We start from the raw sequence: 72,089 nt of genomic DNA on the forward strand, positions 1-72,089 counted from the left end.
CACTTTTTAATTTTTTAAAAAATCCGTTTAGGTGGGTGAACTCTCACACGATTTCACCCACCTAAATGCACTTGGTGCTTCTCTCAACTGTTGTACCACAACAAAAATAGGCTCTTCTCCCATTCATGAAAAGTTTCATGTAGAGGAATGCTATATTCCAAGTCAACTTGAAGTGTTCTGAAAACCATAATGCTTGTCTGCAAACGTCTCACATGACCAGAGTCCGGGTTGAGAAGGCATTCACGTATTTCCGAGGCTGACCGGAAGCTGTCATCTGATCGTCTGTCTTCCCACATGATGCGGATTCCCAGGCGCCGCTACAAGGCTAAGGGGGTGGGCAGAGAGAGGGGAAGGGCAAGGTCAGAGCGCGAAGAACATGCTCTAGCCCACGCATGGGCTCCCAACCCCACCTGGCCCAGCAGAAAAAAATGCTGACCTCCAGAGAGCAAGTGGGAGACACGGGGAGCCTTTGTCAGATAAAATCTTCACTCTGACAACCAGGAATTCAGCATTCTTAAGTGATATTAATTATCAGAAATTGTTTGTCATGAAGAGAGAAAACCCACTCCAAGCAGTATGATAAGATCCAGCTGTATCTTCATGTTTGAGTGCTTTTTGTCTATGAGCAGATTTTACAGACTTAGAGACAGGAATGAGTCCAGTCCCCCACATACCTAAGGTGAGCTGTGGGCACTGACTCTTTGAGCGAAGTGGTGAGTGCTTGAGCTGCCCACGGCAGCAGCTCCCATAGGTGCCAGAATTGATCAACCCTTACTAAACATAGTACATATTTTTAATCAAGTTAATTACATTTAAATATATCAACTCAAATGGATATTGATCAATGAAATACCAATTAATTAAGTAATTTCTATTTATTAGAAGAGCTTACTTTTTAAAGATGCATTGAAAGATACAGGATGGAACTAATATCTCACAGGCAGCATCCGGATCCAGATTCTTCACACACATGATCTCATTTACACAGCACAGCCACCCTGGGTGGGGGTTCATTCTCTCTTTAATTGAGCAGGAAATGGAGACTCAGAAAGTGCAGATAACTTGCCCAAAGCCAATCAATGGGGAAGCTGTGGAATGGTTTTGAAACTGTGTCTGCCTTCTGCCTAGCCCCAGCTCCTACCTGCTCTCCACGTGTGCGTGTTCAGTCATGTGCGACTCTTTTTGACCCCATGGACTATAGCCCACAGGGGTCCTCTATTCATGTGACTTTTCCAGCAAGAATTCTGTAGGGGATTGCCATTTCCTCCTCCAGAGGATCTTTCCGATCTAGGGATCTAACCCCAGTCTCCTGCGTCTCCTGCATCCTAGGCAGATTCTTTACCGCTGAGCCACCAGGAAAGCCACATGCCCCACATGTCGCTTCAAGCCAGAATATGTAAGATTTGTGCGAGGCCTCTGCTCTTTAGAGCAGTAAGTCTGCCCTACTTAGCTCCCAAGAGTATGGAAGATGCTTACAAAATGAATGTAAATGAACAAGATTTAAAACATAGATAAGGGTGGGTCACCAAGAAATGTGGAAAAAATAAACAATACAAAGAGGTGAGATTTGGATTCAAAATACTCGCCATGAAGTATAATGCGCCAACAAGATGTAAATCTCTAACTCTGAGCTCTCTAGCAGTCAATGCAAAGAGGGAAACAGAAACACAAGCAGTTGTAAGATTTGCTGTCCATAAGCTCAAAAGTAAGTCAGTGGTTTAGAAAAAGCACAGCTATTCCTAGTATTTATATCCAAGTGGGATGTTTCTCATGGACAGAAGAAGAACAAGAAAAGAAAAGGCCTCTGCTCTTTAGAGCCTCAAGTGTCCCTCAGAACAGTGGTCCCTGACCTTTTAGGCACCAGGGATCAGTTACACGGAAGACAATTTTTCCATGGACCAAGGGCGGGAGGATAGTTTCGGGATAACTCAAGCACATTACATTTACTGTGCACTTTACTTCCATTATTATTACAACAGCTCCACCTCAGATCATCAAGCATGAGATCCCAGAGGTAGAGACCCCTGCTTTAGAGGCAAAACGAACCCCTGACACCAGTGAAGTGATGACAGGCAGATGAAAGATTTGTGGTGCCACAGCCAGAAGAAGAGGAGATAGGACGCCCAGGAACAGCCAGGGCCAAGCTCTCGGCAGAGGGCATGAATAGGCAGCATTGAGATCGACAGGTGGTAAAGAGGGTAACCCAGGTGGCAAAATAATATGAAAGAGTCAGGAAGCTGCAATTTGTACATTGCTTGTGGGAGGGACAGGGAGACAAGGAGGAAGGAATAAGAGGATTAAACATGAGTAGCACTCATGTTTCTAAGTATTTTGCATGTATCATCTCATTTAATTCTCACAAACACCTGTGGATTAGGTATGGCTCATTACATCCGTTTTACAGAGCAGGCAATTTTACAGGACGAGAGAACGTGGGCAACATCCTTAAAGTCATCCAGCTAAGAAGTGATGAGGTAGGAGTGTGAATCCAGGTTCTAATGAGTATGTATAAGTTGCCGCTTCGTTCAGAGTTCTTATGAATGGGAAATGTGTGGTCCGGTCAGCAGGGCCTCAGAATGCAGGAAGAAACACTGAGATGAGGTGTTAAAGTCATCAGACTATTTAACAGAGAGGTAGGATAATTCTGAACAAATATAGTGTTTGTGTGGTGATGGGACTTCTTTGCCTAGGGTCTGGAACAAGGTTTCAGCGACATAAGATTTACAGTGCCGTGTTTCTAACTTGTAAACTTTCACAGGACACAAACTAGATTTCCCAGTTTCTGCCCAATCTGTTGTGCCAGCTCACTGCCAACGTAAAAGCACCATCCAAGTTTACACATGTTTACTCTCAAGGCTCAGAGGCTGAATACATAACTTGAAATACTACATAAGCAAGATTGATTATAATATTTTCCTGGAACTGTGAATCACAAAACGACAGGACAAAGATGACATCTGTTCTGGGCTGACTTCTGCCACTGAGTCACATTTAATGTTTTCTAAATAAAATCACCAGGGTAGTTTAAGCATTCTATGATACAGTTCTGAATAAATGGTGTTTCTGTAGTTTGACTCATTGGAAAAGACCCTGATGCTGGGAAAGACTGAAGGCAAAAGAAGGGGGCAACAGAGGATGAGATGGTTAGATAGCATCTCTGACTCAATGGACATGAATTTGTGCAAACTCCAGGAGACAGTGAAGAACAGAGGAGCCTGGTGTGCTGCCGTCAATGGGGCTGCAAAGAGTTGGACATGACTTAGTGACTAAACAACAGTGAACTCTAGTTTGAAGGAAGTGGATTAAATATACATATCTCTCTGGTGTAAATCTGTCCATTCAAATCCCATATTTTAGTTTAGTTGATTGCTCACATGTTGTTGCTAACATTTTTCAGTGCAGCACTGGAACACCAAAATGACACAAGAAACCCAATTAACAAAATAAAATTTAATGGAATCATTGTAATTATTGAGCTTGTGTTTGTAGGAACACATATAGAACATATATGATAATGTGACATATAACAATGTGACATCGTAACATATGACAATGTGAGACAAAATAACAATATGACATATAATAACTACCATTTGAGAGTGAATAATTAAAGATGATGGCTGTCTACCATGAGTACTATGCAGGGCTTAGAATCAATGATGAACACAGAACAAAGTACACTGATAATAAAATCAGATGACTAAAGAAGATGCAGAATATTTTAATATACTAATCTTATATGTAAACATAAAATAAAGATACACACAAAACTAAAAAATGTATGTTTTGAAAGAATACAGACAAACAAATAAGAGGGAAAGGAGAAAAAAAAGTGAAAATGGAGGTAAAAGTGAGGAGCAAGGAAGAGAGGACGGTTTATGTTTTTCTCTAGCTAAGAATTTTTCTACTTAGCTATGCTTCAATTAATACAAAATAAGTTTCTATATTAAATGAAATTAAGTATCTTAAAGTACCATATTAAAAGAATCTTATGCTTGCTTTTGGACTTTCCAGGTTGGCTGCGTGGTAAAGAATCTGCCTGCCAATGCAGGAGACCCAGGTTCAGTCCTTGGGTTGGGAAGATCCCCTGGAGATGGAAATGGCAACCCACTCCAGTATTCTTGCCTGGGAAATCCAGTGGACAGAGAAGCCTGGCAGGCTGCAGTCCATGGGGTGGCAAAGAGTTGGATATGACTTAGCGACTAAATAACAACATGCTTGCTTTTACAATGTCTCTTAGTAAAAGTCAAGTTCTGACACTTGACAATATGATACTTAATTCAGAATTCCCAATGTCTGTTCAGGAGAATCACCTGATTCTCCTGAACAATTATCACCCCCTAGTATATTTTCAACTTGAGCGTCGTGTTTTGTTGGATCTCTCAGATGGCTCATCATTTTATTCATGTTTGGCTTTTCCTCCAGGACCAGATATTTAAAACAAGATCAATACAAAGAATGTACCCTATATTTTAAATTAATTTCTTGAAAAAAATTCAATCAGCCTCTCCCAAGTAGAAATGAAATTTATGAAGAAATATATCAAGTTAACTGAAATATCCAAATTTCAGAAAGCAGCGCATTTCAGGGGCACCCAAGTCCTGAGGCTCATAGCCGAGAGCAGACAAGATGACTTGGAACACCTAAATCTCCCAGTGTAGACAGACAGCAGGGCGCAGTACCCACTTTGTGCAAGAAAAACAGACCGGAACAAAAAGGAGAGCATTAAGAGGACAGCTCCTTTTCTGCATCTTGAAAGTATAAAGCTAGTATTTTTTACAACCAAGAATGGAAAAACTGGTCAGAGCAGTCACATACCTACTTCACGAAAGCAAAGTAAGAGCAGAAGGTCAAGTACTGGGTAAGAAAAGAAATGTTGACGTCCACCAGCCGAAAGGGCAGCTGCCTCTTCTTGTAATTTCTTTCTCCCTCCTTACCTTGAAGCCTTAGGGTCCTAGGCCAACTTTTCAAGCAGACAGAATAGTTTAACAAAGGAAGATTTAAATGTCTTCATGCTAGAAGGATTTTTTTTTTTAAATACTGTCAAGTAGATCCTTGTGTATCCTCCTTATTCCCTCTCTATAAAGGTTAGTTTCACTTACACTAAAGAATTGGTAAGAATTTCTGCACATGAATCCTTGTTAAATGACTAACCCATGGGGCTGTTGCAGACATGTCACTCTACCCTAATTCATTTCAAAGTTAATAATCCTGCCACACATCCTCCTCCTCTTGCCCGCAAGTCATCTCACTTATCCACGATGTATCTTTGACCGCCCCTGGGCAGAGATGAACTGTAAACAGGCTGTCAGAGCTCTAACTGGGATATCCTGCTGAAGCACTTTAAATAAATACTCTGATCCTCGGCAGAAAACAGAAGAAATCAAATGAGACAAAACCATGTCCACAGGTGATTTTCTGTCGGAATTAGATTATCTTCATATTTTTCACTAAGAATATGAATGGTTTTTTTCATCACGTTGAACAAGAACCACTATTGTTGTGACATTCATAGAGCAACTTCACACAATAACTGCTGATATCAACAGCCTTGGCAGGGTATGTGTTGTACAATTTACAGAGCTCATAAGAAACCTATGTAAGTCATAAGAGAATGATTTTGTAAAACCAAAGCAACTTATGAGATGGTTTTACATTTTTCTGTTTCATTTTTAAAAATAATAGCAGATATAAATGGTGTCCAAAAGACTTAAGAATTATGTGATTATTCCATTTAATCTATCCATAGAAAAGACTTTTAAAGTGAAAGTGAAGTGAAAGTCGTTTGGTCGTGTCTGACTCTTTGCGACTCCATGGACTATACAGTCCATGGAATTCTCCAGGCCAGAATATTGGAGTGGGTAGCCTTTCCCTTCTCCAGGGGATCTTCCCAACCCAGGGATCGAACCCAGGTCTCCTGCCTTGCAGGAGGATTCTTTACCAACTAAGCTATCATGGAAGCCCAGAACTAAAAGTCTAAAAATCAGAACTCAGTCTCAAAGAGGCATCTTTTAAAATGTATTCATTATAAGAGATAATGTAGAAATCTTTAGTTTTATCTTGAAAGTCAAGAATAAACCTGAGACGAAGGGTCACTGAGGTAAGGTTAGTTGTTATCAAACTTTTCCTGTGCATAAATGCTGCACAAAACAATCAAATGTGCCCAACTTCAGGATTGATAACTCTCCATAGAAAAGAGCCCTAAAAGTTAAGGGATCAAAGGTGCAGACGGTGCTGGGGGTGCCCCACCCACCAGCGCTTCCACATGCCACCCAGACCTAAGTTAACAATTACTATGAAGAATGGTCTTTCTCCAAATTTGGAGTTTGTCCCCAGTGTCTCTAGGGATATTTTCATCTTACTTGTTGATAGATTCCCCAACAGTTTTAATCACATAACCTCAGTTGTCACAGTTTTTTGGAAGAAAACCTCTTTCCTTAGTAACGTATTGGTTTTAACTATTAAGATTAAAGCAAGTGCCAATTAAAGCAATTATACCTTTGTTGGCCCAAGGAAAATCCAATATCACAGTGTTTACCAAACCCAACCAAACAAACAAAAAAAAAATCCAGGTCTTGTACTCTCTGGGGTAGAGCACTCTGAATTTGAGCTCAACTTTCTTTCCTCACTCATTCAGCCTTTCCAGTTCATCCCAAAACTATATATGGCCAAGTTATTTTATAAGATATATTGAAAGAAGGCTGCTGAAATATTACTAACAGCTATATGAAATTCTGCCAGGGCAAGTGGAAAAAAAGTGACCCAAGGGAGAACTAAGTGAACACAGAGGTATCCAGGGAAGCAGGTCAACAACAGCATACCAACACTAAGAAATGCCCGGAAAGATCTATGTCACATGGAGACGGACTGTTTCTAAGTCTGTTGACATGCCAACACAGGCAGCAGAAAAATGAGAAGACCAGTAAGTCAGTTGTTTGATCTCCATAATACCGAAGAGATCTGACTACCTTTTTTTCAGGAATCAGTTGAATCAGCAATCTCTTTTGGTGACCCACTGACACAGTTCTGCCAGAGTGGAAGAAGGAAGGAGAAAGAACATGTGAGAAGAAATGACGCACCTCAGTGCAAGCGGACTTGGCTGCTGGTGAAGCCTCCCTGCATACGTTTCTAATGACAGGGACCATCTAAAAGAGGCTCCACCAGTGCACGCTGGCGGGAGTGCTGTCATTCTGAAAGTAATATTATATCCACTTGATCTTCACAGCAACCCTGTATGATAAATGGAGGACAAACTACAGTCCCCAGTATACTGATGAGCATTTTCGTTTGAAGAAGTTCATGAATTAAAAACATGCAATTAGAAATTGGTGAAGTCTGGATTAGAACCCAGGTGCCCGTTGTGTGCATGCTAACGTATCACACTTCTTAGCCATGCCGATCAAGCAAAAAGGGTTTGCCTCATTGTTTGAAAAATTCATAAACAATTCATATTAAAGTTAGGAGCAATCCAAAGCACATGGAACTGGAAAAGTGAGTTTCAGCTGCTTGCAATAATACTGTAAGATTCTTTGATGCTGTGCAAACGTGTTTAAGTATTAATAGCTTGAGAAATTTACTTAAATTAAACTCACTTTTAAAAAAGTAAGGCGAAGACAAGCCAAGTCAGGAAATTAAAATTTAAGGCTGTCACTCTGTGGTTACAAAAAAGAGGAAAGAGAGTGAGTAAAAAGCATATGAACACATCTTTTACATTTGGGTTTTAAACGGGAATAAAAGAAAATTATAATTTAAGAGAAAAATACACAAGTTCAGAGGCTTTTAACTTAAGTGTAGTTTCAGATCTACCAATGAAAATGTCTATCTTAGGGTATGTTTATTGGCAAAATGTTATTTATTTCAAAATGTAAAGCAAATCAAAAGCACAGGCAGTTCTTTTCTCCTTACATGCACGGCGCGTGTGTGTGTCTGTCTGTCTGTCTGTCTGCCAGTCTTGGCCCCTTTCAGAGTAACTTTCAAATAGCAGGATCCAGAAGGGTTCTACAGTGAACCTGCCTTTTCCATCCCAAACTGCAAGTTTTCTAAGCTGAGTATCTATTTCCTCATTTGTGATCATTTTATAACCTTCTAGACTATTCTCTACCACCATACAACATGGAGAAACTGGCACAATAATCTGAAAAGCTCACATATTCTGAGCTACCTGAAAGACACAAATATCAAAAAAGTCTCAGAACATTTTTATTATGAGTCCTGTCCCTGTTTGTTTTTAAAGTTAAGGCAACTAAAAAAAAAAAAAGAAGAAATCCAACTATATAATTATGCAGCTGCTGCAAATTCCTTTTTAAAAAAGATCAAGCATAAATAATTTCAAAAACAAATATAACATTGTTTGTGCATAAAATAATGGCTTATACTTGCCTCTAAACATTATAGCTTATGGACTAGAGGATACATGGAAAGCTCAAGCTATTAAAATTCTTTGCTTCTCAATGACAATCCATATAACAAATGGGCATGCCTAGCAGCCTGAGTTTGGTCTCTACATACCCTTTCCCACTAAAAGATCATGGCACTTGGGGAAATGGCTGGTTCCAAGCACAGAGGAAGGAAATGTAGCTATTACATGGATTCATGTCTAAGCAGGGCTTCCCAGGTGGTGCTAGTGGTAAAGAACCCTCCTGCCAATGCAAGAGACATAAGAGACACAGGTTCAATCCCTGGGTCAGGAAGATCCCCTGGAAGAGGGCCTTGCAACCCACTCCAGTATTCTTGCCTGGAGAATCCCACAGACAGAGAAGCCTGGCAGGCTACCGTCCATGAGGTCACAAAGAATCGAACATGGCTGAAGTGACTTATGTATAAGCATATGCACTTACATGTGCATTAGAATCTGAACTATAAAATCCCAAAACAATAACTGCTCTGTTTAAAGTGTTGTGGGTGTGATTAAGTCAGGAACCATTAACACTAAAATGACAGAACGCAGAATTGCCGTGTTGGTGTAGTTGTCAATAAACTTCTCTTGTACCGAAGCAAATGCATTTAGTCAGTTAGATGGACAATCATCTGCAGTATTCACCTGACAAATATTTCATATTTTAGAAGTATCAGAATTTTAAAATATTTTAGGAGTCAAATTTAGTTGTTTTAATTAAATGTACTCTAACGAAATGTCTAGGTTGCTTGGATAAAATCCCATTTAAATTGATACATTTATTAAAAGTACAAATTATAAAATTTCTAGATGATATAAAGTACTCAAGTTGAATGGCCAGGTCAGTTAGCAAATGCACAATATGTTCAACAGTACCATGGCATGAAAAATCTGTTCAATTAGGTCAAATTGAATTATCAATGGAAATATATGATAAATCATAATGGTTTTAACAAAAAGATTACTAAATTGCTTAGAAATCTATATAAATATTGTTGAGCCAGGTTTATATGAAATATAGGCAATATATGCTTAAATATTTAGAATGAATGACCTGATGCATTTTCTAATATTTATCACAAAACTTTGAAACATTTTAGAAATCATATATTTCTATGGTACTAGAAGCTAGGTTTCCATGACACAAAATGAAGGAGATACTTGGTAGGTGCCATTCACTCTTAAAATGAATTAGTTATCTATTATAGCAAGTTATTAAAATATATTTGAGTGGTGTACATCAGTAAAATCATATAGTGTACATGAAAGCATTGACCCCAAAATCAGCTTGTGGTGTCAATTATTTAGGTGGGTGGAGCTGACAACTGCTACCTTCACATTTGATGTGTGTAGGTGGCTTAATCTCAGGATACAATGATAGACTCTGAAGAGTACCAAACATGACTCATTGATATGCTAGAAAATACAGATTAATTAAAAACAGAGCAACTACTTAATACTGAGCTTCAAGGATGAGGAATATTGGATTGGCCAAGAAGTTTGCTTATAAGATGTTATGGAAAAACCTGAATAAACCTTTTGGCCAACCCAATAGTCTCATTAAATAAAATATAATGATAATAAAGTTCCATATTGATTATTTTTTTAATTCAATAGCATTAAAACATTTAAGGTAAGAATTAGCCAACCTATTTTTATAAACACTGATATTGTTGCCAAGTTTTATATAATACATATTTGATATCTGTACTGTGTTTGGCTTAATATATTTTATCTTTGCATAAAAGTTTAGGTTTAGGTTTTGCTGAACACTATCTGGTTAGGTCAAAAGCTTTAGGATTTAGCTTTAGGGAAAGAACCAAGGGTTTTCAACCTCATAATGATAACTGTCCCCAAATATATTTACATGTTGCAATTTAGCACTTAGAATGCACTTTTTCTTACTACTATAAATATGTCAGATCCTAGCCTAGGTTACAAAATTACATAAAAATTAATTAATTAAAAGCTTAATAATAAAGCTTAATAAATACACTAATAGCACTAGCCAAATCCTATCCTCTGGAAACCCAGGGCCAAAAAATTCAGGGAGGAAGAAGGCAAGAAAAACAAACAAAAAAAGCGTTTTCATTCTGGATCTAGGAGTAGCTCTAGGTAAAATTTTGTAATGGGTGACCTTTGCTTTCTTCTAATTTCCTTTCTGGGTTCCCCCTTATGCAGAGTTTGTTCTTTTCCTCATCTCCCAATTCTGTGCCATATTCTGAGTCTTCTTCACACTTCTACCCAGGCCTGATCAACTCAGGAAAGACTCTGGATCCCCTCAAGGACTGTCTTTCCCTAGCCCACACTCTAATCAATGGTCATCTTTTATCAAAGCAGTAGGATCAGTCCAAGCAGAGCAATCTGATGGAATTAAGACACAAAGTGTGCCTACAGCCCTTCTAGCTGTATTTGCATTTCTTAAAAATAATGCTAAGTATCACAAATGCTTTAAAGGGGGTAGTTTTAAGATTCTTCTAATTTGGAGAGTGCAGGCCCACCACAGTGACAAGAAAGCCCATCCTGGAACAGGACACTCTTTCAGATCACACCGTCTCATACTGTGCCTTCCCTCACAGGACAAATATGACTTTTCCCTTCCGAATCCAGGTTCTCTATATGCTCCAGGGTTTATGGTTTTTCCCTCAGTGTGGCAAGGGGGAGATGAAGCGGGGTGCTTTGCAGGTGGCTGGGTACTGTGTTATTTAATGCTGGGAACCGCTGTAAATAATTTAAGGGAGCAAATTTGCATTCTTATTTACATTTGGTTCAGGATTAATTTGGAATTTGTTGTATTTCATCGACACACACCTACTTCAGAAAAAGGGAAATCTCTTTTGATATTAAAACCCGAGAGCAGATGTTCAACCAGAGATTAGCCACATAACACTGACAGTTGACTTTCTCATTCTGATAGTCAAATATGTTGTAATTCTTTTCTAGCTATCTAATTTCAAACTTCATTGAAAATCTAAACAAGGTCTGAGCTTTGATGGCTTAGTGAGGGAATAGAAAAAGTAAAACTTTTGAAACTAAAAGTAAACTATACCAATTATTTAATAAAACCTTTAAAAGCAGAAGAAAGAGATACTGTCACATGTGATTAACAATCTTAGTCTCAGTAAGAAATGCTTCACTTCATCATTCTTTGGAAGCTTGCTCTAATAAAAAAATTTTCAGTGAGTCTCATGAGCGGCAACAAGGAATCTTAGGAGTCTTTTAGACATTGGGAATTATTTAAAAGCATCACTACACTACATCTAAAACTTTTTTTTTTTTTTAAGTTTTATAGTGAATGACTTTTTAGATACCAATGCTGGAATAGTAATTACCTGCAAGGGACTTGCCAGGGACCTGTTTTTAGGTACTGTAAATGCTTTGAGAACATTATCTTCATCTTCTGATACTGGCGTCATTAAAACGGAACTTGTAAGAATATTCTAAAGGGAAAAAGAATAATTTGAAATTGAAATGAGGTAGGATAATAAGGGGACTGACAGAATTCTAACACTTGAAAGAGTAGATTACTATGAGTTGACACACTTTAGCAGGAAAAAAATGCAGGTATCTGCCAGAAATTCTCTGCCCAATGAGCTAAATGGAGAACTCAATTCTGCACTAACCCTAATCCCACTGGGGCAAACATCACTAAAACAAAAAGCTTTGAGGTCCCACACAGTTCCAGGAATGAGGCAGGGCACTCAAAAACATCTACTAAATGAGTTGATAAAGACACATCTTTAAAATGAAAGATTTGCTAAGCTCTGATGAGAGAACTGCTCATTTCATATAATGGTAAGAAATCTTTCCGAGTTACAGATTAAATGGTAGTATAGTTTAAAGGTGAAAAGAATGGAACTTAGACCCAAAGTTCTAACCGAGAACCACCACTTATAAGCTATACACTCTTAAGCAGTGACTAAGCTTCCTCATGCCTCAGTTTCCCTACTAGTATAATGGAAATGACAATGTTACCAGCCTTGTAGGGCACTTGTGAGGGTTAGATATCTGAGTTAATGCATCTAAAGCTCTGAGAATATTAATCACCACTCTGTACACACTGAATAAATATTAGCAATTGCTATTACCTCTGATTCTTCATAAGAGAAAGGGTCATCATTCACAAATTACAAACTTTTAAAATAATGGTTAACTCAGATCTGAAAGAGACACGTGCACCCCAATGTTCATCGCAGCACTGTTTATAATAGCCAGGACATGGAAGCAACCTAGATGCCCATCAGCAGACGAATGGATAAGAAAGCTGTGGTACATATACACCATGGAATATTACTCAGCCGTTAAAAAGAATTCATTTGAATCAGTTCTAATGAGATGGATGAAACTGGAGCCCATTATACAGAGTGAAGTAAGCCAGAAAGATAAAGATCATTACAGCATACTAACACATATATATGGAATTTAGAAAGATGGTAACGATAACCCTATATGCAAAACAGAAAAAGAGACACAGAAGTACAGAACAGACTTTTGAACTATGTGGGAGAAGGTGAGGGTGGGATGTTTTGAAAGAACAGCATGTATATTATCTATAATGAAACAGATCACCAGCCCAGGTGGGATGCATGAGACAAGTGCTCGGGCCTGGTGCACTGGGAGGACCCAGAGGAGTCGGGTGGAGAGGGAGGCGGGAGGGGGGATCAGGATGGGGAATACGTGTAACTCTATGGCTGATTCATGTCAATGTATGACAAAACCCACTGAAATGTTGTGAAGTAATTAGCCTCCAACTAATAAAAAAAATTAAAAAAAAAAAAAGAAAATATGATCTGGCAAAAAAAAAACAAACATGGTTAACTTAGAGGAAAACAAAACAACTACCAAGCTATGAAAAGACACAGAAAACATTTAAGAGCATATTACTAAGTGAAAGAAGCTAGTCAGGAAGCTTCATACTGTATGATTTCAACTATATAATATTATGGAAGATGCAAAATTGTATAGACTAAAAAGATCAGTGGGTGCCAGAAGTTGAGGGAGAGGGCAGGATAACTAGACAGAACACGGAGGACCTTCGGGGCTGTGAAACTACGCCCTATTATAGTATAACGGTGGATAAATGTCAGTATAAATTTGTGCAAATACATAGAGTGTATAACACCAAGAGTGAACTCTAGGGTAAACTGTGGGTTTAGGGTGATGATGTGTCAATGTGGGCTCATCGGTTGTAACAAATGTAACCCCCTGGTGGGTGATGTTGCCAAGGGAGAGGCTGTGCATATGGGAGGGTGAGGATACCTGGAAAATCTCTGTTATCTTTTGCTCAACTTTGCTACTAACTTAAGACTGCTCTGAAAAATAGTCTGTTTTAAAAAATGGTCATAACCAAAGCAATGCAACATTGTGTATGATAAAGGGCATTTACTACATACACTATGACTAGCACTATGCCCGATACAAAGAGTCTGACAGGACTGAGCATGCACGCACACACTCAGATGCTACAGAAAACCAAACAGGAGACAACTTACCAAGGAGGAAATACAGGTATCCCCTGCTATTCAAAAGTTCACTTCACACCACTTCACTCTGATGAAAGCCCTACATTAGTATTTATTTTCATGAATGGCTAACCAATAGAGATCCAAAGAGAATTTTTGCTTTTGTTTTGCAGCCAACTATTACAGAAGCAGCACATACCCTGAGCAGTGAGGATGGCACCACCCGTTCCCTCCCAGGCAGTACACTCAGCATCTCAGCATCAGGTGCCACAGTTTAGAACTAGTATGAGCATCTTCATCTCAAGTTACATATTTTTATTAATTTTTGACTGAAGCATAGTTGCTTTAAAATATTATATTAGTTTCTGGTGTACAACATGTACAACATGCTATTTTTATACATTATACATCATACACAGTTATTATAAAATACTATCTTTCTTGTGTTACACATTGAAAGCGAAAAATGAAAGTGCTAGTCACTGAGTCATGTCCGACTCTTAGTGACCCTGTAGACTGTAGCCTGCCAGGCTCCTCTGTCCATGGGATTCTCTAGGTGCTATACATTATATCCCTGTAATATTTATTTTATACCTGGGAGCCTGTACCTCTTAAACCTCTTCACCTGTTTCATCCTTCTCCCCACCCCTTTTCCTTCAGCAACCACTAGCTTGTACTCTGCATCTGTGAGTCTGTTTTTATTTGTTTCTTTGTTTTGTTTTCTAAAATTCGATTTATTTTTTGCACCTGTTAGTAAGATAAGTCCTAACGTAAATTACTTCTTTGCTTTATGGTGGCTCAGTGGCAAAGAATCCACATGCCATGCAGGAGACCTGGGTTCAGTCCCTGGGTTGGGAAGATCCCCTGGAGAAGGAAATGGCAACCCACTTCAGTATTCTTGGCTGGGAAATCCCATGGACGGTGGACCCTGGTGGACTAAAGTCCATGTGGTCACCAGAGTTGGACATGACTTTGTGACTAAACCACCACCAAAGGTTTCACAGGAATGCTCTACTTTCAGATCGCAGGAGAAACTTGTACTACTTTTAGAAGAAAGACAAGTAAATTAAAAGATAATGTAAAAATTAGCATTGTTTTCATGGAAATATGTATTCACATGCCATAGATTTTTTTAAGTAGCCAGGACTCTCAACTCATGAGTGAATAAACAACAAACAAGTCTGCAGTAGAACAGAATCTATTTCCAACACGTGAACAAAATCTCACTGTATGTTCAACACTGATGATCATAAGAAAATAACGTGAGAGAATACTGAGAAGTATGATGCACGAAAGAGTGCCGAAACCACAATGGCCCCACATGCCACACACAGGGTTCTGGGAGCCAGCATCTTACAACACGGGGTGTACTTACTGGCACATCTGCCACAGACGACGCCTGCGTGAACAGCTGAGTGTTCAGACTCTCCCCTTCCCAGTGGTTTGAGCAGAAGAAGTTCCCTGCTTTATCGGTTGGAGATTCCACCTAAAAGCAAACAGGAAGTGCTTTGTTCTTTCTAGAGCTAGAACGTCCCAAGAAACAGTTACACTCAAGAGTCAGTATCAGTAAGATGAAAAAAGTCTGAGGATCTAATGGGGAACATAGTGACTATAGCTGATAACACACTATTGTATAGTTGAAATCTGCTAAGAGAGTAGAACTTAAATGTCATCACTGGAAAAAAGGTAAATATGTGAGGTGATAGATATGTTAATTAACTCAATGGGGGAGAATCCTTTCACATGTATATCAAAACACCACATTGTATACTTCAAATGTCTTATAATTTTGTCAATTATATCTCAGTAAAGCTGAAGAAAAAGTCAATCTCTGGCCAATCTCTCAACCTCTTATCTTCATATGAAAATAAATTCAAAAGGCTCGGTATCTAACCTGCTGGAAATGCTTCCTGACACCAAGCTAAAACTTTGATCTTGGCAAGTTAGATTCCCTTTCTTTTACGCTATGAATTAAAGAAACCATTATTTTATTAGTTTCAACTCTCCATGATAGCCAACAATTAAACATCTATGTATCAGTCAGTCATCTATCCATCTCTATATCAGTGATTTTAAAAAGTACAATACAAAGCAGCTTCCTTCTCTTTCCTCTGTCCTTTCTAGCATCTTTTCTGTTCAAACAGGAAGGAAATGGAAGTGGCTTGGCTTCCCAATTACAAAGTGGCATGCTATGCTGCCAAGCCTGGCGGTACCTCTTAACAGCATCTTATATGAAAATATTGCATGAAACATGATGTTCCACAGTGCCCACGCCAGACACGTCAGGCTGCCCACAAGGAACAAGAGAGCAGGGTTGTTCTTTTCAAAGGATCCCATGTTTACCTCTTGTTTGATCTTCTTCAGTAAAGGTTGCCCATTTTCTTGAAACTCAGCAACAATCCCAGATTCATCAGATTCCTGTTTGATCACATCCTGTAGGTCTTCTACTAGATGAGACGGTGTCTGAGGCTGAAGGAAAGATTGGGTACATTTGCATCAAAGGAAATTTTCTATCTGTATTAATAAACCAACTAACCCAAGAAATCTACTAGAACTTACTAGCATCTTCAGGGGACCATATTTAATTTCTTGAGCTGTGAGTGCATGTTTGAATGGTGTAGGAGTTCTTGGAGAGCTTTCTAGAATTGACCTTTTGATAGCTGGAGTTCTAAAGCTTTAAAAAGAAAACAAGAATTGGTTCAATATGAAAGATCATATGTCTCTTAGGTTTCTCTACCTATTAAATGTAATATTCTTCTACTAAATACAATAAACTCTTATTGATATAGAATAGGGTCTGCTGATGGATCACATATGTATTATTAAGGAAAAGATAATATGTCTATCATGTATTTCCAAATATTTCAAAATATCATACCCCAAAACTAAGAGCATTAAAATATTTCTCATCTTTCTTTAATCATTCTGAAAATACATGTAGTGACTCTAAACCTTTAAAATGAGCATATGCATTATGAAGATCTGATGTCATTTACAAATCAACTTTATCTATTCATTATCTTTAACTATTCACAACAGAAAACATGCTAACCTTTGAAAACTAAAAGGTTTTTATAACTGTTTTTAAAATGCATTTTTGGTATCAGAAATAATAAAATTGCATTTTTAAAGGTTTATTATAATTTATATTGATATTCTCTGGCATTTCTTTGAATTGGTTAAGCCTTTACTGAATATAATCAATGGCTTAATCATTCCTTGACTTTTAATCATATACTTTTCCTGGGGATGGCAAAACAGGTCCAATCTATAGATAAATTTCAGAAAGAAAAAATAAGATTTAAAAATATAAACTAAGTAAAGAAACATACTCATTCCAAAGTTTATAATTAGAGAGGAAAGGATGTTGAAAATCTTGTTTTCAATGAAAAAGACTTACTGAACAAACAGAAAAACTGAATGGAAAAGTTATATTAAACCTTCCTCTAGATATATAGGAAACTGTGAAGAGAACTACAAAACATAGTTTATTCTCTCCCACTTCCACCTCTAGGTAGCTCTAACATGCCCAGGACAGACATATTCAATGTGGAAATACACATGATTATGAACATAAAAGTGGATCAGTAAATTATGCACATATAAGTAGATCAGACACTTGGGGACTATTTTCTATTAATTAACTATAAGTAAATAAAACAAATAATTTTTTTCTTGAAACAACGACTTACATAGTATTTTCCTTTTGAATTTTCACAGTCTGGTCTCTATGAAATGGAGTTGTAACAGTCAATTTGTGACCATTTAGTGGGGTGGAAGTTAAAGAAGGCATTTCCAAGTCTAAGTTTTCATGGTTATTGGAAGTGTTTAAGAACTAAATACGAGAAGAAAGAAAAAAATACTTAAGTTAAACAGTGATTCTTTACTCAGCCCAATTTAAAAATCAATGTTAACAAGTAGGTATGTTTTACTGACCCACTATATGAAATAATGATGTTAACAAGCACATAGCGTTTTATATCAATTTAGCACCCAAGATTTGGAATACGATTTGCAAAAAAACTTCCAAAATCCTAAGAAAACATTCTCAATAAATGACACTTGTCATTGAGGAGAATGAGATGCAATTTTTATTAATGCTAAAAGTGTTGAAGTGACTTCTTTTGGAAAGTAATCGTTTTTCTTTCATACTTTTTTTTCTCTTTAGTCATTTAGGAAACATCATTGTATAAAATTGACATTATGTAGAAAATTCTTAAGTGATAACCTGTATCTCTCAAAACATGTTCTGGGAAAGTAATAGGTGTTCCTCAAATGGTTTTAAGGTAAAACAAATTTGGAAAACATATTGTAATCTCTTGGAAATTCACAATGCACATTAGTGTATTAAAAACTTTGAGAGATCCTGCAGTAAAGAAACTGCCTTAATTTTGTTCAGTTCAGTGTTTCCCAAACTTATATACCTGTATATTTAGGTATTTTTCTGGAATATCATTAAAGTCTTACAGAACTAATATACTCCAGAACAGAATCTGGAAAATATAAGTGAAAAATAAGATCAGTTTTTTAGTGGGCATATCGTTTGCTCACACTTAGAGTTATTCTTAAAACAGACTCAACAGACATAACTGGAAAAATGTTTTAAAGTGCCAAATTAACTTCAAATGTTTATATAGTTAAGGAACACAATCTTTGATAAGAATTATAATTTCTATGCCTTAAAAATGTATATGAAACAAGAACATTCATTGGCAAAAAAAATGTGCTAATAAAATATTATGGCATGACTCAGAAGAGCCAATGCTGGGAAAGTGAAATTAAAACGTACGTTATTTTTCTTAAGCATTTGTTCCTCATTTTCTTCTAAAATTTTTTCACTTAAAGATGGATTGGAACCTTTAAATTTTCTAGTTGCACTTCAAATGTTACCTAAACATTTGGTCCCCTCCTCCCCTGGGTCAGTGAATCATGTAATAATAAGTGAACATAGAGACAGAAAATCTGTTAAAGTTTTTAAAGGGAGGGAAAGGATGGGAGACAAGGAAGAAACAGAAATGTTAAACTCCAGTGTGGAAGGAAATAAACGCACATCCCATGCAACTAACCATCCTTCAAATCACCAGAAAGTCAGAGAAAGAACTATGACAAAATCATCAGTCTACAGACAGCCTAAACTCTCGGAGGCAGTATGACTTAGCAGCAGCTAGAGGCAACGATGAACGAAATCAGTGAAGACAACAGTAATTAGTCATTTGTTCCAAAGGATTAGTTTCTAGATTATTAAGGCTCAGGTGTCTGTTGAAAATTAGTAACAGCTGTGCAGAAATTGCGCTCTACCTGCGAGGGGGAGAATGGTAGGCTTTTGACAGGGGAACGCTTGGGAGTTGAACTGCTGACGTCAGCAAGTACCAAGGAACTAGAGTGTCCAGAGGCTAAGGGGCTGGCCTGGCCCCGCTTTTTTTGAAGGATGACCCGTGGAATTGTGCTGGGCCTCGCAGGAGGGAAGGGCTTGGGCAGGTCAAGTGAACCCTCACTCAACTTGCGTCTGCTCGCCCTTGCGCTAGGCTCTCCTGCAGGTCTATTCACACTGCCTTCTCTCTGCTGAAGCTGGAGGGCTTTGCCTGCATCGTGTTGGCTAGGTGAAAAATCTGCTTCTTCAAAGAATTCAAAACTGCTGAGCTCACCCCACGATGAAGCATCCTGAAACAATGTGGGAGGCACAGAACTTTGAGACTGTGTGCGTGGTGTGTGCCATCACCTGAAACACAGCACTGAGAAAGATGCTGAATGCAAAGAAAACACCTGGCCCCCTTGCTAGACTTCCTGTGAAACAGCCTGGAGATTGAAACAGTTGTTCTGGCACAGAGCATGGTGTGTCCCACATGCTGCCTCGAGGCTGGCCCTCCCAGGCGCTGCAGGGAGCTCCTAGTACTCTATCATTTGCATGCAGTTCAAAGCAAAAAGAAACCCTCTTGGGTGGCACATCTTGGCAATGTTCATCCTCTGTCTGATGGGCATGCAGTAAATGCGTTTTAATCAACTGGGAAACAAAGAAAACGAATCGTCAGTTTTTCTGATGCTGAATTCAAGTTTGTTTCACCGGAGATGGTTTGTGTCAGTGAGCTAGTTGGGACCAGTATTCAGTAATCAATGTTTGTGGAGAAAGCCATGTACCACCAGAGAACTTATTACCACTTCAAATACATTGGAAGATTGCTTTAAATTCTAAATATTTCTTTAGTGAAGTGAAGTGAAGTGAAGTGGCTCAGTCGTGTCCAGCTCTTTGCGACCCCGTGGACCGTAGCCCACCAGGCTCCTCTGTCCATGGGATTCTCCAGGCAAGAATATTGGAGTGGGTTGCCATTTCCTTCTCCAAAATATTTCTTTTTATTTTATTTTATTTTATTAGTTGGAGGCCAATTACTTCACATCCAAAATATTTCTTAACGTAATTCTTAATGAGCTATCCAAAAGCAAAGCACAGTTCTAGGAAAACACAAAGGAATAAACAAAGTTTAAAAAAAAAGAGTTTAAAATAATCCAAATATTCCTATAGCCCAAGCTCTACTTAAAGGTAGACTTTACTATTTTTATAAAAATGCATTTTGAAGGAAATGTGTGAAAAGCTACCTTTTATGCGGGTAGCCTAAGAAATCAGATATTGAAGAAACACACAAAAACTAAAGTCACACTTATACGTTTACATTACTATATGCTAATAACACAATATTCGCTACAGAAAATGGCCACGATTTGAGAAGTGGGTTTCCTAATTCCTCTTCCCAAAACATTAACTTGCTTATAAATTCTACTTACAGAATCTATAAATTGAAGTGTTTCTGCAAATTCTAAGAGGTTCTTAACATTGTCCAGGATGGTGCCTTGGTGGACGATCATGCACCTGGCAGGAGAGGCGCTTTCTTCAGGTAGGGAGCCGGGATCCGCGGGCAGAGATGGAGTGGAGTGGTGCTCTTCCAAACAGGAAACAGGTGCACTGTCTCCATGAGGTCTGGTGTGGTCGGCAATGGTGGTGCTGTGCCAGCCGGGGTAGCTGCATGTGTGGTTCTGTGTCTAGCGAGGGGGGTGGGGGAATAAAGAAAGAGCGGGGAGAAGAAAGGGAGAAGGAACTTAGCAATGAAGTTGCATAAGGTATCAGATGCTGTTAGAGGAAAGATAAAAGCCATTGCATCATCCAGAACTTGCGCCTATGAAACAGTTGTCAAGATGTTTCCTTTTATCAATGCAAGACCCCACTTTTTAGTAGTGGTATATAGCCTGTCATCTATGGATGACCTTCATTGTCATCATTTTGTTAAAATTGCAAACTGAGGGACTCTGTTACAAGGAACAACTCTCATATGGACTGTCTTAAAGATCTACTTGAACATAATTTCCAAAAGGACCATGAATGTTTGTTGTGAATTAAGTGGGCTATTTTTCTCACCCTAACCTACACAAGGGCTGGAAGGAAGATTCAAAAGTTAGAGTTTCTTTTATCTGCGTATATTCTTGTGGCTTCTATTCCTTTTTAATGCTGCAGATTGCACTGATGCAGTAAAGAGCTGCCAAATCAACGTGGTTACAAAAGCAGAAGAGCAAATTAACAGAAGTCTCCTTTCAGCATGACCACGCAACAGGAGAAATTGCAAAACATCAACTAAAGTTAAAAAGTGGTCGAACTATCAAAGGCACATAATCATTTTATTATTTAACCAAAAAGAAATCTACTCCTGAGGATACCTACTGGGTATCGTATCTTTTATTCTCTTTGTTGGTTAACTACATATGTTACAAAGTACAAGCTGCTTTCCCAGTTTGCCGTCCAGTCACTAGAAAAGATGTCAAAGTTCAATAATGGTCCACATGGCTTTTGTGCATGCAAACAAAAGAGGGTCACTTACTTATGGAGAGATTTGATATATATATATACATATATTTTACATGGATATACTGGGCATACACCAAATCATGTCTGAAATGATAAATATGAAAATCTAGCTTAAGAAAAATAATAGAAAAAAACTCAATGAATAGGCACCAGACACACAGCTTTGTAAAAAAAAATTGCAAATGTTCATTTTTTTCTCTGCTACTCACTAAATTGATTACAGTCCTTCTGAAGAAAAAATAAATTGAGTAAGAGACTCACAAATGGATATTGAGTTTCTACGGCAACACAAAAGGACGACTTCCAAGTTAGTCAACACTTTATCACAATATTGGGATACCGACTGCATTTTATTACAAGCAACCTCTAGTGTTTAAACATTGTTAGTGGATATATGGAGTCTTGATTAGTGTGATAGTTAGAGATAAAGGAAAAGATATAGAAGAACCCTGGGGTCAACCCATTATCCACCGCTGGGATCAAGCACGCAGAGACAGCTTACTGGAAGAGCCTGCTGTCCTTTGAGTTCATTCTCAGTTGACATTAGAAGCAACTCTAACTCCTTTATTCGCTTTTCTTTCTCAGGGTCTTCATCATTATAGTGTCTCTGAAATGAAAAGTTAAGCAAGAAAAAAACACAAAGGCCTGGTTGGTAGCTGTAAATACACTGGTCATGGCCTGCGGTTCACAAGGGACCACACAGAACCCAAAGAACCCTGGCATGGAACCAACGCCAACCGAATCCGGCCACTCTAGAAATCTCTGTGAGTTATCCCAGACGTAAGGGAGGGATGCGAAACGTGAGGCTCACGGAGATGCTGACAGAGGGGTTGTTTCAACTTCTAACATCAGAGAACCAGAGGTTCCGGCGCTAATTCAATCAGGAAGTGTAGGCTGCTGGCCAGAACTCCGCCCGTCTTTTCACTGTCCCCCATTTTTTTTAACTTCAGTGGATCAGGTGGAAATAAGTGTTTGGAACCAGAGCTGTGCCTTGAGCAACTAATGAGCTTCTTTATGAAATGATCTTACAGCGCACTTACCTGAATAGCCGCAGCAGCTGGCTGAGGGACATTGACTATATTTACATGTAATGCTACAGGATATGGGACGTGACTGGAGACCTACATCAAAAATGAAAACAAAGGCCGAGTCATTCATGGTTACATGCTTCAGGGGACTGGGTGGCTTCCTCCAGTTTCACTCTAAGACTAAGGGGAAAAAAAGCACTTTTCTGATAAAATTCACAAAGCAAAATAAACAAAATCCAACTCTAATTTGAAATTTTAGCGCAACATTTAATAATATTAAAGCAACACAGTGAAACAAATTTAAAATGTTCATCAATTCTGACAGGAAGTATTCCTTAGAGAAAACCAGGAAGAAAAATATAATCTAAAATACATTCATGAGTGTATGAAAGAAGTTTTGATGCCAAAAATGGCTGCCACTAGCTGTTTATAAATAAAAATATTTTTCTGTGAATTATTATGAGTTTTAGCAAAGAGTACAGCAGCTTTTAGGATAGTTCATTCATCTGAGACTTTTTAGGAAAGTCTGCAGTCAAATTTACAGACTAGGCAGAGAAAGTAAAAACTACTTGGGAATATGTTTTGCATAGAATTTGCTTATGAGCTCTGAATTCTTGGATAAATTTCACCATTTATTATTGTTAATTTTAAGATTCAAATCTTGCAATCTTGATTTTTTTCTCTTTATTCTTTACCTCCCCATTATGAAAATGTCTTTCCATAAATATAAATATCAAGAAATGAAGAAAGAATCTCACTGATTCAAAGGAGGATAAAAAACATCAGATGTCAGTCATGAAACTGCTCTTGATTCTCAGTAAGAAGGTAAACACTTACTGAATGAATAAATTAAGACCTTTCAGCTAGATCACTACCAGAGCTGAACTTACAATCATCTGTTAAATTTCAATGTCAAACTATTTCCCTTTTAAATGTAATATTACACTCTTTATTTTGGCAGAGAAAAGTACTAGATACAACTGCACCTCCAAGCCCTCATTCTTCTTCAGCAATACCTTGTTAAGTAAATTTACATACAAACGCTAACTTCAAATCAGACTTGAAGCAGCAAGTTAAAACCAAACAACCTGGATTCTAGTCTGGACAATCTCTATGAGCTGTGTAACCCTGGACAAACCACTTAACATCCTCATTTCTGGATTCATATTAGGGATAAAAATACCTACCCTTCTCAGCTGATCATGAGCATGTTTATGAAAACTAAATACTCACTAGAAATTATCATTATTACCTGGAACTAGTAACAAAATAACCATCTCTCTCATTAAACTGAATTCTCAGGAACAGCTTACATTTTGTGCTTCAGAAATGTGGTAATAGGAATAGTCACTGTTAACTGAGGGTTGGCCAGCTGGAGGGAGTTGAGCTGAAGGTGGAGCATGCGTAAAGCCCATCAAATGGCTGTTCTTCTGAAAGTTTGTGGTCACTGGTGGCTGGCTGGCTTTAGAAGACTCCTGCAGATAACCTTCCTGCTCAACCTTACGACGCATTGTAGAATTCCAGTGGTTCTTGATAGCATTATCAGTTCTGCACAGAAATATATCACATATTCATTTTACAAACAATTTCAACTCAGATTACAGTTAATTGACAGAAAACTGTTTCTAACAGAGACCTTTTTCTCGGTCCAGTACCAGTGTTTTTGGGTTCCTCTCTTCTCTACCTCTTTAAAGCATGCTGCCCTAATTAACTAATTAAAAACACAGAGCTTTCTCTAAATTACATTAATATGGAAATTCTATAGTTTTATACAAATTTTGAAATCTTTTAGCCATTTGTTTCCTTGTTAAGTGTATTTTCAATACAATACCTTTCATGCTTATTTGATTGTGGTACAGAATCTAATACAACTTAACTTAACAACTTAACAAGTTAACTTAACTTAACAACTTAACTCTAATACAACTTAACGTCCTGGTTGTTCTAGAAAATTACTCCTCTGAGTTGCGGACCCACATACCCATCACAATAGGCACTCAGTAAAGTTTGGTGAGCAATAATGATGTTGCTGCTGCCTCAATGTCTATTCTTTATCTAGAACAGTACTAGCTAGAGATTTTGAGTAAAAAAATCCTCCCACTTTTCAGAAAACACCTAAAATTGTTCCAAAAGCAGGCAGAGGTGATATTTGTAAAATGGCATCCAGAAAGGAAAGAGGCTAACTCCCAATATATTTTTAAACTGCAAAGCATTTTTACTAAAGTTTTTCAATTCTCAGGAAAACAGTTTCTCAATTCAAAAAAAAAAAAAAAAAAAACCGTTTTAAGCCTCTTTTTTACTATTTCAGTGGGGGTGGGGGAATGCATGCTAAAGAAAGAGGAAGTTCAATCGCCCCTTAAAACTTCAAAAGAATCAACAACATATCCTCTCAAACCATATGGGATAAAAGGCCCCCCTTTATCAACCTCTTGAATTCTCTGAGCTTATACTGGACCAGGAGAGAGGAAATGCTTCAGAACATCACAGGAGAATACTGAATAGGCCGTCTGAGGCAAGGCCTTCTTTGAACGACCCTTTCTCCACTTTGGGTCACGAAGCTGAAGAATAAAAGTATTTAAAATATTTCATATCTTATGATATTTTATGAAGATTTATAATAAATAGTATCTCCCCAACTAAACATCTGTTACAAACTGTTTAAATGGGGAAAGTGGGACAAAAATGAGCTTCCAAAGATATCCCTCAAAATGAGGTCATTTTCATGCCTTGTTCATGAAAAAGAAAGCATAACAACATGATTTAAAAACCTGGAAGCAGTATGATAATTCGAGAGATACAGCCTTTCTTTATTCAAAAGAAAAAAAATTAAGCCAAATGGTATAATGAAATGAACATGGTATCAGGAAAATGGTACCTGAACTCCTTCTGGTCACAGCCAGCTGTATGAACTCAGACCAAACTGTTAACCCTTGGTTTCCTTCTATGTATTTAGAGTTTTGAAGTTTCCAAAGTGCCCTGATATATTTCATTTGGTACTAACATTGGCCCCGAGAAGTAGGTTATAACCCGTTTTGCAAATGGGTAAATTGAGGCTGAGGAAACTTGGCTCAAGCTCATGGTTGGGCGGATTCTGGAAGTCCTGAACCAGATAACCTCTAAAGTCTCTTCCAGTCTTAAAAGCTATGGATCTGGTCTATCTAGTGAAACACACACCATCGATAAAACGTAATTCACTCACCATACATTTTAAAACAGAATGTTCCACACCCGTTCCCTCATTCTTCCCAATCAATGTATTTTTTGATATGTTATTACCGTCCAGGCAGTAGCTTTGCGATTTCTGCCCATCTGTTCCCCAGTCTCTTGTGTGCCTGGTAAATAATTCTGTCTTCCTCTTCTGTCCAGGAGGTTTTCTTAACTTCTGGATTCAAGTGGTTATGCCACCTCTCCCTACATTGTTTTCCAATTCTCCCCTTTAAGTGCTTGGCAATAACAGACCAACGTTTCGGACCGTATTTCTGTACAAGCTCTATCACCTTCAGATAAACACACAAAAATAACCTATGTTTTAATGTTATGTAATGAGTCAGTGTAATCATTCTTCATGTTATCTTTAGAAAATTTCTAAAAATCTTCTTTCATTCATGGGAAATATGGGAACGGAGACCTCAACTTCCTGTTTGCACACTTTACCTGTTTCTTCAAGCTGGGAAACATTCAGCAATGTTGGGGGCTACTCGTAATTGTGATTCACACACCAACGAGTAAAGAACTTACTCTCTGATCTTCCTCTTTGGTCCAAGGACCCTTGATGAGCTCAGGGTTTAGTACTTTCTGCCATCGGTGCTGGCACTGCACATCTGTTCGATTCTAGGCAAATAAGATGAAGCATGCACTGTCACATGAGACATGATGTGATAAGCACATGAATACTGTTGTCATATAAATCCCACGTGGGCAATATACCATGAAAACATTCAAGAACATTTTAGGGCATGTTTGGAAAGCCCATTACTTATAGCTCAAGAACACACAAAAGAATACATCAAAGTTGTATCTGAAATTGGAAGTTCTCCCTCCTGAGGGAAACAGTCCTGCTATGTGATCTAAAGGATCATCATACAGCATACTTGGCTGTCCATTTAACTTAACCTTAACCTCATTGTGTTGCTTTGGAAGTACCCACGTGGATTAAGACTTCTTGGAGATTTTATATTGATGTTGGACCTTTATGTTGACGTTGGACCACTCTAAATGGCATAAGTTTGATTCTCATTCAGGCTAAGAGATGTGCTTCAATTTAGAACCAAAGTGTTAATATTGCAGAAAAAACAAAGATGAAAAAAAAATGAGCCCTATTTTATAAGAGCTTATAATCATGTAAGTAGTAAAAGACAAACATATAGTTAACTAAGAAGGTGAATTTGATTCCTAGGCAAGAAAAGACCACAGCAAAATGATACTGGGGTGGAAAAAAGGAGTGTCTCCTGAGAAGGAGAAATTACGTTTCCTTAGAAATAGGTCTGGAAAAGTTCTTGGCATAGACTTTGAAGGATGGATGGAACATTTTGAGAGGCGGCATCACCAGGGACACAAGTTCTCAGGAGGGAAAGCAGAAATGAATTCAACCAAACCGGCTTACAGAGAGGAAGTAGGAAGCAGAACTGTGGCTATTAAGTTGAGGCATATGGAAGAGCCTCCATGTGCCAGGTCTAGGCAGTTTACTTAATGTGTGAGACTTGAAGTCACTGTTGCTAGTTTTGAAAAGTAAGGTAAAGCTGCATTTTCTGAAGCTCCATCTACCAATGGTGTCTGGGATATGTGAGAAAGTGAAAAGCTACAAGCTGGAAAACCAGTTATGAAGGCAATGCAGTTGTCCAGAGAAGGGGGAAAGGGGCTGAACAAGTAAAACAGTGAGCAGAATGAACAAAGGCATCCCAGATCCCTCAATCCAGGCTTTGTGTAGGGGATGGCAGGCTGGGTAAGGGTAAAACAGCTCTAAAATTTTAAACCAGGATACCAAAATTATGGCTATTGAACAGATATGAAATTGAAGAAAAGCAGACTTGGGGGAAATATCATGAGTTTAGATATCTACCATACAATAAATTATTGAATTGCTAATTTATATTATCCTAAAAATGAAAAGATAAAGTAAAAAGGAAGCATTTAAGATATGCTATAAAAAATCCATTAATAATATCTTTAGAAATTTAATTATATGCATTACAATAGAAATATGGATAAGGCATTTCTTGGTTACTTCTTACACATAAACACATGTGTAATGCTTTAATATCATCTCCTAGGATATCTTATTTAAATCTTTGGGAAAAGATTTCCTTTTACAGAAAGAAAAAATTACTAACTTACCGGGAGATAATTAGCGATAACTTTCCAGTCATCTGTTCCATTCTGTTCCACCAGCTTCTTTAGTTTTTCATCCTAAGATATTTAAAGGTAATCCTAGGATATTAGTCATTTACTGTAAACTCAGATCAGAGTTTGAATCTTGACTCAACTACTGTTGAGTTATATAAGCTTGGGTACATCATTTAGCTTTTCAGGGCCTTAATATTGTCATCTGTACAATGGGAATGATAGTGTCTGTCAACAGGATTATTTGAGAATTATATGAGTTACTTAGGCAAAACATTTAGCATAATGTCTAATACATTTAATGTTTAATACCTGATAACTTTGAAAAGTTCTACTTCATGGGAAAAATATGAACTCCACTGTTTGATTTAATAGACATTGAACTATGGCATTAGATAGGATCTCAATAAGAAATAGTTCAAGTTCTAGTCTAATGTTTACTAAGTTCAATATCTTCATTTAAAAAAGTGGAGGATCACTTTTCTTAATTAAACTTGAAGGTATGATGTAAGAAAATCATTTAGTTCTTGTATCAATATATTCACAATTGAAATGAGACCAAACTTATCAGAACACAGAAGACACTAGACATCAGGGTGAAATCTTTCTGTTCCCAAGTGTTTTTCTAAACATATTCAAGCAAAAGAGAATACCCATGTTGCTGCCCAGGTAACTTTCACACATGATGTGACTCTCCTGATGTAACACAGGCATTGGAGTCAGGAAACCAGGGGTACCATCAGAACTCCTGAATCTCTAAGAATAACCCATGTGCACAAGTTCCACAGGTAAAAATGTACATTTCCTATGGACTTCATTGGAAATCCTGCCTGCCTGTCGATGAGAGATCTGGTTTAAGTGAAGGAGGGCAGAATGGAACTGAAGAAGAGTCAATATCATTTATTCTAACATGAAATCCTCTACAATCAGTTGCAAAATTTGAGAACTTTAAAGAAAAAGTAACTTTTCTCTTACATTAATAATTTTGCCCCCCTAGGCATTTTCCCATTCCTACAAAGATCAAGCTTTTGATGAGCTCGCAGAAAAAGAGAGGTGAGAAGCAGACACATCTCCATCCATTTCTGAATGCCCTCAGAACAGACTGAGCGACTTAACACTTTCAGAACAGACACCCAGGTATATTTCTCTGTGTAGCATTATATGCCAACAATGTTAAATGAACCTGTTGCAACAAGTTCTATGGGTGTTGCTTTATTCTTTGGTTTTGTTTTTGGAAATAGCAATTCATTCATTAGTTCAGGGAACATTTATTAATATTCCACTTTGTGGAAATCACTTCTGAGTTCAGGAACACAAAAATGAATAGACATTTAGCCCTGCCCTGAGCAGACTCACAGTCTACAGGGAGAAGCATATATGTTACAGCAACAATAAATACAAACATGTACCCAGTGGCTGGAGGATGCATCCAATGTGTCTAGGGAAACCAGGGATGGCTTCACAGAAGAAGCCATGTCTCATAAGTGATGAAGAAGTAGTTGTGGAGTAAAATGACAAGAACAGAATAGGAAAAACAGATAAAGTGAGAAGATAAGAACATTCAAACAACTGCAAAAAGTTTGAAAAAGGGTGGTACGGTGTCCATGTAGGGGAGTGGTGAGGGGTAAGCACACTTCACATGCAGGCTAGGGTAAGAAATCAGACAGCCTGCTAATACGTTTGAACACCTGTCATTTAGCTGAAATTTTGTTTTTCACAAGTGGATGCACTCCATGTTTTTTCCTCATGTTTTGATTACATAATTAGTTACCTCTTCCCTGGTCCACCTAGTTTTCCCCAAGTGACGCTTTCCAGACTTGGGAAGCAATCCATCATAATCATGGTCACACATCTCAATGTCTTCATCATCCTCGTCACTACTGTAGATGCTGCAGAAATAAAAAATGGGAAGATGTGTACTGAAACAAGAGGATCCAATCTACACCAAGCAAGACTTACATCAAAACTCGCACCAAAACTCCTCAACAATCATTTCAAAGGTTACAAAGATAAAACTTTGAAAAGTTGCACAAGAGTGTTTTTGGCACTTTGTTGCTCTGGGATTGTAAAAGAGTTTTGCTGTTATTGGTATCCACAGATACGGCAAAGGACCTGGCACTTTCTATTGCGCTGCATGTTTAAACCTGCTGTTAATGTTAGACCAGTGACAAATTACACAATTGGCAACCTTCCAACCAATGAAGGTTTAGGTTTAAAACTTAATGTTACAGACAATGAAAAGAACGAGAGCCCACATCCTTTATATAAGTACACTCAAAATCCTTGGCATACGTCACATCGTTTAAATGATATTTCCCAAATACAATAAACAACTCAATTGTGTTATCTTAATGGGACTGGTATTTTATTAGGAGGAAAAAATTCAAGAAGTAATATGCACCCAACAATACAATTATAGTCATCTCTTAAAGATTAGAAGATTAAGAGAATCTAAGAGGAAAAGATTTAAAAACCTGAGAAAGGATAAGTGATCAAGTGATCTAACTGCATTGTAAATAACATTAATATCAAACAGTTAAAAACTCCAGGCCAGGTTGATCCAACTTGTGGCCATGTTTACAATCCTCAGTTTCCAGAGTAACCAAGTGAATAATTTAGGCCACATGATAGTCAGAATCTTACTTACTCATGTTTTTTCTACCTCAGACTGAATGGTATTTGAAAGATCTTAAAATGTACCTAATTCAAAACTGAGGGATTTCCCCAGATGAGTTTAAAAGGAACTCATTACTGTTTTCAAAAGAACTTTTTCTTTTACCTACTTGACCAAAACTATAAATTTTGATGTCCTTTGAAGTAACTCTATACTTAATATTTATTAATCATACAATGATGAATGTATCCCTATAATAGATATGAGTCATTTTAAGCCAGTTTGCTTTTAGTTATTATTTTACTTATAAAACTTAATTTAGAAGGAAAAATTATACTATCTTTAAAGAGTTACTAGAAATTTATCATTGCAATATTGATAATTCCATCAAATTAAGAATAAAAAGAATTATATAAAGCAATATCATAACACAAAACATTATTCTAAAAAATAAAATGTATATTCGTATCTGGTCTTTCAGAAGTAATTTACAAGTATATATTACCCATCCCTTACAAACAAGCAAAATTACTTCCCCCAAATTCTGAATTTGAGGTTCTTATAATTTAAAACTATTATTCTGGGAAACAATGCTAAGGTTCAGGATTCATGGTGTCAAGCAGGATGTGATCCAAATTTAAAATGCCATCACACACAAAAAAAGACCACTGAACTATGTTTATAATCTATAACCATCTTTCATTTAGGGGCTATCCTTTTAAAGAAGAACCTGATCCCGTTTCACACTATCAACAAAGGGCTCTAAACAACTTCTGATTAATAATTACAGTAGCTTTCCTTTAATAAAAAACACAAGCATCTTAAGTTGAAAAAAAATGTTATTATAATCCCAGGACTTTTGAAAGATTCATAGAGAACTCCTTGGAAAGCCCCCCAGATGAAGTAGCACCCTTGTGAAATATCCGCGATACCAAGAAAGCCTGAGTCATCTGCAAGTGGAGTAACAGATTCAGCTGAATTTAACTTCGGGGGGTCTCGCTGGATCTGGAGATCACGGTTTCAGAACTGAGGACTACAGTTCCAAACCAGTAATCCGACACCACTGTCTTGGCAACAGCTGAACACTCAGGAATAAGCAACAAATTCGGCCGCCCATAGGGGGCAGCCTACATCAGGTGAGAGAGCACAGACGCTAAATAGGACTAGGCTTCTGGAGGGAAAGGTGCCAGTCCTAGTTCTGCCCCAACCTAGCTGCGTGACTTGGACAAATCACTTCCCCTCTCTCACGACCTCAGTTCCTCGCCTATACAGACAGGCTTGGATGCTACTTCTAAGGTACTTTCCAGTGCTAATAAAGGATCATTCCAGATCTTCCGTTGAGTCTAAAAATTAAGCAGAAACGTGCAAAATCAGAGATGTGTACAAGCAAAGTCTTGGGGAAAGAAAACTTGGTGTGTGACTTCCGCAGGTCCTGAAGAGGCCCCTGAAGGGGGGAGCAGGGCCACTAGCCGAGGGCTGGTCACACTATCAGCTCCAGGGTCCATTAGCACGCGAGGCACGGGCCTTGCCTCGGAGCTTTGCATGCGATTTCCTCGCTCTGAATGGTCCCGGTCGTCTAAGTAGGATGATTAATTTCTACTAAGGACCTGAAATAACTTTTCCTTTATCTGCTCTGACAAGATCTCAGACCCAACAGTCAGAAGACTTTCAAAGGCTGATTTCAAGCCTGATGCACCCGGCTCCCCACCTGCTAGACCTGGTGTGGTTACAAGAGTACGACTATGAATGTTAGATTCTGTCAAGGAAACAAACCGTGCAAAGAAACGAAAAAGAAAAGAGGTGTTGGGGGCTGGGAAAAAGGGAGGGGAGCGGGAGGAAGTGCCTTGTGGCCGCTACTGTGATTCTAGAAAAAGGGTTCAGACTCATTTCGCTGACCTGGTTAATAATCCCTGCCGAGTCGATGCTCGCCTCGCAAGAAACGGCTTCGAGCCCACAGCCCGGTTTCTCTTCCCCCTGAGGCAGGTTCAAGGCTCCCGCCCGTCCCGGCCACCTCCCCTCGCCGCTACCTGGGAGCCGCCGGGAACCTGCGCGGCCCCGCCCCGCGGGGAAGGTCAAGATCTCGGCGCGCGGAGCTTGCCCCGCGCCTCCTCCCAGCACCGCTTCCCAGCTCCCTCCTTCTCCTCCTCCGCTCCCTCCTAGTTTCTGCTCCCGAAAAAAAAAAAAAAGGTGACCCCGGCTGCTCTACAGTTAAGTCCCAAAGGCGAAGGTGAAACCACTCAAGAGGCAACACCCTCGCCCCGCGCGCCCGGACCTGGGAGAGGCAGAGGGAACCAGCGGCACCCCAAGTCGTCTCCCTTTTTTTCTCCAGCGCCCGGCCTCGCCTGGGCGCCGCTCCCCGGCCCGGCCAGGCCCGGCCGAGGGTGCTGCTGCAGGGCCCACACCCACGCTCTTTGCAACTTCCTAGCTCTGCGAGAGGATAGGCGACCTCCGATGCAAAAACGAATAAGTAAAAGAAAATCAAACAACCCGAGGAAAACAAACCCACGCTTTGCCTCCAGGGACTTTTTTCCCCAGAACATCTCGACCAGGGTCTGTCCCCGCGACCCCTTCTCTGCCCGGGGCGACCGAAGGCTGCGCGAGCGGGGCGCCGGGAGGCGCGGCGACCTTGGCTGCGTCCACGTGCGCGCGCCGCGCCGGGGCCTCCTGCACACGGGAAGCGCCCGCGGGGATTGCGTCCCTGTTGCGCGGCAGCGGCCTTGGGTGCTGCCCGCCTCCGTCCCTGTCGGTTGAGCTGCAACCCTGGCGGCGGCCGAACGAGCCCCCGCACCCGGCCACTCGCAGGGAGCGCGCCGCCGCGTCCAGTCCGGAAAGTCCACAGACTGGTCGAAGCAGGAGCTCCAGCAAGTGACAGTTCGGACCAGTCTCTCCTCCCTCCTCTCCCTGTTTCCCTCCGATCCGCCAAAATGTAACAGCACTTCACTCCCGACACCCGGAGAGCCTTCCCAAGTGCACTTGACATGTGCGGCGCGGGCGCGGGGGGTGAATGTACAATGTTTGCGTTAGAAATAAAAGCCTCCCAGAGAATATGGATTCGAACCTTCAAAACCAGGACTTAAAACAATCTGCAAAGGTAGAGACCCTTTCCTCCCCTACAAGCGTCTTTCTAGCCGCCTGTCAGCTGACACTCTTCTTCGCCTCCATAAAGAATGAATGAAATTTAAATGAACTACCTGCAGCTACTAAACAATCCGGCATTTCCCCTATATCAGCCATACGCTCTGCACGTCCATGTCCAAACATATCGCAATGCATCTAGCAATTACGCTGCGACTCGCTCGCCGACACCCGCTGCATCAAGCCAGGAACGTAGTGGGCTCCCCGGGGCTGGTGGGCACCGCTCTGCCCCTGGCTGGAGCGTGCTGCTATTTTCCACCCTAGAGAGAAGGTACCCCGTGCAACTTGCAAAATGAGCCGCAGGGCGTGCTTCCCAACGTCCTAAAGGATTTCCAGCACCGACTCTTCCATTCATCCGTCCCTTGAGTGGCTTCTGCTGCCGAGGCAGGGGCTCCGGGTCCTCGCAGTATCTGACAGCCCCGCAGAAGATCCGGGAACGAATTCCCACCTGCTCCCGAAGCTCCTGGAGCCCAGCGCGCCCCCGCCCACGGCCGCCCATCGGGGATCCCCGTTACCTGTGCCGGGGTCTCCGGGCCATGGCGCGGCGGGCGCGGGGCTCCGCTGGGAGCCGCGGGAACCGCACGGGGCTGCGCTTCCCGCTGCCCGCCTGCGTCCCTCCCCGGCTGCGCAGTGGCGCTCCGCACCGCCGGGGCGAAGTTTCTCAGGAGAAAGAGGAGGAGGAGGAGGAGGAGGTCGCGGAGGAGGAGGAGAAGGAGGAGGAGGAAACAGGTTGATATTAAAGTGTAAACTCTGTAAACAGAGATGCCATCAAACAAAGAGCTTTGGACACTCCCCCTCCCGCCAAATCTGGCGCCCCTGCAGTGCGCACGCGCCCTGTCTGCCGCCTCCGCGGTCGCCTTGGCTGCCGCCCTCCCGGCTGCCTGGCCCGCGGGGCCGCGGCTCCCCTCCGGCTCTCGCGCCGCGGCGCGGCTCCTGGCGCGCTGCGAGGCCCGGGCGGCGCGCGGGCGGAGAGCCCGGGGCCAGGGAGGGGCGAGCGGGGGCCGCGGCGGGCCTTTTCCCGAGCAGACCCCGCTCCCTGGTACCGGCTGCGCGGGCTCGCGCCGCGTCCCACTGATGCCGCCTCCCCTTCTCGGGGGCCGCACTATCGTCGCCCCACTCGGCTTGCTCCAGGGCCCCAGAGCTGAGCTCGCCACTGTCGCGGGGGCGGCAAGGAACCGGGTCGGGGGGACGGGAACTCCCGCATTCGAGATTGGATTTAGACCGGGTGTAAACTCAGCTCCCTGGAGACGGCGGAGCGTTGGGTTGAGGGGTCGGTAGTAGGGGATGGGAGCATACGTTTGCATTGGATGTTTGGCTAGCTGTTTTGAGTTTGTTGTTGTTGTTGTTCTGCTCTGTTTTTAAATAGCATCTCTAATTTAACTTGATAACAAGAGACACTTAAGTACGAGTGGGGCTGGAGCTATCACCGCTCACACATGGGGCACCCCAGCGGAGTTCTCACTCTCCACCCGGATCCTGGAGCCGACTCGCCACCTTCGCTTTGTGACATGCCTTCAGTCTCACCCGGGCACACGCCCGGCCCCACCCACGCTGCCCAGCCCAGGCGGTGCCCACCACGCACCTCCGTCCCTGCAGAAACCCGCGCGCGCCCTGGACTACACACCTGCAAAATCCACAGGGTTCCAAAGCGCCCAGCAGCCCCCAGCAGAACTCAGGAAGCCCCACGTGTGCCTGCATGGTTTTAAAAGTTCAACAGTTTGTGATACGGAGATGGGCACCCACGTTTAGGGTAGTTTAGGGCTCTTGTTTTACCAGATAAAAATCACGAGAAGACTAGTGTTCACTTAACTAGAGGCTCCCAAACAATTAAAGGGAGAAGATAAATGCTGAATTTATAAGGATCGATGATTGGGGGATTTTAGGGGAGTTTTAGTTTTACTTCCGTTTATACACTTGTACCATTGGGGACTTTTTTTTTTTTTTCTCATTCTCTGTACACACTAATTTATTTTTCCTTTAATCTTATAGGAGTTTGAGACTTCTGCTGACTGGGTTTTGTGGGTGTCCCATGTGCTCTGGCAGTTCAAACTTAGCTCAGAAAGCATTTTTTTTTCACTAAAAAAGCATTTTCTTACTGATATGAGTCATAATTTTATTAAATGGTGAGCATGCTTGGTTTCAAGACTTTATCTGGTGTTTTACACATTGTTTCTTAACATTGTAATATAGTTTAAAACCTTATCAAAAAGTATTAGTTTCTAGTTAGATTTTAGCATTCCTTTCTCCATGGGGAAAAAAACAACCACTGAAACAACATTATTGTGAGATACTTCAGGTCACAATCTTGAAAGACAAGTTAATATATTTTTGAAGACAATGTTCATTTCTAGATTCTATAATAAAATTTCTTTCTCCATATCAAAAATAAACAATTAAAAAAAATCTGGAACTAGCATCTAGAAACCACCCTTAAAGCGATTGCATCTGCCTTTGGGATTACTTTATGAATTTAACTGGCATGATTCCCAAATGCTCTTTGGCACAGTAAGAGTATCTGAACCCTCTGGAAGTCAGCTCATAGTCTCTTTTCCAAGATTCTTAGGAGATGGAAGTGCTCTATGATTCTTTAACTCCTCTTAAGTAGGAAAACACCAAATTTAATTTTATTTCCTTTATTCCCTTTGTGCATCATTTTCCTAAATGTTGTTTTGAGAGTTTATAACATTTTCATTTCCCAGACATTTTGAAGTTTACATTTTTTCCCTCATATGTGTGACAAAAATATGTATGGGGACAAGTATAGTCTGACAAAAAGTACACACACAATGATTTTACTAGGCTAATTTGGGATATATTGCCACCTGATAAGTATATAAAAGGATGGACTCAAATGGAGTTATAAGTTCTTGTATGGATGAAAATATATTTTCAAAGACATTGCAGAATTTTTACTATAATTATATTTGTACATTTCCTTCCTTCACTTATAATTATTACAAATGCATTTTTAGATGAGAGCATGATATATTTCATTAGTATCAAAGTCTTTTTTGTTTTTCTTAAGTTGTACTGCATCAGTGGTTTTAGTGTGGCAGGCCTGGGTTAGAGCTAAAAATTCAGATGCAGACTTTTTTTGCAATGTACTAAACAAGGGTTGAGCTTCCTTGGCAGCTTAAGAATTTGCCTGCCCATGTAGCAGGAGCGGGTTCAATCCCTGAGTAGGGAAGATCCCCTGGAGGAGGGCATGGCCACCCCCTCCAGTATTCTTGCCTGGAGAATCCTATGGACAGAGGAACGTGGGCTACAGTCCATGGGGTTGCAGAGTCAGACAGAACTTGGTAACTAAACAATAAGAAGGCAGGGGTCAACAAACTTTTCTGTAAAGGGCCAGATAATAAATGTTTCAGACTTTGTTGGTTGTGTTGCTTATTCTTCCAATTTCCTTTTTTTCTTTTTAACAACTTTTTTAAAAATGTAAAAACCATCTTTAGCTTGAAGGCCATATCCAGTCTACAGACCATAGTTGGCCAATATACTAATCCAGCGATCCTCAGCCTTTAGAATCTGAATCACTGTGTGTACCCATGAAAAACGATTGTCCCAGGCCAAGCCACTAGAGACCAGATGATTCAGTAAGCTTGAGACAGGGCCCAGGAAGCTTCGTTTTAAACAAGCATCCAAAGGGTTTTTTTGTTTGTTTTTTGTTTTCATGGAAGCTGTCTCTGGATCAGTCATTGACTTTTCAATATTAGAGTGAAGGCAGGCTGTTTCAAAACACTCTCCCCCCGGCACCGCCCCCGACCCCCCCCCCCCCCCCCCCCCGCCCCAGTTCCCAGCCCATTGCTTCTCACGGCCTTCCTCTATCTCATCCTCTTTCACCTCTCCTGGGCTAAGAAATCAGAATACTCTCGAAAGCCTAAGATGACTTAGGTCCATGGGAATGTTGGTGCCAGTGACTGCTGGGCTGTGGCATCCTATTCTTTCTTCCTTTGCTATTAAACTTCAGCCTCATATTTGCAACTTGAAAGAAAAGGAATCTCTTGATTGCTTACTGATCATCATTATGATTCTCTACCTCCAGAAAGCCAATCCTTAAATCATTTTATTTTACTCTAAACATTGGAGAAGGGCTGACAGAAGATATATATTCTAGCATTTTTGCTCTGACTGCTAAGAAACTCTGGGCCCATGGTAGACTTTTAGTACTTATGAACAGCGTCCCAAAGATGAATGAGGATTATCAAGGGTGGTGACAGACCAGGCCCCAGGGGTCCAGGGTCTCTAACCACCCACCTTCTCCCACCCCCTCAACCCAATTTGGTTCAGAGCATTAAGAGGGAAATAATTACAGTAAACACCAAATGGTAAAGTACAGACAATTCTTGATCATTTCAGCTAATGAGTGACAGCTGTAACATGTATAATTGAAATCCATAGGTTTGAGATAAATCTCATGTTGGTTCACAACAAACCTTCTAGTAAGAACAATGGGGCAAGTGCTTAAAATACGCTTCATAGAGCCTCCATATAGGATGGCCACCAGAAAATATTTATTGTTAAATGATTCCTGGGTTTGGCATTTCCTGTTTGTTGTCAGCCTCCAGATTCTCATAAACTTATATATGTATTCCCATGACAACCAACCTGCATATTTTCATTGTCATTTGAACTGAGGACGGAATAAAAGGTGTGAGGGGTTTTTGTGTGTGATTAAAGAAGGATATTCCAGAGGAATGTATAGGAATCGTGAGCAAAAGCACACGATTGTGAACCACAAGATGTATTCCAAGTACAGGGAATAAGGAGCTGGCCAGATTTCCCGGAGCAAGGAAAGCTCTGAAGGCCAGATCAGAATGTATGTGTTTTGAATGGAAGATCTACATTATCGGAGCGGTTCATTTGGAAGATTAACCTAACAGTATCACAGATAGATTGGAGGGAGAAGGAGTACAGGGAGAGGCCAGTTATTTGGGCTGGATTAGGACAGTAACCCTATTTGGAATGGAAAGGAGTGGGTGGATTTGAAGAACATTGAGAGGCAGAACCTTCGAGACTTAGCAACTGATTGGATGGCTATTGGAGGCACCATTAATAGAAATAGGGAAGTCAAGAGGGGAAGAGAAGTGTGCACTAAGGAGATTCAAAGAGGAAAGTGAGTTTAGATTTCTGTATGTTAAGTTTGTGGCTTCTCATGGAAGAGATCCGGGTAGGACTGTTGAGCAGGTGTGTGGTGTCTGTGCCTGAAGGAGAGAGGTTGAGCTGGGACAGTGGTGTGCTGCAAGGAAACTGGGAACCTTCTGTTAGACACAGACATTATCAAGCCCCGAATTATATAAACCTACAATCAAATAGACTTTAAAAGGTAATGCATATTCAAAACTCATCATTTCCTAATTGTTTTACCTCATTTCACTGCTACATATGCTCTTGAGGTTATTTATCTTTATTATATCTGCATCACAGAAATACTATGTAATGTATGTGAATGTACATCTCTTTCCAATTTTGTGTTCAGCTAAGTCATGTAAGCAGCTTGAAATTGGCTCTGGTTGGAGTATTTGCCCCACAAAAAGTGGCAAATACAAATAAGGGATTTCCCCTACCTTGGAAAACTGGTTGTTAAATGTTTACCAGAGCAACACTGTATGAATGCCATATTTAAGAGTTATCTGCATGAAACAGTAATTGTGCTATAGCCTGGCTTTACTAATAGGTGGTTGTAGAGAGAAGAAGGAAAAGTCTTTAGAGAATATTTAAGAGGTTGGAAGATGAGGTTGATTTATATATATATAAATCAATGTTTTTGTCTTTTCTTCTTTTATGATAGAATTCTGTTTTTTTGTCAACTGATTTTGAAAGGTTTTCCTTTACTTTGAGAAAAAAATATTTATTAGGAAGTGACTTTGAAACATTTTGGATCAATGAATTATTCTATTCATTCTATTCCATTCTATTCTAAACACATCCTGGTTAAGGACTCTATGTTGTTTTTGTACCCTGCTCTATGCTGAAAAGACAAAGGCCTCACCTCTTTCTGCTTTAGAAAAATCTGCTCTATGGAATCACTACCTTTTCCCCAAGTGACAGTCCTACCTTTTCAAAGATTTTAGGGAAAAGTCCTCCAAACCAGTTTATAGAAGTAATCTTTCTCCCATCTCTTCTCACATCTATTCTTGGCCAGTTCTTGCTTCTTTGCCATACTTCCCCCACATGTGTAACAAATGTAAAATAGTAAGCTTTTATTAACAGAAATTGTAATCAAAACAACAACAATAACACTTAGGGGCTTCTTGGAGTAATGAAATGACAAGGTGGGCAAGGCGGGTTCATCAAACGTACAGCAGACAGCAACTTCTCTGAGCCCCAAATTCTAAGCCTTCAAAAGGCAGAGATTGCAAGAGAGAGCTTGAAAGATGCTTCCAGTCTTTAATATTGTTTTTCCCCAAAATGCTTAGGTCTCCCATTTTACCTCTACATGCCTGACAATTTCTACTGTTTGTTTTCATTGCACTCTGCGAGGCCGTGAGCTTGCAGAAAGGACAGGGCCTTTTGCTAGATGATTATTGCTCATTTTCAGCCTCTGTTCCAGTCCTGTTGCCCCCACCTTCTCCTAGAGCATCATGCCTTCACCATGATCTACCATACTGGCCCCTGACTAGTTTTCCCTTCTATGATGTCTCTCCCCCATCCATTCTCACCTCACCGCTGGATCAGCCTCACTCTAACTAGTCATAAGTTATGATCCCATCACTGGCTCCCTAATGTTGAGAAGATAAGATCTGAACTCCTTCACTTGGCATTCTCTGCCTTGAGCTTGCTCTGGCCTCTGTGTCTACACTGCCTACCCCCAGGGTGATGGTATTTAATATTGAGGATGGCTCGTGTACCAACCAATCAGACCGGGCCTGGCTAAGGCCAACCTCTGTAGCTCCAGCGGGGCGCAGTGTCATACTTTACAACACACCGCCTTTCCAACCTTATCTCCTGGTGTTATGCTCACTCCGCTTCCTCCTCATAAACCCATTGGCAATCTCAGGGCCTTTGCTTACACCATGCCTCCTGCCTGTATTGCTTTCCTTCCTCCTTTTTGCTTACATAAGGGCTGCCTCTATCCCTCAAGCCCCACTGAAGCCCAGCCTTTCTTCTGAGGTCCTCTTAGACTTCCCTAATCCACAGGCATCCTGCCCAGCTGTGACTTGTGTTCATGCATTTTACTGAGCATAAGGCCTGCATTGTCTTCCCTCTGCTATTTATTTACTTATCTCTTTTCTCTGTCTTTATTTTTTATAATGTGACTTATCTCATCTTGAGTTTTGATTATAAACTAGAGGAGAGGCGTGTCTGCCTTTCTATATACTCAATTAATGAAGCAGGATCTTGAGTATAAGGATGCACATAAATGTTGACAATTGATGAGGAATTAGCTGGAGCTGTTAAGTCTGTGTGTGTTGCTTTAAAAATATGTATATATATATATATATATATATATTTTTTTTTTATGCCTTGTATTTGGGCTTTAGAGTTTACAAAAGGCTTTGCCATATATTATCACATTGAATAGCAGTTCTTATCTTTCTGCCTGTGTTTTTCCCCTCCTAAATATTATTTTCCCCATTTTCAGGTGGGAGGTAACTGAGGTTGAGAGATGTGAAGTGATTTGTTCAAGGGCACACAGATAATAAATTGAAGAGCTGGGATTAATTAAACCCAGATTCTTTATTCCAAATTCTGAGTTCTTTCTACCACTGTATGGTAGCCTCCAACTTTTAATTCCCACCGCTCCTCTTTACATTCCTGTAATTATTCTCAAATTGGATGGATTTTATCGCATGGATTAAATTCTGTGCTCAAATAAAGGCTGATAACCTTACAAACTGTATTGATACGATCATTCTTTGTTTTTTTTTGATACCATCATTCTAATCTTAGTAGTAGCGCTTTATTTCTAGTGTTTGTATGGTTTGTTGTCCTTTGGATAACTTGATTCTGGAGCTCTTTCAAAGCTGTTTTTGTTCACATATTGTGTCTCTAAATTTTATTTCTTCCATTTCTACTCTACCGTTCTATATTTATCTTAATTTATTTACTTTAATATCAGTTCCGTTCAGTTCAGTCGCTCAGTTGTGTCCAACTCTTTGCGAGCCCATGGACTGCAGCATACCAGGCCTCCCTGTCCATCACCAACTCCGGGAGTTTACTCAAACTCATGTCCATTGAGTCAGTGATGCCATCCAGCCATCTCATCTTCTGTCATCCCCTTCTCCTCCCACCTTCAATCTTTCCCAGCATTAAGGTCTTTTCAAATGAGTCAGTTCTTCCCACCAGGTGGCCAAAGTACTGGAGTTTCAGCTTCAGCATCAGTCCTTCCAATGAACATTCAGGACTGATTTCCTTTAGGATTGACTGGTTGGATCTTCTTATAGTCCAAGGGACTCTCAAGAGTTTCTCCAACACCACAGTACAAAAGCACCAGTTCTTCGGTGCTCAGCTTTCTTTATAGTTCAACTCTCACACCCATACGTGACTACTGGAAAAACCATAGCTTTGACTAGACAGACCTTTTTTGGCAAGTAATGTCTCTGCTTTTTAATATGCTGTTTAGGTTGGTCATAACTTTTATTCCAAGAAGCAAGCATCTTTTAATTTCATGGCTGCAGTAACCATCTGCAGTGATTTTGGAGCCCACCAAAATAGTCTGTCACTGTTTCCACTGTTTCCCCATCTATTTGCCATGAAGTGATGGGACTGGATGCCATGATCTTAGTTTTCTGAATGTTGAGCTTTAAGCCAACTTTTTCACTCTCCTCTTTCACTTTCATCAAGAGGCTCTTCAGTTCTTCTTCACTTTCTGCCATAAGGGTGTGGTCATCTGCATGTCTGAGGTTATTGATATTTCTCCCTGCAATCTTGATTCCAGCTTGTGCTTCATCCAGCTCAGTGTTTCTCATGATGTACTACTTTAATATATCTTTATGCAATATTGAATTCTACTCTTTTATCTCAAGGAGATGTTCATTTTGAAGTTATTCATAAACTCAGTGAGTGAGTGAATGCTTAATTCCAGCAAATTTGAAGAGCTTTCATAGTCTTTGTGAAAACCATTTGGCAAGAACTGGCGTCTTTTCTAATCACTAGTATGTCTTTCCTCTCCTTTCCTTTCCTCCTCTCTTACTTCTTCCCTCCCTCATTTCCTCCCTTCCTTCTTTCTATCTTAATCCATAGTCTAAGAAAATGAAGTTATTTCCTTCACCAGAACAAGGACAAGGTAATAGCTTTAAGGTAGTTGTTATTTTCTTTGATCTTTCAAATCAAGTGGGCTACATAATTTAAAATGTGAACCCTGTTGGGATAAAGTATACCATCACTCTACTCTTTCCATTTAAATTTATTGTTAGAGATATTAATGTAAAAATTTGTGGAAGTATAAAACCAGTATTATAAAAGTCGTGACATCTATAGAGATGATTTATTCTAATTTACTTTTCTGTGTTAGTAATGGTTCTAAAGAAATAGGTAAAAATAGTCAATTGGCTTTTGAAAACTATCAATTCCCAGAATTATCTTAATTTGGTTTAAATACTCAGGTCAAGCAAATATTTTACTTTTTATAAAGAAAATAACCTCTAAAGAAATGATATCAAATCTTTTATAATCTTTTGTACTACAATTATGAGGAAGTTCCAAAGTGCTAGCTTTGCTCAGAGCTTTGGAAGGCTCATCTGATTCTATTCTAGTTTAGAGCCTGATGGAGAACACTTTTGCAACTGAAAGGCAATATTTTGTTTGAAAAATGCTAAGTACACAAAAGTTAGCCTATAAAAATTCTAATTTATGTTTTAGTTTAGATTACATGTAGTTTCTTTTCTGAAAGCCCTATTGATGCTTTTTCTTTCTTTTAAATAAGTAAAAGAATTGGCATCCTCATAGGGTAATTAAAGAGCAATATTTGTGCAAACACTTTTAGAAAGAAGATACTTCATATCTTCAGACTATTGTTTTTTAAAATTCACAATTTGCTTTATATCAGTATATGAAGTAGGTGTTACTAATGTTTAAAAAGTTTTTAAAAAAAATCTCACTGCTATGTACTCAAAGATACTTTTCAGTATGTAAATATCAGAATTTTCATGATGATAATGTTGATTCATATCCTAAAAGCATTTCACAGTAAATAGGTTCCTCTGAAAATGTAATGTGGGAACAATTTATTAATGCAAAACCTGATGCATTTCTGGCATAGTGATATACAATTTTGTGCCATGTTATGGATTTATTGGTTTCTTTTGAAGACTGTCAACAGGATTCGCATGGAATGACTCATTCCAAAGAACATGCCAACCGAAGTTTTGAAATCAGAATAGGCTAAATTGTTGGTGTTCTCTCTCAGTGAAAGGCATCACCTCCATTTCAGTTAGACAAACCAGGCACTTGGAAGTCATCCTAGGCTCTCTCTGCCCTGGCATTCAATCAAACACAAATTCCTGATAAATGCACGTCTTTAACATTTGTTCAATAGTTTCCCATCTTTTTATCCCTTTTACCACCGCTTCAGTTGAGACCCTCGTCAGCTTCCTGTGCTGAGTTAGAGTTAGGATGGCTTCAGTCTCACTTATTCACATTTGCTTAAAGTCCTACTTATAGCAGTGTCTCTGGACCAGAATATCAGTGCCATCTGGAAACTTTCCCCCTACACATGCCTCTCCTACCTCATCCACCAATGTGCTCTTCACCCTAAAAAGCAAACTACCTACAGGGTAGAGAGAGAAATCCTTAGCATTCTATGTAAGACTCTTTATAGCCTCATACCTTCCTGTGTTCTCCTAACAGGCCACTGCTCATATGCCACCCCATGTGCCAGGAGGATCTGTGCCAGGTACCTTGCTCATTCTGATCCTCTGCTTAGGACTCTCCTCTCATCCCTCTCTGGTGACTAATTTCTGCTTGTCATTCCAGCCTCAGATTAGAAGCCTTCTATTCAAGAAAACCTTCCATGGCACACAGTGAATCAGTATCTTTACCTACTGAGCCGCCTGCAAAGCCATCAGAGTGCTCACTTTATGTTTAACCTTTGTTTCCTCTGTCCGGTCCTCTGAAACAGTGGGTCTCATATTTTAGTGACTTAAAGATTGCCATTCAACATGTATATTCCTAAGTAACTGTATCCAGAGGTTCAATAGATTCTAATTTGATAGGCCTCACTGGAATCCAGGAATCTGCATTTTTAATAGGCAGAATCTGATGATGCTGATTCAATGGTTTATGATAAGCACTTCAGAGACCATCATTTTGGTTTCTAAGAATCTGCATGTAACAAGTCACTTTCACTTTGTAGATATTTCATGAATACTTGAGCACTGAATGAAACTGAACATAGCCTGTAATTCAAGAGTTATGTCAATTTCAGGATTTTAGGCCTGTCTCTCCATTCCCACCTCTCTTTCTCTCTCTCTCTCTCACACACACAGAAGGCAAACAAATAAAAAACCACTTTCTTGTCTTGTGTCTGGCTATCTCAGAGAGTAGCATCTTTCAGAGAAAACAGCATCCCTGAAAGATCTTAGTAATGAATGATCTGAGACTCAGTCCAGTCAAAATTAAAATTTATCAGTAAAATGAAGAGCAATATTTTCTGTATATCGTCTGTAATTTTTCCCAGATACACAGATAATTGAATTTTCTATAGATTAGTGCTGACAAAATTTAATGCCAGCCACATGTGTCTACTCAAAATTTTTCATGGCCATATTTTTAAAAAGCAGAAAGAAACTGATACCCTAACTGCAACAATATCTTTACTTAACTAATATAGCTAAATATTATCATTTCAAAGCAAAGTCAATATTAAAAATTATTATGATGATATTTTACATTTATTTTGGTATAACATCTCAATTCACATATTGAATTTTTATCAGAAGTATTTGATCTGTTATGAGAATTCACAAAATGAACAATTGAAAAGGTAAATGTACATAACCAAATTGTTTCAAACATACTTAAAAGTTTTCCATAACTGAAGCAAGTGTCAGGTTTTAAATGTAAAGTTTAATTTTAAAATAACTAAAATTTAAAATTCATTTCTTCAGTCACACAAACCACAGTTCAATTAATCAGTGGTCATATGTAGCTAGTAGCTACTGTATTAGACAGTGTAACTATAAAACATGAAAATTTTCAAGATCAGATACTTATTAATAAACTGTCTTCAAGCCTTTCATGCTCACGCTCATCATTGTTTAAAGGATCAGATTTGAGAATTCTGAATGCTGAGAATAAGGCAATAGATGGGGAAACAGTGGAAACAGTGTCAGACTTTATTTTTTGGGGCTCTAAAATCACTGCAGATGGTGACTGCAACCATGAAATTAAAAGATGCTTACTCCTTGGAAGGAAAGTTATGACCAACCTAGACAGCATATTAAAAAGCAGAGACACTACTTTGCCAACAAAGGTCCATCTTTTTCAAGGCTATGGTTTTTCCAGTAGTTATGTATGGATGTGAGAGTTGGACTATAAAGAAAGTTGAGCACCAAAGAATTGATGCTTTTGAACTGTGGTGTTGGAGAAGACTCTTGGGAGTCCCTTGGACTGCAAGGAGTTCCAACCAGTCCATCCTAAAGGAGATCAGTCCTGGGTGTTCATTGGAAGGACTGATGTTGAAGCTGAAATTCCAATACTTTGGCCACCTCATGCTAAGAGCTAACTCATTTGAAAAGACCCTGATGCTGGAAAAGATTGAAGGTGGGAGGAGAAGGGGATGACAGAAGGTGAGATGGCTGGATGGCATCACCGACTCAATGGACATGATTTTGAGTAAACTCTGGGAGTTGGTGATGGACATGGAGGCCTGGCATGCTGCAATCCATGGGGTTGCAAAGAGTCGGATACAACTGAGCGACTGAACTGAACTGAAAATGTTTAAAAAAAGAAATAGCTTCTTCAAAGACATGTGCTTTCTTGCGTATCATTTAAGTCTTTAATGTTGCATACTAGATTTTTATTTTCCTTAACGTAAACAGTCATGTTGAGGCCACTATATGAGAACAACTACCTCCCTGAGGTGAGTTAATTCATTGAAGGTGTCAGAGAGTCCATTGGTCGTTTGGTAGCCTGGGATAAACTCTGTGGCCAGGCATGTGATCCTCAAGTCTTATTTACTGTGGCTGATCAAGAGATTAGCTCTTGCAATTGCTTGCCAGGAGGCATAAAACTTCAGGACAGTATGAAAAATACAGTTTTCACATGGCTTTTCCATCTCGTTATAGATCTAAACCTTGATTTGGGAAGTTGCATTGCACTTTCGAGGGCTTTCGAATAAGATCACGGCTTGACTGTCCCCAAGAGGAAGAGGAGCAACAGCAGTTTGCAGGGGACTCAGATCCCTTCTCTGAGGCCAGAGCAGTATCTCGCGCCCAGATGCTCTGTTTACTGAGTTGCAACTTGGGGATGATGCTCCTAGGGAGTCAGAAAATGGGAAAGAGCGCTTCTATTTCATTTTCTCCTCACAGCCTGGGCCCCAACGTTTACTAGGGTTTATTTGGAAAGGAATCTGTGTTCAGAGCTATGCTTTGCCTTGAGAAGACCAGATTGCTCTGAAGGGAGGTGAATCCTGACATGAAGACAGGAGTTTATATTCTGGGGCCAGCGGAGAGAGATGCTGGGACTGCCTTACTTGGGGGCAGTGGCGGGGGGCAGGTAGGAGATGGGGACAGATATGGCAACACTGTAAGGTCAGAGAGACAATGTTACCTCAGGAATATGGTGGGAAACATAAAATATTCTGAACCCTATGAAAATTCATTGAAAGAAGGATGAGGGAGTGGAATAAGCCATATATGTAGTGTTTTTGTACTAAAGTTGGTTTGATTTCCTGACCAGTGTTTGCATTAAAATATTGCCAGTATTTTGTATTATACATTATAATCAACCATGATTTTCATTCATTTTGGCTGAAAAAAAGACTTTTGGTTGACTTTTCACTTTCATTCAGAGGTCCTAATAGGGAACACTCACAATTTAAAAAATATTAAAAACTCAAAGTGTATTTTGGGGGTTCTCAACCTGGGTCTGTGAGCAGACTTTAAGGAACACTTTGAATTGCATGTCAGTGATAATGAACGTAGTCATTTCATTTTTAGAAGGGAGAATTTCGTGGTAATCATTAGATACATTAAGTCATTGGTGGACCCAAAAAGTGAGGTGTTATTATGTGTCATTTTGTGGAATGAATTTAATTCTGCCTCAGGAAATGAAGTTGAAAGAAGGCAGAAATTGTCATAACTCAAATCTAGTTTTTAAATATCTGTTCAGTCCATAAATGTCAATTTGATGGAAACTTAGTCAAGCACATTATCTGCTACATACAAAGATTAGAGAGAAATGGAAGTATTATATTTTATAATTATTAAAGATAAAATCATGTGTTTTCTTCTAAAACTTAGCATTTTCTACTTCAAAGAATTAGAACTTTTAGAATGTAGATGTTGATTTCCAGAAAAGATGAAAACTCATGTAAGATTTTGGTATAAGAACAAAGTTAACCTTTTCCTCTCCCCAGAAATAAGCATTAAACTAAAGAGAATCAGAATTCTCGTCATAAGCTTTTATTTTTTGCACTTGAAGAACTGAAAGCTTTCTCTGTTTGTTATTTTCTGAGGGAGGGGGTTTCCTGTGTGTCTTTCTGAAGCCCTGGGGATCCCCTCATCTTTTTAGTCCTACTTACCTTTTCCTATACAGCAAGCATCCTTTGAACCAATAAGGGCCTTTGTGGCCTTCACCTGCCAATCCCAGGCAGAACTGTCTGCATTTTTTTCTTGACTTAATCAGGATATGATTTCCTGGTATGAGGCTTGAAGTACCTCCAAATGCAGGCTCTAGGGCCTGCCTCAGGGGAAGTCAGAAGCTGTCTGATTTGAAAGGATAAGAGACTGGATTCTCAGACTTTCCAATCATGCTCACAATAACTGAAATTCTGTAGTACTTTAAGAAGGACTGTGATGTTTGTATCCTTTAAAAGGCGGTCTTTCCTAGGAATCCTACTATTACTAATCTAATATTTTGACTAGGGCCATTGGGATAGCTACATATAAACACTAAGAAAAGAGGTTAGTGGTAAGGTACAAGAGAATCCAGGAGGGAACAGTGGGGTCCCATCTGGCGTGGGGGCTGGTCTGGTGTGGGAGGCAGATATATCTTCCTGGATGGGCCTTGGCTATGCCTCCACCAGGGGAAAATCTCAGGGCTCAGGCCATGCCCCTCCCAGTTTAATGCCGAGAACGACCATTAGGGAATCGGGCCCACTTGTCAATTTGCATTCTACCCTAGTTGGTAATAAAGGAAGTCTAAAACCTATATCAGTTTTTCAAGTCATTATGGGTATGAAAGATAGAATTTTCTTTTATGCCTGGGATCTTAAACTTTAAAAATCACAAGTGGTGTTTTAAATGGATCATTAGTGCAGAGCACTTTATTGTAATTCAATAAAGAATTCTATGTCTCCATTACACAGACTAATGACACCTCCAGACATATTTACAGTAATTTTCCCAGCTGATATAGTTTAATTAATGATATAAGGACATAATTACATGTTTCAGTGATCTCTCACATATTTACAGGAACTGCTGTAACTAGCTTAATTAGAGTAATTATGTAAATAGCTGATAATGCACAACAAATTACAGAAAAAAAAAATCTCCTAGAGTCTTGTATGTTCAGTTTCTAAGCAAGTTTATGAAAGGAAAACATTTACATCTGAGGATTAAAGTTAAGACTCTATGGCCTCTAAATTTTGTTGTTCCTAAGCCAGGCAGAACATAACTGTTGGAGGTTTAACAGTTAACTTTCTTCCTTTTGTAGATCTGCTGCAGACCTCATGTCCGTTGTTGTTCTATGAAATTGCTCATTCTGCTTTGCCACTGGCTCGAGTTTCACGATGAGTTTTCTGTCATGTTTGATAGTCTATTGCACTCACTGAGAACGGGAGAGGGTGCTTAGGGAAACAAACCTCACACCTCTCTTTCATTTCCTTTCTTGTCCCTTCTTTAACTGATGTGTAGTCTGTTTCCATCACACTCACAAAGATGTTTCTTTGGATCAGGCTCCAAGTCCTCTTTCTGGAGTTTAAACATATATTTGCAGAGTCTATAATTGAAGTTCTACTGTGAAATTCTAACTCTGGTTTGCCCGCCACTCAATTTCTTTTGATGTTGCCTGTCCTATTGCAGTGATCAGCCTCTGAGTCCCTAGGAGGAATCAAGAGCCTCCTTTTAAAGTGAAATAATGCCAGGAACTTCCCTGTTGGTCCAGTGGTTAAGACTCCACACTTCCAATTCAGGGAACGTGGGTTCCATCCCCGGTTGGGAAATAAAGATCCCATCTGCCTCACTGGAAAAAAAAAAGTGAAATAATGCCCCTCCTTAATCAGCTGGTATGTTTTCAGTGATTGATGTCAGGCACGCCCTCTCTCTTTTACTTTCAAAGACTGCTGGATCCATGTCATCATGTATCTTATGTAAGAAGACCTCAGGAAACTCACCAGAGTCCAGAGAAATATCAACCTTTGGCAGACTGGAGGGTCAGATTTAAACTATGTTTTGCTCCAATGAATGACTCTTGCAGGCTTCCCATCTGCCTCCTCTGCTGAGCTTTCCAGTCTTTCCCTCACCCTGCCTTACTTCCCAAGGACACATGGCAGGAAGCTCTTCTCCACCATCCTGTGAACACATTCCACAACCTTTGTGTTTGTTTCCTCTACAGAGTCTCCTTTCTACTGGATTTTACCCATTTTGACTCCCTCCTGCCCCAAGGCAATTATTACAATTTTTTTTTATCTTCCAGGACACAGTCTCCATCAAGTGCGTGCATGCATGCTAAGTTGCTTCAGTCGTGTCTGACTCTTTTGCAACCCAAAGACCATAGCCCGCCAGGCTCCTCTGTCCCTGAACTCCATCGAGTAAATCAATGAAATCTGTGCTGTCATGGACTGTGTTCACTCGGAGAAAAGAGGACGGTGTCTGATACTTCTTTATTCTCCTCCAGCGCCTATCATGGTGTTGGTTCCACAGCAGGCATTCAGCAAATTCTCACTGTGGATTCAAGTGTATTTAATCAAGACCTCTGCAGGTAGCTCTACAGGCTATGTAAAATGTACAACTCTAGGAGGATGCTATCTAAAAGCAACTTTGCAATGCTGTTCACTGTTACAAGATGCCAGCTCCTTTCTTCTCAGTGCTACTGGCTACAGTCACTTCTGTCTTTAGCTCCAAGCTCTTACCAATTAGTTTCACTCTGCTGAAATCTGGAATTAGTCAGTTCACCTCTATAAGAAGATCCAGCATCCTCCCTTAAGAAATTCACAGGCTAACAGAGAACACAGACATAGAAATACATAATTGCTAAGTCTTTTGATATATGTAATGACAAAAGTATGCAGGAATTATAGAAGTGGTCTAGGGGAGGAAGTAATATTTAATTGTAGAATTAACAAGACTAACAGATGTTGAGTTGAGAAAGAGGTCAATACAAAAGTTCAGGGTCACTCTTAGGTTTCTGGCTCTGGAGACTTCATAAATGATACATTTTGTGGGAGACAGAATTCTGGATAAGGAGGAGAGGAGTTGAAAGAGAAAATAATGGTTTGGGATCTGTGGTTTTTGAGATGCCTATGAGAGATGGGAGATGCCCAGTGAAGTATTGTTTTTATTGGATAAGTACCAAGAAATGAAAAAATGAGGAGCATCAACTTCATCAGCATATGGTTGGTGGTTATGTGGGGAATTTGAGCTCCCAGAGAGAGAGTTAGGATGAGAAAGGGAATGGGCCAAGAAGAGAGTTCCCAGGAGTTCCTGGTGGGGAGGAAAAGTTAACGAACGAGGAACAGAATCAGGGCAGAAAAGCTTAGGAGCTCAAGGTGTCATAGGCTAGTTAGGATTAACTGAGGATCCTGCTTTAATAAATCTACAGGAATGATTTCTAACCAGCACATTGAAAAGTCAATATTTTACATATTTTCTTTGCACATGAAACAAATGGAAAGGCATTTCCTTTCTAACTTTTTTTTACAGTATTTATTTGTACGGTAAGTTCTTTAGTAAGCTGTTTTCTGTTTAATAGAAAAATTAAGTTAGAAATAAACAATGAAGCAGGTGTCCCTCGAATGAATATGGAGAGTAGGTTAAGATGTAAGAGCTGATGGTAATAAGATGAGATCATCTTATTGGTGGGCAAGGAGGAGGCAGAATTGCTCATCTTTGTTCACAGCCCTTACCACATGGCCAATTTCCTGTTACAATGAGCTGTGCTCCGCACTCATGACCTTGAAGCCCCTTGCAACAAACTATTGTAATTCATCTCCTTCCATTTCTGTGTCCTTTTTCTCTGCTCATCTATGGTTCTCATCTTTGGACCCTTCCAAGTCTTTCCACTCTTCTGTTTATAAAACTTGGAGATTATCAATCAAGAAATCTCTTTGGCTCTACCTTTAAAAAATATCTAGAATATGACCACATCTCACCACCTCCATTGCTACCACCCTGAGAGTAGCTGCCTTTTCCACTCACCCAAAAATGATACTATTCTAACTGCCTCCAGTCTGCTGGCAATGCAGTAGCCAGACCCTTTTGAAAGATGAATTAGGCCATGTTACTTGCTTGAAACCTGATGGTTTCCCAACTTAGAGTAAAAACCCAAGTCCAGATGATGACATATGTGTGATTCACCACCTCTTTGTCCCCAGCACTGACTCTGTTGATACCTTGTATTGGCCTATTGCCCTTGGTCACGCCACTCCAGTCATCATGACCTCTTTAGCTGATCCTAGAATATGATGGGTATGCGCCCACTTCAGGGCCTGCTTTTCTTCTGCCTGGATGGTCTTCTTGTCCAGATGGCAAATCTGTCCACGTGATTTGCTTCCTCTCTTCCTTTAGGTCTTCATTCAACTTCCCCTTTTCAGAGAGATCTTCTTAGGTACTCTGTCTACTCTTTCTGCTTCCCATCTCTAAATTTCCAGTGTCCCCTTCCTTGCTGAATTTTTCTCTCTAACACTTAATCACTTTCTGATGAACAATGTATTTGGACTCAGTCTTATAATAGTCTCTTCTTCCACTGGAATATAGGCTCAAGAAGGAAAGAGACTTTGTTTCTTCACAGCTGTATCTCCTTTGCCTAGAAAAATGCCTGACACACTTTGGGCACTCAGTAAATATTTAATGAATGAATGAGGGGATTTTTAAAGAAAAGGTCATCATCACTTTGGCACAGCCTGTCAGTGAACCCCACTCTTTTCCCTACACTTCCTGGACTGAGTGAAGAATTCCTGAATTCTATCTAGGATAAAGGCCTGGATAGGGAATAACCAAAGCCCATTTTCCTCTTTTTCTTATCATCTCCATCATGTCATCATTTTTGTTGCCATCATCATTTATTACTCATGCTTTTATGTTCCGAGCTTCCCTGTAGCTCAGCTGGTAAAGAATCCTCCTGCAATGTGGGAGACCTGGGTTCAATTCCTGGGTGGGGAAGATCCCCTGGAGAAGGAAATGACAACCCATTCTAGTATTCTTGCCTGCAGAATTCCATGGATGGAGGAGCCTGGCAGGTTACAGTCCATGGGGTCTCAAATAGTTGGACATGATTGAGCAACTTCACTTTCACTTTTGTGTTCCAAGGACTAGACCAACTTATCCAGTTCATTTTTACAACTACACTATCATTTAGGAATTGTCCTCCTTTTTGAGATGAGGGGACTGAATTAAAATTTCCCAAGATCACACAACTAGTAAGTGGCAAAGTCAAAATGTGTCAGATTGCCACCAACCCTAATTTCTCTAAATCTATATTTGTATATTATATAAAGTGAAGTGAAGTCGCTCAGTCGTGTCTGATTTATGTGACCCCATGGACTGTAGCCTACCATGCTCCTCCATGCTCCTCCGCCCATGGAATGGAAAATGTATGTTTTTAATATACATTTAAAAATGAGGCTTTTGCAAATGGCTTGGACTACGTGGTAACAGGCAATGTAATGACCCAAACATAAAATAAAGCTACAGCAACAAAACTAAGCATTCTTTTAAAAGCATGTACTGAACTTCTGTGGTCGTCCAGTGGTTGAGAATTAGCATGCCAATGCAGGAGACATGGATTCCAGCCCTGATCCAAGAAGATCCCATGTGCCACAGAGCAATGAGCCCATGAGTCACAACTACTGAGCCTGTGCTCTGGAGCCCAGGAACCACAGCTACCAAGTCCAATGCTGCAACTACTGAAGCCCACATGCCCTCGGGTCTGTGCCCCGCAATAAGAGAAGCCCCTGCAATGAAGAGAAGCTCTTGGTTGCTGCAACTAGAGAAAGCCTGCGTGTAGCATCGAAGACCCAAGGCAGACAATCAATAAATACTTTAAAAAAAAAAAGTATATGCTCAGTTAAGTAAGTTGAATTATGGTAAGCTCTGCTGTGTTGGGGAGGTCATTTGTGTCGATGGAAAATGATAGATAAGAGCTCATGCTGAGTGATTTGTTTAAAAAGAGATAATGAATTTTGTATTCTTAAACGTCAAAAGTTAATTTCTTCTATGGTAAAGAATAGAAATAGAAGAAAATAATACTATAACTAGTATTATTTTGTCTTAAATATCTTGGTGAAATTTCAGTCAGTTTCCCAAAGGAGGCATTTTTGCTTCCTAAGATCAATAAAACAGATTTAAGAAGCCAGTTTTTAAAATATATATATAGGCTGTGAAGCCTATACATTTTGCTGTTCATTGAAGTAAAAGAAAACATTTAATTCTAAAAACTGGTGACCATGATAATAGATGTTTCAGAATGATAATGTGGGGACATACTTTCTTCCTCTCAGAATAAGACATTTCAGTTGTTCATCTTAACCTTTTTATCTCTTATTTACTTATAGAGCAAAGGTTTAAGGGACGTGGACTGAGAATGAATGTTCTGATGCCAGGGACCTTCTAACGGCATAAACTGAACTCAGAGGTATTTAACACAGTGCTTAGAGAGGCTGTTATTTCATCACGAGTTTTGTAACTTCATAGAAGATACTTGAGGAAATTAGTATCTTATACTTCGATGTGTATGCTTTATTTCTTCAACAGGATTTTGTAAGAGAGAGGACACTTTTTTAAGAAAAATTAAGAGCATATCACTAGCTTGATGTTATACCAGAAAAATATCAGGGTTCCTTGAAGTCACTGAAAATAACACTCCCACATAAACTTGTCACCTTAAAAACACTACGCTTCCTTTCTTTCATTTAAAAACTTGGCAACTAGTCTTTCTAGGTCACTTACTACATGTGTCTTCTTTTTAAGCAGCTAATGGAAAAGAAGTAGGAGTAGATTAATAGTAGCTAATAAGAAGGATAAAACACCCACTTGTCAGAGTACTTCAGTTAGAATCTCTAAAGGAAGTGCTCTAAAATTATACAAGAAAATTTGTGTGTCCCTTATCCTGATACCTTAGACTCCATTATATAAACCAGACTATTGTTATGTATTAGCATACAGTATTAGCTTTGTTGTTATGATGTGTGCAACCATTTTTTGGTTTTCATATATCTCATTCATAAACAACTGTTCAACTGTTTCCCCATACTTTTACTGCTTACTGAAATTAATTTAAGATGTAAGCATAAAAGATCTAAAGTCCATGCAATGGAAATTGTTGGAAATATACAGCTGAACTCTGTTCTACCTACGAGTCAAACCTTAAGATGTTAGTGAATTTTGGGACTTCCCTGGTGGTCCAGTGGTTAAGGCTCTGCACTTCCAATGCAGAGGGTGTGGGTTCAACCTCTGATCAGGGAACAAGGATCCCACATGCCACATGGCAAGCCAAAAAAGTAAAAATTTAAAAATATACAAGAAGATGTTAATGAATTTAGTAATTTCCTCCACTTCTCCTTCATTTTTTAAGTGAAGGTTTCAGGAAAAAGAGAGCTATTTTTTTCTTTTTGTTTTTTCTTCCACAACACATATTTTGGATGTTGGAACCCCTTACCTCTATAATGTAAAAGAATAGGTGTATAAACAACTTCAGAATTTGATCTTCCTTAATTGAAAGAATAATTCAATTACATTGAAAATGTTCTTAGCTAGAGTTTATAAATACAAATACTTTTGTATCCATATGCTTTTTTCACAGTTTTCCTTGAATGTACTTGTTACTTACCTACCTGTATTTCCAGGATACATACAATTATGTGTCCTGTTTTCTGAATTTCTTAAGTGAGAATTCTGCCCATGTTCTTAACTTTCTTACTACCCTACTTTTTTGCCCCACTTTCAACCACTGTTAACACATCCAGTGCCTGACTCAGAAAAAACCTGCTCTTCCTTCAATGTTGTGGGAATTGATTTACTCTTTTCTATATTACATCATGTCTCGCTTGGAAACGTATCCATTCATTAGCATCTGTGCTAAATACTGGCAGAGATGAAGTAAATAGATCCAGATTCTTGAATTTGAGGGAACAGGTACTCAGGGAGCTAATGCTTATAATGAAACTCTAATATATTATCAACAATCCTATGATAAAAATATATCTAAAGGATCATAGATGAAAGAGACAAATGAAGGATTTCACAGTGAAGGAGATATTGAATTGGGACTGGTAGGGGTCTACCAGAAAGACTCAGAAGAGTATTTCCAAAAGAGGAACAAGTATGAAGGAATAATATGGAAGTGAAAAGTGTATGGCCCTCTAGGGGACAAGCAGATAAAGAAAATGAATGCCTAAGCTAGGAATGATACAATGGAAAGGGGTGGTGATTGTAGAGAATTAGAAACTGCATGCCACCTATGAAGTAGAAAGCCATTACTTAGCTTCAACAGGTTGCTGCCATATAGGAATGTAGGCCTAATGTTGACAAATCTGTTTTTTCACAAGAAGGCAGAAGTCCTGTGAAATGGCCAAACAAAAATCTTTTTAAACACTGTAAGACCCAAATAAATAGGATGATTGGGTCTACAGGCCTCAAGCTGGCAATCTTGGCCAATAACACACTCCAAAAATGATTAGTTCTGGGTCAGGAACAGGGAATATACTCTGCGGGTGGGGATGGGGTGGGAGAGAGGGTAGAGAGTGGAAAAGGTTAAAGATGGAGAAATGGGTTGGAAATAGTCTATCAAAGACCTTCTATTTCTTACCCTGGCAGTTTGGACTTCATTCTAGAGGTAATAGAGAAAAATAAATAATTTTATGTAGAAAAAGGCCGTGGTAATTGGATTTATTGTAACTCCCCCAAAATGTTCATAATACTTTACATTTAAAAATTTAAAACAAATTCTGAATGTAGATTTACATGGTCTGTTCACAGAGGTAGTGTGCACAGTAGTAGATCCAGTACTAGTCTGTAGTTCCAACAGGGATTAATCGAGTACTCAGGAATTAAATGAACCATAGGACAACTCATTACCACCATCACCACATAGATTTGCATATGCAATTATGGATAATGGTTACTTGGCTAGAATTTATCACACTCTTAAAAAGGATTGTCAACACCCTCCCATTCTGCACATTAAGTAGGACTCAGTTTTACTAAAAAAAGCTTGACATGCACAGGTAGAATAAACAGGTAGACATTTACTTATTTGTATGCAGAGCTGGGCCAAGGTTCAAGTGACCTCATGCCAGAAGGATGTGGTTAAGCTGTACCACTGTTTACCTGCTCCCTTGGCCATGGCTCCTGGTACTGCTTTAGCCACAGCTATCTACCCTAGGCCACCCCCATGACTCCCCTCTCTTTGCTCACCGAGGCCTGGTAATGAACGGGCTTGAAAGAAAGACATTCGTATTTTCTAGCAGAGTTTTAGGACAAGGCCAATGCATTGCTACCCCTGGACACACTGCCAGATTGTAGGTCTAAATTAAAGTTCAATACTTTATAAGGCATATTGAAATGGGTCTCTGATGATATAGAGTCACACATAGGGAGAAATCTGACTGTTACTGTGGTTGAGTGTTTCTGGCATCTAGTCCTGGGTTGGCTTATAAGCACTGTGGGAAAGATGTGTTCTCATCACCCACCACCCGCCTCCCCCCGCCACCACAGTTTCAAGTAGGGTCTCTGGGTTTGCATGGGTCTAGAGGGAGTGTTGGGTCAAAAGTTGAAACTAATGACTAAAGTTGGGCTCTGAGCTCTTAGTCATGATGGACCCTAGAACTAGGACACAAGTATCCTTAACAGTGAAAATGCAACCTCAAACTTCTATCAAACCCAGAGGTAATAAAGTGAGAAAAATCATTTGACAGTAGAATTCTGGATTGGGAGTAATGAGATTAGCCTCATTTGGAGATCTTCATCAAATCACCTTTTCTCCATTTCTCAGCTGGTCCAGTTATAAAATTAGAAATAACAATCTGTTCTTTCCTACTTGATGGAAATGAGTATTCCTTAGTGTGTATTGAGATCTGCAAAAATTCTTGAAAGAATATGTTATTTTCTTAGTTAAAAATTATACTTGTTAAAAAAAAGAAAATTATACTTGTATAAAAAAAGACAATTCCCTTATATTCTACTCAGTTATGACAAATACTTCATATTATGATACTTACCATACATTGATAGAAATTAATCTTTAACTAGACTTTTACTTTCATTAATTTCTGACAAGTGGAATCATTACTTCATGTCTCTGAAGAATAATATAAATGGCAAAAGTGCAAGTGAAAACAACTTTTTAAGAATAGATGAAGCAAGAGAAAATTCCTGGCCTCTTGGGCCCTTCCATATGGTACATCTGGACATTCGGGGGAAAGGCAGACCAAGTTTCCTCGCAGATGTTATACATATAAAACCCAATTCTTCCATTTTTGCTTTCACCGAAAAAGGGGAAAAAAGATATCCAAGATTAAGGGGAACTTTTGGACTCACTTTAATGGTTTGTCAACTTCCTTGTTCAAACTTTCACTACTTTCATTATCAGTTTCAAAGACATACTTTGGAATCACTTTTTGCTCATTTTCATTCTAGTTGTTATTTGGTGACTTCTAACCTACTCTTCAATTATTCTAGGGTGAGCTCTGAGTTCCCATTTTCCCCATCACATTTCTACCTTCTTACCCACCCACCACCTCAAGCTAATTTACAAGGACCTTTTTGGTTCTACCGTTCAGTACCCAGTGCTGGTTCTTTGATCTTTCTGAGAGAAGTGAGCCATCTACCGTTGCCTTTTGGTATGACTTTTTGAAACCAGAAAATTCCAGTGGCAGGGCTTAGATAAGTTTATAAGTAAGCAACAATTATAAGTAGCCATAGAAATTTACAAATTAGGCCTATTATAAAAAAAAAAAACTTTTTAACATCAATATGTTTTTATTGTTACCCTAGTTAATCAATGAATAGTTTTTTTTTCTACCTTCATGTCTGGAGTGGAGGAGGTAAAGAAGGCAGATGAGGGGCTTAGGTAGTATTTCAAAATCACCAAGGCCTAGCCTCCATCCCTAAGAAATTCTGATTTAATTGGTCTGGGAGGGCCCCGAGTATTAGTAATTTTTTCACAGCTGCCAAGATAATTTGAATATGTCAGAGTTGAAAACTACTGCTATGATTTTGCTGCTTCTTATTTCTTGGAGCTGGGTTTTTTCCCAGTGAGCGAAGTGGCTGTGTGACAAAACTTCAGGCTTCTTACAAAGCAGAAGCTTCCTCATGGAATATATTTCTAAAAAGCTTCCAGAAAGAAACTCACATATTGACAAAGCCAAATGATCAAACCCCATGAATGGCCTGTGAGAACTTTCAACTGAAAATTTCCTTTTTAACTTTTTGTATCTGTGTGTGTGTGTGCATGCAGAGTGAACGAGATAGAATTTTGTTGAAAACTCTCCTCCATCTTTTGCTGAATGTGTCGACTTGAGCTAGTTACTTCACTTTTCTGACTCTAAGATGAGGATAGTAATAGCAGGTAGATCACAGGGGTTTCTAAAGATTAAATGAAATAATGCATGACCTACCCTAGCATTTAGCCTAGTGCTTGGCACACAGGAAGTTGTCAGTGAAAGTTAGGATTGTTGGTAAAGGCAACTGTACTAAATAGCAACTTGTAGGAGCAATGTATCATGTTCTCTAAAAGTGTCTTTTAATTTTTGCTTAAGTCTAGCTTTAGACCTTAAAGGATTCTTTACAGAAAGTAATATTTAACTGCGTATAGGTAACTCTTGACTTTTGATGCATAGCTAAGCAGTTTAACTAAATTTAACTATGATTGTACTGCCAAAATATGTTCCTACTATTATGACTAGGCTAGGGCACAGCTCATATGATTACAGAAGAATAAACTGGAGTCTACTTTTCCTCTTAGAGTCCTTAGCAAGATGCCAATGACAGTGTGTAGGTATGCCCCACAGGTCAAAAGATGCAAGCAGGATTTTTAGCCCTTTAAGAAAATGCTTTATAACAGTCTTAAATGAAATTTTAAAAGTAAAAAAATCTACCTCTTACTCCATTCTCTTATCCTAACATGGTTATTTAAATTTCTTCTTGCCTTCTTCCAATTCTATTTGAATGTCTACACTCATGTCATGTCTTCATTGACTAAAGGGTCATTGCATCACTTTTGCACTTGATCTTTTCCCCATAGGCTGCAGATTTCAGTCATTAACAGTGTGGGCTCCAGTCTTAGAGTCCTTACCTGCCCAGTCTCTGCCACTGGCTGTATGACCTTGGGCACTTGAAAGTCTCTGTGCCTCAGAGAGGTGCTGTGAGGAGTCAGCTACTCTATAGATTTCAACTATTATTTAATAGTGTTTTGGTAAACTCTTTCAACTTCTACATGATTTAAGTATTTCCATTAATTCAGTGCCAGTGCCAATGCAGGAAACAAGAGATGCATGTTTGATCCCTGGGTGGGTAATAGCCCTTGGAGGAGGAAATGGAAACCTGCTCCAATATTCTTGCCTGGAAAATTCCATAGCCAGAGGAGCCTGGGGGGCTACAGTCCATGGGGTCACAAAGAGTTGGACATGACTGAGCGACTAAGCATGCACGCATGCACAGAATGTCGTTTTTTACCAGTGAAACATTTAACATTTTGAGAACTGGAAATTACATCTATCCTTAAAACATTCCAGTTTCTCTTATTATTTTTTCCAGATTAATTGGATATAGCCAAGTCTATTGAGCAGACAGAAGAGAACAACAACAAAAATATATGGTTATTTGATGAAGATTCTATCAGACAACCTCATAAGACATTGTTATGCAGCTCTAGATTACACAAAATGATTTCTAAACCTCTGCTGGTTTGGTGTATGTTTCCTCAGAGATGAAGAATTTATTGTAAATTCTCACACTCCAGTGAGTCTGATCGAGGGAGGGCTTCTTGGTTGGAAGCAACTCCAGGTAGGGTGCTGATGAGAAGAGAGATGAACTCTTTGTGGTCTAAGATTTCCACCTTCAAATGAAAAGTGACCAGCTGAGGAATTACAAAGACCAGGGGATGAGCTGTGATGCTCAGTCATTCAACAAATGGTTGTCACACACCTGTTACTTGCCAGGCCATGCAGTGTCAACCAAAGCAGATGAGGCCTGACCTCCTGGAGTTTACCGTCAAGAAGGGGAGACAGATATTAATCAAATCATGAATTGAATAAGTGTAAAATTATATGTCACATATTCTAGGCTAGGAAAGTGCCCAGTGTGATGAGAGTCTAGGCTTGAGGTGCTTGACCTGGTGGGGAGGTCAGGGAAAGTATGCCCTAGGAAGTCACAGTTGTGCAGAGGACAGATGGATGAGCCAATATTGATTAGGTGGAAAGGAAGGAAAGTGCATCCTAGGCAGAAGGAACAGAAAGTGCAGGAGTCCTGAGGCAAGGGGAAGCAGGGCAAGTAAAGAGAATTGAAAGAAGGGCAGGTGGCTGGTCCTGTGACAGAGTGGAATGAATTGCTGTCACATGGATGGAGCGCCGGGTGTGCTGGAGCTGGTTTACACCAGAAAATGAGAGCCCATTGCAGCCTCTTCTTCCCAACTGCATGTTCAGTGACGTAAAGGTGGTAGCTTGAAATTGGCCAAGGTGGGTGTTGCTATTCAGCCACTAGGTCCTGTTTGTAACCTCATGGACTGCAGCACATCAGGCTTCCCTGTCCTTCACTCTCTCCCAGAGTTTGCTCAAACTCGTGTCCGTTGTGTCAATGATGCCATCCAACCATCTCATCCTCTGTCATCCCCTTCTCTTGCCCTCCATCTTTCCCAGCATCAAGGTCTTTTCCAATGAGCTGGCTTTTTGCATCAGGTGGCCAAAGTATTGGAGCTTCAGCTTCAGCATCAGTCCTTCCAATGAATATTCAGGGTTGATTTCCTTTAGGATTGATTGGTTTGATCTTCTTGCAGTCAAGGGACTCTCAAAAGTCTTCTCCAACACCACAGTTCAAAAGCACCAATTCTTCAATGCTAAACCTTCTTTATGGTCCAACTCTCACATCCATACATGACTATGGGAAAACCCATAGCTTTAACTATACAGACCTCTGTTGGCAAAGTGACATCTCTGCTTTTTAACACACTATCTAGGCTAGTCATACCTTTCCTTCCAAGGAGCAAGCACCTTTAATTTCCTGGCAGCAGTTACCGTCCTCAGCAATTTTGGAGGCCAAGAAGATAAAATTCGTCACTGCTTCTACTTTTCCCCCATCTATTTGCATGAAGTGACGGGACTGGAAGCCATGATCTTAGTGTTTTGAATCTTGAGTTTTTACCCAAGTTTTTCCACTCTCCTGTTTTACCCTCATCAAGAGGCTCTTTAGTTCCTCTTCACTTTCTGCCATTAGGGTGGTATCATCTGCATATCTGAAGTTGCTGATATTTCTTCCAGCAATCTTGATTCCAGATTGTGATTCATCCAGTCCAGCATTTCACGTGATGTACTCTGCATATAAGTTAAATAAGCAGGGTGACAATATACAGCCTTCACATAGTCCTTGCCAAATTTGAACCAGTCCATTGTTTCATGTCTGGTTCTAACTGTTGCTTCTTGACCTGCATACAGGTTTCTCAGGAGATAGATAAGGTGGTCTAGTATTTCCATATCTTTAAGAATTTTTCACAGTTTGCTGAGATCTGCACAGTCAATTCCCTGATAGTCAGCTTCTCTGATAGCTCAGTTGGTAAAGAATCCTCCTGCAATGCAGGAGACCCTGGTTCGATCCTGAGTTGGGAAGATCCCCTGGAGGAGGGAAAGGCTACCTACTCTGGTATTCTGGCCCGGAGCATTCCATGGACTGTATAAACCATGGGGTCACAAAGAGTCGGACATGACTGAGAGGCTTTCACTTTCACACAGTCGAAGGCTTTTACCTAGTCAACAAAGCAGAAGTAAATGTTTTTCTGGAATTCCCTTGCTTTCTCTATGATCCAGCAGATGTCGGCAATTAGATCTCTTGTTCCTTTGCCTTTTCTAAATCCCACTTGTACCTCTGGAAGTTCTCAATTCACATTTGGTTGAAGCCTAGCTTGAAAGATTTTGAGCATTACTTTGCTAATGCATTACTTAAAAAGCAGAGACATTACTTTGCCAACAAAGGTCCGTCTAGTCAAGGCTGTGGTTTTTCCAGTAGTCAGGTATGGATGTGAGAGGTGGACTATAAAGAAAGCTGAGTGCAAAAGAATTGATTCTTTTGAACTGTGGTATTGGAGAAGACTCTTGAGAGTCCCTTGGACTGCAAGGAGATCCAACCAGTCCATCCTAAAGGAGATCAGTCCTGGGTGTTCATTAGAAGGACTAATTTTGAAGCTGAAACTCCAATATTTTGGCCACCTGATGCGAAGAGCTGACTCATTTGAAAATACCCTGATGCTGGAAAAGATTGAGGGCAGGTGGAGAAGGGAATGACAGAGGAGGAGATGGTTGGATGGCATCACCAATTCGATGGACATGAGTTTGGATAAACTCCGGGAGTTGGTGATGGACAAGGAGGCCTGGTGTGCTGCGGTTCACTGGGTCGCAAAGAGCCGGACACGACTGAGTGACCTAACTGAACTTGCTAGCATGTGAATTGAGCTGAGATGGATGGGTCATGATGGAGAGTTCTAAAAAAAAATGTGGTCTACTGGAGAAGAAAATGGCAAAACACTCCAACATTCTTGCCTTAAGAACCCCATGAACAGTATGAAAAGGTGCAGGTATCTATACTCTAAAAACCATCAACTCTCTCTCCAGAAAACTGGGCTATCAGCACATCACTGGATTGAACTACATGAAGCTATGCCCAGATTCAGAATCCAGACATTCCATGTGGCTCTTCATCTGAGCACTGAAGCAGGCAGGAGACAAGTCTTGGGAAAGAGATTATGACACCTTTTGCAGCAAGAGTAGTCTAAATGGTGTGAAGAATGTCCTCTAACATTCTGGTTTTACCCTTTCTTTTCTTTTCTCTTCTGTTCTTTCTGCTCTTACAAATAATATGGCTCAAACATTCATGCCAAGTACCTAGGAGGGCCCACTACTCTCCCTGAGGTTCTTAAGGATCCCAGAATGCGTGCCTTCTTCCTCTCACCCACCTGTCACCCTGACCGCCTGCTGAGTTCCCTGTAAGCTCTCTTCATCCTGTGGCCTCTGTCGGCTAGTGGCTGTCAACCTTCACAAAGTCATCGCTCATCACAAGGCCATCAAACATCTTCCTTCATTGCCCAGAGTAGCACCAATGCAAGATGCCAAAAAGAAATCACCTTAATCTTCAGGATTAGGTCTTCCTACCCTCAAGTGCCAGCTTTGAGTGGTCTCCTTCCACGCCTCCCAAAGCCCTACTTTCTCTTTCACCCCTCACTTCACCACTCCCCCTGCTTCCTTCTTATATTATTATTTGGAAAATTGGTTACTCACCTAGATCCAGATCTCCTGGAGTATGAGGTCAAGTGGGCTTTAGGAAGCATTACTATGAACAAAGCTAGTGGAGGTGATGGAATTCCAGTTGGGCTATTTCAAATCCTAAAAGATGATACTGTTAAAGTGCTGCACTCAATATGTTAACAAATGTGTCACAATTGGACACAGTACTGGAAAATGTCAGTTTTCATTCCAATTCCAAAGAAAGGCAATGCCAAAGAATGTTCAAACTACTGTACAGTTATACTCATTTCACACACTAGTAAGGTTATGCTCAAAATCCTTCAAGCTAGGCTTAAGCAGTATATGCCTGAAGCAAGAACTTCCAGATGTAAAAGCTGGATTTAAAAAAGGCAGAGGAATGAGAGATCAAATTGCCAACATTTGTTGGATCATAGAAAAAGCAAGGGAATTCCAGAAAAACATCTAATTCTGCTTCATTGATTACTTGAAAGCCTTTGACTGTGTGGATCACAGCAAACTGGAAAATTCTTAAAGAAATGAGAATACTAGACTACCTTAACTGTCTCCTGAGAAACCTGTATGCAGGTTAAGAAGCAACAGTTAGAACCAGATATGAAACAATGGAGTTGGTTGGTTCTAAACTGGTAAGGAGTATGTCAAGGCTGTATGTTGTCATTCTGCTTATTCAACTTAAATGCAGTGTACCTCATGCGAAATGCCAGGCTGTTTGAATCACAGTGTGGAATCAAGATTGCTGGGAGAAATATCAACAACCTCAGATATGCAGATGATACCAGTCTAGTGGCAGAAAGCAAAAAGGAACTAAAGAGCCTCTTGATGAGGGTTAAAGAGAAGAGTGGAAAACTTGGGTTAAAACTCAACATTCAAAAAACTAAGATCGTGATATCTGGTTCCATCACTTCATGGCAAATAGAAGGGGAAAAAGTGGAAACAGTGACAGAATTTATCTTCTTGGCCTCCAAAATCACTGCAGACAATGACTGCAGCCGTGAAATTAATAGATGCTTGCTCCTTGGCAGGAAAGCTATGAAAAACGTAGACATTGTATTAAAAAACAGAGATATCACTTTTCCAACAAAGGTGTAGTCAAAGCCATGTTTTTCCCAGTGATCATGTATGGATATGACAGTTGAATCATGAAGAAGGCTGAGCACTGAAGAATTGGTGCTTTTGAACTGTGGTGTTGGAGAAGACTCTTGAGAGTCCCTTGACTGCAAGGAGATCCAACCAGTCCATCCTAAAGGAGATCAGTCCTGGGTGTTCATTGGAAGGACTGATGCTGAAGCTGAAACTCCAATACTTTGGCCACCTGGTGGGAAAAGTGGACTCATTGGAAAAGACTAATCCCGGGAGAGACTGCAGGCAAAAGGAGAAGGGGGTGGCAGAAGATGAGATGATTAGACAGCTTCACCAACTCAGTGGACCTGAATTGAGCAAACTCTGGGAGATTGTGAAGGACTGGGAAGCCTGGCCTGCTGCCATTCATGGGGTGGCAAAGAATTGGACATGACTTAGCTACTGAACAACAACGAATTCCAGATTAGGCTCAATGTGTATCTTTGCGTATCCAGAAACCTCATCATATTGTTTGCTAAACCCAAGAGCAGTCAACAAGAGTAACCCTCAGGAGTAGAAAGTGCTAATAATACGTGTGAAACTTTTTTTTCTTTAGTTTTAAGCACAGTTCACTTCTTCACCAATCAAGGGTCATTGGTTTTTATTCCTCATTTTAAAGAAACATTAATTTTCCTTCACCTTCAGAAATTTGTTAGAGCTGAAGAACCAGAAATACCCTCTCCTCTTTAAATCTTAGTAACCCCAATTCACTTTAGATCGCAACAAACAATCTTGTGTTACTGAGATTTGATTTGATCTCTTGGTTCAGATTCTTTTGCATTGTTAGAATGAAATGGCCTACATTCATATTCCTCCTCCCTCAAGCTGGAACCTGGACGCAGAGTGCTGTTGCAGGTCCTCATGGCCAGCCACCTCAGCCAGCTTGCCTGCCCTCAGTGCTGTCTTCCTGAGCACAGAAGCAAGAATGAAGCTCAGGATCTGTCTCTTCCACCTCCTCATCTTTTTACTCTCTAAATGCAAAATTCCTCTGTAGATTTTAAAGAAAAGATTCTGTGTGCCATTTCTGCCCCAGAAGAAAGAAGCCACCACAGGAGGATAGAAGGGAACTGGCGTTATTATTGAGAGAAGACCTGACTAGGTAAAACTGGGCAGTTTGTCCCATCTCCTCAAACTTCTTTTAAGTTTTCCTCTCCAGGCCCTTCCCCATGCCCATAGAATCTGTCCAATCCTTTTACACTAAGGTAAAGATGACTGATAAGACTTGATACATTATTGCTTTTAGATCTATTTGCATTTCATCAAGAGAAAAACAGTTACAAGATAGAGAAAATCATTTTGCAAAAGGGTACCTTTGTAAAATCTTCAAAGTTATTTGTCCCAGCTTAAGTGTTCCTCTTTGAGATCAGCAGGAGGAGAAATGGAAGTCTTGTGTTTTTTGGATGGAGAGGTCCTGTTACTATCAACTCAACACCTATCAGTAAGGTTAGTCCTCTATTTTTTGGAATTAGATTGAATGGGCTTCTCTTTTTTGAGGCAAAAAATCTTGGAGAGGTTGAGAGAAGGGAGTTAGTGGCTTCTATTCAATTTCTCATAAATGTGTGTTGCCTTTCATCGCTGGCCTCAATGAACTATAGAACAGGTCTAGAAAGGAAAGAAAACATTTAAAGCTTTTGTCAGCCTTCCTTTGAGAGGTGATCAAACCATCAGTCCTAAAGAAAACCAATCCTGAATATTCACTGGAAGGACTGATACTGAAGTTGAAGCTCCAACACTTTGGCTACCTGATATGAAGAACTGACTCATTAGAAAAGATCCTGATGCTGGGAAAGATTGAAGGCAAGAGGAGAAGGGAATGACAGAGGATGAGATGGTTGGATGGCATCACCGACTCAATGGACATGAGTTTGAGCAAGCTCCGGGAGACAGTGAAAGACAGGGAAGCCTGGCGTGCTGCAGTCCATGGGGTCGCAAAGAGTCGGACATGACTGCATGACTGAACAACAGCTGTGCTTCTAACTCTTGCCTTTCAGCAGATCTAATTCAAACAAGAAATATAAAAATGGAAGCATCTTTTCAATACCTGGTCCTTGTTCTCACTGGTAATCTACATGTTAAGGCTTTGACAGAACATTGAAGCAGAGTCAAGCGAACATCACGAGGTCATGACTGGGTTGGATTTTGCAATTTGATCTACTAATTCCAGAATTGAGGACTAGAGATCTGTGCAGATGGAAATGAAGGCCAATTAGACATGATTAACATGTAGATTCAAAAATAAGATAGCACAGCATTTTACTCTGAGTCTTTGCCAGTAGAGTTTAATAAATTAAAATGAAATGCAGTCAAGTTGAGACATCAGAAAACGAGGTTAGGCAATATGCAAACATCTCAAGGCCTGGTTAATGGATCCTGGCACTCTGGGAAGATGAATTCCTTCAAGCTGACCAGTTGGGTTCCTTTGTGGTTTTAGAGCTTTATTCACTTTCTGAAGGAAAGGACCTGCACAACTAAATAGGACAGATGACAGTGTCACTGGTTCAGACAAATATGAAAACTGAGGATTTATTTAAAGTTTCAGAGTTGCCAAAACTTTTTAAACTTACTAATATTTAGGAGTGTTTGTTTCCCTTCATTTTTGGGTAGGGTCGCCTACCACAAGGTCTACTTGGAAGGGCACTGCCTAGCTGCTAGGAAGGGAAAATGAAAAAGTCAAATATAAATGATATTTTGTGGATACAGAGCAGAGAGAATTAGAAAACAGACGTAAGGATCCTAATTCCTGGATTATTTTTTTAAGCACTGCCTTTGCTCCTCCTAAGATTTTGTTTTCCTAAAGCTTTAGGCTCTTATAGTGCAAATCACACCTTGCTTAAGGGCAGCAAGATTTACTTAATGACTATCTGCAAATCACTGTAGAATCTTAAGGGAGGAATGTTATTAGAGTTGAGAGCAGTAAATGCTCTCTGTGCAAGGAAGAGCTTCCCCAGCTCCTGGCCGCAGGCTTTGATCTCATTAGCCCCCGTAATGAATTTCTCCCTTCAGTTTTACAGGGACTTTCTTCTGAAGACAGCAAAGCTCAGTACAGACATTATCTAATTCTTCCTTGTAACATTCATGTAAACTTGGGTAAGGTAGGTGTTATTACTACCTACCCCATCCCACAGATGGAGAAATAAAATAGAAAGTTACGACTTTCCCAAGGCCAAAGAGAAGCTGAACAAGAGCCAGGAGGCTTCCATTTGGGATTTCCCAATCGTCATCCCAGAGCTTTCACCTTCTGACTCCAGGGTCACCAAGCAGCTGTGGGGGAAGTGATAGGTCATGAGGGCTATGACTCCAGTGTGGTGGATACAGATTCTGAGCCAGAGGACCCGAGTTTGACCCTTTCTGCACTGATAGATATTAAACAAATTATCAGTCCTCCTGGAATTGGGTTTCATTCTCTAAAACAGGGTTATATTAGAAATGTGCTCCGTACAAGTCTGCCGGATTAGGTGAAATAACAAATTTTCAAGTTACAGCATGTGATGAAATAGTTCAATCACATTAACATCCTAAAGGGTAAAGTCGATAACCGTGAGGTTGAAATTCAGAAATGGACCTTCTAAGGTTGATAAATCAATCCATTTTATTATCTAGATTCATTTAAAAATAGTCAATCAAAACACTCCATCATTTTCTGTTACTTTACTTTTCTGAGCCTCTTTTTCCTCATGTGAATAAGGGGGGTGAGCACTGTATCCAACTCATGGGGTCTGTTTTGAGAAGTAAATGAAATGATCATGCATAAAAATGCTCAGCAGGCAGCGGGGTCATGTAAATGTTATTATCAGACTGATATTCTATGATCTCTTGTGGGCACCATGGGGAGTTACAGGGGACACAGAGGGGGAAAGCTTGGAAAGAGGGGGAAAGCTGAAAGTTCTATTTCCCAAGAAGCAGGTAGATGCTCAGGGTTGGTGGCCTCATGATGTTAATCCTTTTCCCATCCCTCTAAGTCCTATGCAAGAAGATGATAGGATTAACTCATAGGGATATGGGAGAGAATGGGTACTGTGTCAATGACTTTTTTTTTTAAAAAATGAAGTTTAGTTGATTTACAGTGTGTTTAATTTCTGCTATAGAGCAAAGTGATTCACTTATGCATGTACTTACATTCTTTTTTTGTATTCTTTTCCATTATGGTTTATCACAGGATATTGAATATAGTTACCTGTTCTATACAGTCAGAGCTTGTTGTTTATTCATCCTGTATATATATTAGTTGCATCTGCTAATCCAAACTGCCACTTCATCCCTCCCCCTTGGCAACCACATGTCTATTCTCTATGTCTATGTCATATTTTATTTTATTGAAATTTTTAAAATTAATTTATTTTTTAATCAAAGGATAATTGCTTTACAGAATTTATTTACTATAGATTTTATATGATTTTAAGGCAGCTAATTTGTGTCTTTCAGAGAAGGCAATGGCACCCACTCCAGTACTCCTGCCTGGAAAATTCCATGGACGGAGGAGCCTGGTGGGCTGCAGTCCATGGGGTCGCTAAGAGTCGGACACGACTGAGCGACTTCACTTTCACTTTTCACTTTCATGCATTGGAGAAGGAAATGGCAACCCACTCCCGTGTTCTTGCCTGGAGAATCCCAGGGACAGGGGAGGCTGGTGGGCTGCCGTCTATGGGGTCGCACAGAGTCAGACACGACTGAAGCGACTTAGCAGCAGCAGCAGCAGTAATTTGTGTCTGATTCTTCCATCCATTATTTCATGACCCTCACTCAGATGTTTCACCTGTGCTCCTAGAAAAACACATCCCACTGGTGGCCATGGATCTGTCACTTTCTTTCCAAGCTTTCCCCCTCTGTGTCCCCTGTAACTCCCCATGGTGCCCACAAGAGATCATTGCTGCTAGACCCAGTCAATGGGCAGTGGGCATGGCCACCACCGCAGCTGGTGCTCTGGGTTCCCCCTGAAGCCTAAGGGGCACTGAGTTCTCTGGAATGTTCAAAGGACTACAGCCAACCCATGCCCTGAGCAGAAGTGGGAGCCTCTGTCTTGATGGAGTTATACGTTTCCCCATGGGTATCCCGCCTATGTCCTGATGTCAACAGATTTTTAGGATAACAGGTTCCAGAAGAACATAGTCTTTAGGGTTTGGATCAGGTGAGAGAACTGAAGGACACTTACTGTTCTGTACTTAGAATCCCTTCTCCTCTGACTACTAAAGATATATTTTAAAAAACAGGATCGTAACTCCCAAGCTTGTCTGAATCTTTCTCTTTTTAAGGAAGAGCTTCCCCGCTGGAGGCACCTCACAATTTCATGTAAATAATCTGTGGCAGACAGATAATCTAGAATAATAAATATGGCTAAATAGTAGGTTGAACATTCATTCCCTGTGTTCCCATAAAGATATAACTGTGACATAAATACATACAAAGTCAAGCTTAATAGACATAATTTTAAAGTTAGTAGTTTACACAGTATTTTTTTAAAAATAAATCCTCTGAACTCCTGGGCTTAATTAACTTAATTTAATATATGAATGATCTTCAAATTTATAGTAACTAATTCTCAACCTTCAAACAGATGAGAATGAAAATAAAAGGAAATATTCATTGACTCCACATACGTAGTTTCAGAGATTATAGCATTTTTTTAGGTCAAATAATGTCTCTATTCACAGCTGAGAAGTCTGTGTTCCAATGATTTATGCAGTCATCTTTCTCTGAGGGGGGGAAATTACCCTAAATATTTTGTTCTTTTTCTTTCTTCATCTGCTCTATTTGTTCTATATCTAATCTCACATCTGGAGATAAAAAGTAAAATTTACAGATTTTAAAATGAGATTAACGGACAATTTGTTGTTCTTATTTTTAGAGCATGAAGAAAATTTCCCCTGGCATTGAGGAAAGACTAATGACAGTATTCAAAACTGAATTGGTAAATTTCTGCCAGGTATTTGATATCTAAAAAATTATATCACTTCTTTTTTTGACTTGAAATATCTAGAGGATTTCCTACTTACTGTATAAATAATATTGCTTGGGGCGTTTTGTTAAATGGTATCTAAGACTGAACATAGCAAAGCTTTCATGGCACTTGAATGCATAAATGGAACACACACCACTGCCCTCGCTCTGTAAGTGGAAGCTTGGCTCAAATATAAATTCCAGAAGAACCTCCGTGTCCAAACCAGAGGTATGATGAAGAATTAGACTTTATTATATATCTAGACCAGGCTTTTAAACACATCCTCATTAGAGTATTAAGATTTATGATGCTGTTTGCTGTGTGTGTGTGAGTGCATTAAAAGTACTGGAACAAAAACATTGAAATGCTGTCCCCCAGGATTTTTCGAGGACTATATTTATATAATTAGAGCAGGGAAAAAAAATCTA

The 72,089-nt window shown here is 39.8% G+C and overlaps 1 protein-coding gene across 3 annotated transcripts; it reads right to left on the bottom strand.

Moving 5' to 3' along the window:
* Positions 1–208: 208 nt before the first annotated feature.
* On the bottom strand, positions 209–34,361 carry MYB (MYB proto-oncogene, transcription factor). 3 transcript variants are annotated; one of them, XM_065927771.1, is made up of 16 exons: positions 34,339–34,361; positions 29,846–29,963; positions 28,069–28,140; positions 26,473–26,565; positions 26,011–26,231; positions 24,048–24,282; positions 22,747–22,827; positions 22,218–22,313; positions 20,635–20,889; positions 19,156–19,518; positions 17,550–17,692; positions 16,417–16,531; positions 16,201–16,326; positions 15,233–15,343; positions 11,728–11,835; positions 209–325 (listed from the first exon to the last, which is right to left on the bottom strand). In XM_065927771.1, the coding sequence occupies exons 1-16, from the start codon at positions 34,359–34,361 to the stop codon at positions 209–211; spliced, it is 2,277 nt and encodes a 758-aa protein (XP_065783843.1). The 3 variants fall into 3 exon arrangements, with proteins under 3 accessions (XP_065783843.1, XP_065783844.1, XP_065783842.1); XM_065927772.1 differs by having other exon boundaries at positions 20,683–20,889; positions 22,209–22,313; XM_065927770.1 differs by having other exon boundaries at positions 22,209–22,313.
* Positions 34,362–72,089: the final 37,728 nt, after the last annotated feature.

The sequence above is a fragment of the Muntiacus reevesi genome, chromosome 3 (genome assembly GCF_963930625.1).
Source record: "Muntiacus reevesi chromosome 3, mMunRee1.1, whole genome shotgun sequence".
Taxonomy (NCBI): domain Eukaryota; kingdom Metazoa; phylum Chordata; class Mammalia; order Artiodactyla; family Cervidae; genus Muntiacus; species Muntiacus reevesi.

What these genes read in the sequence shown, in the direction of transcription:
- MYB (XM_065927770.1), bottom strand. Translation starts at nt 34,361, where the DNA reads ATGGCCCGGAGACCCCGGCACAG. An exon ending in ATGGTCCCCTGAAGATGCTA is followed by an intron (nt 16,327 to 16,416) that starts GTAAGTTCTAGT and finishes TCTTTCCTTCAG; the next exon opens with CCTCAGACACCGTCTCATCT. An exon ending in CGTCTGTGGCAGATGTGCCA is followed by an intron (nt 11,836 to 15,232) that starts GTAAGTACACCC and finishes TTTTCCCTTTAG; the next exon opens with AATATTCTTACAAGTTCCGT.